Source organism: Ailuropoda melanoleuca, chromosome 10 (genome assembly GCF_002007445.2).
Source record: "Ailuropoda melanoleuca isolate Jingjing chromosome 10, ASM200744v2, whole genome shotgun sequence".
NCBI classification, from domain to species: Eukaryota; Metazoa; Chordata; class Mammalia; order Carnivora; family Ursidae; genus Ailuropoda; species Ailuropoda melanoleuca.
Genome location: NC_048227.1, coordinates 56,899,047 through 56,970,610, shown reverse-complemented (window position 1 = coordinate 56,970,610; position 71,564 = coordinate 56,899,047). Strand labels below are relative to the sequence as shown.

Here is a 71,564-nt window from a genome sequence, read left to right as displayed (position 1 = left end):
CAACTGCAAGGTGTGTAATTTCCTCTTTTACCTCTGTTTCCTGCCTACTTTCTGCACATGCAGGTCAAGTTGGGTTGTGAGATTTGTAACTTCCTTAGGGTGACATTGAGGAAGTGGACTGTTTGGGGGAAGAGGCGGGGGCATCTTTTCTTTGGAGGGGGTGAGGGGGTCGCTTGCATGGAGATTGAGAGCTGCAGTCTCCATTGGGAAGATCTAAGTGCCATCTTTGTCCTAGGAAGAGACTGTGAATAAGACATTAACAAATTCTTCTTCCCATTTGGGATCTAGACTGACAACGTTTTTATATCCATTTCTCTTACAAAAAAAAAGAAACTCCAGTCTCTCTTCTGCTGGATTCCGGCCCTTGAGAGTTCTGTGGTTTTCTAGAGGGTGGAGAGGTAGATGAGAATTTGTTCAGAGCCCTCTGTGCTCACCAGCCTGTCTGATTGCTCTGGTCTAAGCTGAGGAGCTCGGGGCAGAGAGAAAGGGTTTCAAGACCTGTCTGTTCAGCAGCTCTGAGGGGAGAGCAGGCTGGGTCGAGCTAGGAGGAAGCTGTGGGTTTCCATTACTAATAGTTTTCAGACCTTTTGCTTAAGACTTTACTCTGCTTTTCAAAGACTTTACTGTACTGTTTCTAGTGCAAGTTACTCAAGAGGCTCTTCTCGTATCACTGTCAACACCAGCAACTTGACTCAGAGCCTCCCTTGTTTTCTCTGAGAGTGTGCTTGCCTGTTCTTTGTTGCTGCTGCTTCTTTTTCTTCTTTTTTTTTTTTTTTTTTTTAAGATTTTATTTATTGGGGGGGGGAGAGAATGAGCGGGTGGGGGAGAGAGGCAGAAGAGGGAGAAGCGGATTCCCTTGCTGAGCAGGGAACCCGATGTAGGACTCGATCCCAGGACCCTGGGATCAGGACCTGAGCCAAAGGCAGACAGTTAATCAACTGGAGCCACCCAGCCGTCCCTCTTTGTTGTTTCTAAATGGGGAATTGGAATATGCTTTCAAACACGAAGATGACCAATTTTGGAAGGATATACAAGCAACCGACACAATGGATACTTTTGGGGTCATTAAACTAAGGATCTGATATGTTTTATATATTTATACATTTCTGAACTTTTCAATTTCTTTTTTCCCTTTTATTTATTTCCTTGGTTCTTTAGTCATGTCAAATACTGCAGTAAGTGTCTGTGGAAGCCACCATCCTGAACAAAAAGCTAAGATCTTTCTAATGATTTCCATTTAACCATATGGCTTTCTCAGTCCCATGTCATCCCCTGGCCGCCTCTCCAGTCACGATCACCTTCCGCCTGAATTCATCATTCTCCTGCTTTCTTTCTTACAGCAAATGGATTCCTAAGGATTGAATTTTTTTTATTGTGGTTGTCTTAAATTTTATGAAAAGGGAGGAATGTTTACATAAAAGTTGGGCACGTATGTTTTCCAGTCACCATTTACTAAATTGTTGAGATTCAACCAAATGTTTGGTTCATTCATTTTGCTTGTTGTCTAACTATTTTGTACATTTTTAGTAACAACTAGTTTAAATCCTTAAAAATTACTATAATTATCAAAAGGAATATCATGTGTATTAGCAGATTAAAAATAATTTGATATAATCTGTCGGTGGGAAGTAACAGGGTGGCCGCTTCTGTGAATGCACGCTGCACAGTCTTTTCAGATCCTGGATTTTCAGTGTCTAGTCTTCATCCCTTAATCTACCCTTTTTCTCTCGTTCTGTTTTCCAATCAAGAAGTCAAGCTTCATGGGGATATTATGTAAAATGTAACGTATCAGAAATAGCTTGAAGGGCAATATAAAAACAGTGATTTGCATGATCTGTATAAAGTTTACATTTTAAAGATACCAAGCAATCTTTCAACTTTCCACTTGCTTATGCTTTGCAAAATACTATACGTTCTTGCAGTAGGTAACTGTTAGCATTTTCTCTCCTCTTCATCTACCTGAGACCCTTGTCAGAAAAGAAAAAACTTTTCCTCTAAACTGTTAGGTGTGTTCTAAGAGGTCTGTGAATTAAACTGAACACAGCCAGAGACAAGACAAAATGTAATCATGCGTTTGTATTAACATACATAGAGGGCTTCACAGAAAAATGTGACTCAAAGGGGTAGTTAAAATTTGGGGCTTATATATTGTCTTAAAGGGGAAGGGGAGGGGGAGAAGGTCACTTAAAGGAAAACAAGGGACTTTCAGGAGCGATGCATGAGCCCTCAGGCTCCCCTGAGATACGGCAGCTTTGTGGCAAAGTCTGTTTTGGTATGGTGGCAGACTTCTCACCTCTAGCTGTCCCAAGGAGTGGATTTAAGATAACTGATGTTTTATGAATTCTTTGAGGAGGCCCTGCTTTTAGGCAGATAAGAGATTTCAAGAACTCAAATGCATTCTGCTCAAAATAATTTTTAAGCCACAGCGGTGTATTCTGGACCTTTTCGCCGCAACCTGTAGTCATAAATTATAGTCATAGATTGTTGGCAAAATTGTCACAGAAATTTCTAAGTTATCTCAACTCTTTGCCATTTTTAGCATGTGTATTTGGTAAGGTGTAGGGAAGCGCTCTTCATCTGTAATTCTAAATAGCATTTGACTAAGCCTTATGCAGATCAATGCTGAAGAAATTATTTGTGATATCTATGGCAACAGTGGGGGGAACTGTCTAGAAAGACTTCCTAGGGCCTCAAGTCATTCTCCAGGAACCTGTCGCCTTTGCCCAGGGAACAGCCTGAGGCCTCCACACCGGAAGGAGCAGCGAGTACCTCCCCAAGGAGACACATCTGTGACCCTGAGACTCTGGTAAAATGCTCAGAGGGGAAAGTTGGATTTCTTCCCTTGGAGGAGGCATTGGGGGATGGCCAGAGATAAGAAGTTTCTAGGAAGAAAAGAATGTAAGGGGAACAGTGAGAGGATAAAAGTCTTCAGATAAGAGGCAAACAAGAAAAGCATTTTCTGCCAACATTGTGAAGTGAAAGAAGTAAAAGCAAGCTCACTTTAGGGCAGAACTAAAAACAGCTGGGCAAAAAGAGACTTCGTTTCTGAGGTGGGGGTTTTCGCAACAATGAGGGAAAACCCAGGGGTCGTCCAAATGTTGGTCCGGGATTGCCTAGAACAAGGTCTGCTGTAGGTGACCAAGCAAGACACCTGGGGCCCTGTGGGAGGATTTCAGAGCTACTGGGGAAGCTCCCTGACGCCACCCCCCACGCCTCCGTTGTTCTCTGTGACCCGCACAAAGGCCTGGGGCTGCAGGGGAGAGTGGGGCAGAACCCCAGCCTGCCCACAGGGCTGCTTTCTGCAGCGAAAGGGAGGGAATCTTTGCGGTGGGAGGTTGTGTGTGCGCACTGGAGGAATCTTTCTCTAGAAGCTCCCCGATTCTTGAAAGTCCATAAGGGAAGGGTCGTCCCACCCTGTAAGGTGCATTTTTGCAGATCAGAAAGCGGCCCCTCTGCAGGCAGGCTGGTGTGGCAGACACACTGTGAAGATAATGGCACAGCAGGCGAAGGTTGGGACTTGGTGGTCCGGAGTGTTCCTCAAGGGGGCACCTTTCTGCAAGGCTTCCAGATTCACTGCTGTAGTCTGGGGGTTGGGGGTTGATCCCTACTTAGGAGAGAGGTTCAACCTGAGGCTGCCAATCATTTCCACCTCTGTGTGAACCAGCTTCTGGATCCGTCCTGTGCCCAGGCTTTGGGCGAGGGCCAGGACAGCACCAAGAGACGAGGTCCCTGCAGGGGAGCTTGGATGGGCCGCGGTTTTGCCCAGGGCCTGTCTGAGCCTGGAGCCGGGAAACAAGGAGCAACTAGAAAGCGGCAGCCTCCAGGCTGCAAGGCCGGGCCTGCTTGGATGCTCATGGGTTGGCTTCCATCTGGAAGATGAGGAGGAGGTCTAACTGAGGCTGACCGTGGATCACCGCTGAGACCAGACCAGACCAAGGCCTGGGAAGGAGCCGGCTGCGGGCAGGTGGGCCCAGCACCTCCCAAGCCAGTCTGAACTTCTTGTTCTCTGTGTTTATTGCCCTTTTGCTCTCTCTAATGTTCAGTCAAGCTTTGCCAACCCTCCCCCCCACCGGTTTCAGCTTACCAGAGCAATAAGGAATGGGAGCACTGGGTCTCAGGAAGGCAAGGGAAGAGAGGGCAAATCAGGGCCTGTTGGTCCTACCAGGCTTTCGTGCCTGTAGATGCTTCTCTGGCGTTATTTCCATCAAGAAAGACATCGTTCCAGTTCACTCCTCATACCAGGGAATGCCTCTCCCGGGACTCCAGGATGCTGGGCTACCTAGAACCTCTGACCCAGGAAAAACACTGAGCAGTGATATCCCTCAAAGTTGCTGGGAAAAAAAAAAAACCATTATTTTTTTTTAAACGAGCAGATACATTGTAGAGGACAAAATTCATATGAATTTTAGATATTCCACACAGATTTTAAAAATAAATTACTTTTTTTTTTTAGTAAAGATTTTTATTTATTTATTTGAGAGAGACAGAGAGAGAGAGAGAGTGAATGAGCAGCAGGGAGGATCGGAGGGAGGGGCAGAGGGAGAGAGGCTGAGCAGGGAGCCTGATGCGATGAGGGGCTCAATCCCAGGACCCTGAGATCATGATCTGAGTCAAAGTCAGCTGCTTAACCAACTGAGCCACGCAGGCACCCCTAAAAACAAATTTCTAAGAAAACATTAAAATTTAAAAAAAAATTAAATACTTTCTTAGCCTCTGGAAAGCAGCCCCTAGGACTGCTCCCAGGCTTTCTTGTAATAGTAAGTCATTTACTCTCTTCTGCTTTTGGGGGTATTTCAGCAGAAAAGTTTGGGAAACAGGCTTTAAGTAGAACCAAATAAGAGGACGAGGCAGTGAGAATCACGGAGAAAGAAGTTCTCAGACTCCGGTGGGCTGGCCAGAGGGGGCCTGGATGGTTGGCAACGGCTGGCCGAGAGCGCTGACAAGAGTGAGTTTGGCATTGAAACGAGTCATTGTAATGCTGGTGTACGTTTAGGGACTTCCCGTGAGGCCTGGAGCTCTTAGAGTGAGAAAGCGCCTTATGTTCCATTGGGTCCAGCCTCCTCTTCTCTCTGGGGAATCCCCATAGCCCAGAGAAGTGAAGTCATTTGCCTGAGGTCACACAGTCCTTGGCAAATGGAAACCAGAAACAAGGTGGCTGCCTCCTGATGCCCTAATTGTGATAATCGGAAGCAAATCTCTGCCTCTTTTTTTTTTTTTTACTATCTCTAGGTTTAAAGATAAATGTATTCTTAGTTCATTTACTCCCAGTTTAACATAAACCTCCAGGGCTTAAAGGTTCTTCGGAGCTGTGATTGCGGGCATTCCAAGAGTGGAGAATTGAGATCGTCACTCCCGGCTCCTCTGCCAGTCCTTTGATGTGCGTGTGTTCATTGCGTGCGGGGTCCAGGCCAGACACCGCGCAGGTGTAGGGAATATGGAGGTGAATTGTTTCCTGCCCTCAAGAAGTGTGGAGATTGGACTGGGTGATAGTCCAGCCTAATGGAGTTGGTGGTGACACATCACAGCCCATCATGATGAGTGCGGGACAGCCGTGCACGGGGTTCCAGGGAAACACGAAGGGAGGTTGTCTAGCCCAGACACGGATGGGGTCAGGGAAATTCTTGCCGAGGTGTCAATGTATAAACTAGCTGCGTGTGGCTGGTAGGCCAGAGTTCTTGAACTATTTGGAGACACCTGGCAGTGTGTCGTCCTTGCATGTGTCATGTCACCCAAGTGTTAGATTTGTCGGCCTCTTGCGGGTCACACAAGGGAGGCCGCTTAAAACCATCAGATGTTATGCCATCATACTAGCCGCAGGTCGCTCGGCACAGGTTATTTCTTCTCACGTCGCTCTCCCCAGGTTCGTGCTGCTCCAACCGCACAGCCTCTTCACTGTGACTCAGACACGCTGAGCACACTCTCATCTCAGGGCCCCTAGACTTGTTCCTCCCCCTGGTCCCTTGCCCCAGGTCTCTCCATGTGCTCCTCGCTGTATTCAGGGCTCTGCTCCCATGTCCTTGCAATACGGACGGCTCGACTTTCCTGACCACATCACGAGAAACGGTACAGCAACCCGTGGTGGGTTGAATAGTGGCCTCTTGAAAGGATGTGCCTCCGTTCCAATCCCCAGAACCTGTGAATGTGACCTTATTTGGAAAATGGGTCCTTGCAGATGTAATGAAATGAAGGATTTTGAAATGAGGCTATCATCCTGGATTATTTGAGTGGGCCCTAAATCGAATGACAAGTGTCCTTATGAGAGAAAGAGGGCAAGTCTGGACGGACGGGAGAGGAGGTCACGTGCAGACGTAGGCAGAGGTTGGCATGATGCAGCCACACGGAATGCTGGCAGCCGCCAGGAGCTGAAGAGCAAGCAAGGGAATGTCCCTGGCCATTGCTGGAGGAAGGGAGGCCCTCTGATCATTTCGAGTTTGGACTCTTGCCTCCAGACTGAGAGAATAAGTTTCTGTTATTTTAAACCCTCAAGTTTGTGATAACTTGTTACGGCAGCTACAGAAAACAATGTACGACCCCGCCCCTGCCACTCTCTGTCCCCTTATGCTTAATCCTTGTTATTGGTACCTGACATATTCTTCCTTCCTTCCTTCCCTTCCTTCCCTTCCTTCCCTTCCTTCCCTTCCTTCCCTTCCTTCCCTTCCCTTCCCTCTCTCTCTTTCTTCTTTCTTTCTTTCTTTCTTTCTTTCTTTCTTTCTTTCTTTCTTTCTTTTTCTTCTCTCTCTCTCTCTCTCTCTGTCTCTCTCTCTCTCTCTCTCTCTCTCTCTCCCGTAGGGCTTGGTGCCTGGTGAGCGGTGCTCAGTCTGGTTCTCCTTTCTCTCCCGTTCGTGGTGCTGAAACTCGTGGTCAAGACAGGAAGGCTTTCCTGGGTGCGGTCATTTCCTCTTGCATCAACCACAGAGGCTCCGGAACACTTGACATCCCCCTAGGGCTAGACCTTGTCATTCTTTTTTAAAGGTAGGATTTGCTGAATTGAACATGGCAAACCTGATGATTCTCTATTGTGAGATGATGGGCTCCATGCACCTCGAATTTCCACCTCTGGACACAAACTCTTGCAATCACTTCATCTTATTGGGCTTTGTGCGGTGAAGAGAAAAGTAGAGGCCATTTTTACACCTGCACCGTTGTGATGGTTACTGGCATCCATCAGTGTTAGAGAGAAGGAACAGCCTCTTCCAGAGCGCCTTGTAGGGAGAGCCCTTTAATTGTACATGTGTATCTGGTAGATCCTAAGATTGATTAAAGAAGATTACACGCACAGACACACACACACACACACGTGCACGCGTGCACGGTTCTAGTTCTCTTTCTCAGAAATATTGGTTAAACACCTGAAATATTAGAAATATTAGCAGTTATTACTTCTGGGCTCCCGGGTTGTTGGATAAAGCATGGTTTTAATCTTTTTCTTGATGCTTTTCTTCATTTTCCAAAAATGTAAATTGAAGATGTTTCTAATTCATTTTTCCATCAGATAAAACCGCAGGCTTTGCCTTTGAGATTTCATTTCTAGAACTGGTTCAGAATATAAATGCTAAGGTTAGCTTCAGTGCCAGTGACTGGGGATTTTCTCTAGTCTCTGGCTGATCATGTAGAAGCTGTGTTTCTCATTTCTTTTCTTTTCCGAAGCCATCCGACAGACACAGACTTCCACGGCAAAGAGGAATAACAGCAACTATTGTCTGTCAAGAAGTTACGCCATGATTTCCTCGATCCGCTCCTCATCTTTGGGATTTCATTGGTTCCCTTGATGAGAACTTTTCCTGAGGCCTTATGCAGACTTACTGTAAAGCAGTGATTTCATCACACTTTTTAAGCTTCTGGTTAAAAATAGACTATCTCATAGAATTCCCAAGGAAAATCATTTCTGTCAAATCTCATTGTTAATTCATAAAGGGCATTTGCTGTGCAAACAGAAGAGCGTGGAATCCAATGGATGTTTCCAAAGTTACCGTTTCTTACAGGAGTTTAATACATGATCTTTGTCAGCTGTGTGGGCCTGAACCAGTTAAACTTCATCCAACGGAGATAAATTTGATTTTGCATGAATTAGGGCAGCATTTGCAAAAAGCTCTCGGCAGAATATTCCATTCATATTCACTTCCAGCATCTTGTGCTTTTCTTTAAAGTTGGGAAGAGAAGGGTTTCCACTACTCATGGTGGGCAAATGTGCTCTGTGCTGTAGAGTGGAGGGAGCATGCGCTGTTATTATGATAATATTAATAATACTTTTCATGTACTACATTTTGGTTGACATTTCATCCTAATTGAGAAAAATCTAAAATTAATCTTCGTAAGAAACAAGACCAGAGTGGCTAATCAGGTTTGGAACTGGGACTAATTGTACCATAATCAGATTGATGGGCTGTTAAATATCTGATGTGAAAACCATATCATGAAAGGATAAGAAAGAATCTGTGCCAAAGTCCCCTTGAATTTTCCCCTTGTCTTTTATTTCGCAGTTTGTTCAAAAGGCTTATTGCCTCAGCCTCAAAGCACAGATCTAAGATCTCTACCATCTGGTAACTTTTATTTTTTAATCAACTCAACTTTCCTGAGAGAGTTGCAATAAATAGATAAGTAAGTAAGTAAGCAAGTAAGTAAATATCATCTGTTTGTCCAGGATAAGATGCTACCATGATGCTGTTTTGGGCAACTGAAGCTGTTGCTGATTCTGATGTTTTTAAATTAATTTTCAAGTCTGCTTACGGTTCATTTGTTGCTCATATGGGGTGTGGCAGATTGAGACAAGCAGACCTGGGACTAGGAACTTGGTAGAATGGGACAGGTCTAAGTAGCAACCATTCGGTCTCTCCCCAAGGTTAAGTCCCTCCCCTCATCCCTAGGGCTGGGTAGGCTGTCTGGTCGGGCCGTTGGTACTCAGGATCCTACAAACTCGTCCGAGTTCCCAGGGGGTGATGTGGGGCATAAAACATGAGCTCGACTTTTCCTTTTCTCCTGTAAGCAGCAGAGTCAGAGGTAGGTCTGTTATGGAAGGACTCCATGAATCTATATCAGAGACCATCTAAAAATCCACAGGCCACCTAAACCCACATAGAAGGATGGTCAGTCATCAATCCGATGGCCCTGATGACATCAACAGCCACATGCTCACTGCTCTAGGGTCTTTGTTGCAGAGCTGATGGTTGCAGTAGAAGTGGGATGACCTCAGATTCAAGTTTCAAAATGGCACTGAGGGTTTGAGTATCAAGTCCCAGAGCGCTCTAAAATAGCCAGTCTCGGGATTTGAAGATGAGATTTGAGGCTGAAGCTGGTGGAACCAGCAGAAAGAAATCTGAGACGGACTCGGGCAGGCGGCAGGGTTGTCAAGGCAGCAGAAAACGTTGGAAAGTCTACCTCAGAGAATTCTTTGTGTGTTTGTATGTGCAAAATGTATGCCCTCAAAATGTCCAAAGAGGATGTCCCTCTTATTTGGGGGGAGGGGAGAAAGGCACTGGTTATTTCTATAGGACTTAAAGCACATAAATCCCTCTCCCCTCTACCACCCCCATCCTCCCAGGAAGTGAAAAATTGCACGAACAACACACTTCAACCCAGAGTTTTGAGAAGAGTTTTAATGAACTGAAAAGCAAAAGCAAAACAACAACCCAACACCCATAGCCAAGCAGCAGCGGGCTCCTGAGAGTGCTGCTCAGTCTCCCAGTCACTGGAGTCAGATTTGTCTGGCTCTCTTCACCCTGAGTCCCTCTCAGTGCTCTGGGCAAGGGCCCTTGGAGAAACCTCATGATTTCTCTTTCTTAGCCAGAGATCTGCTGCGCCCTGAGCTGCTTGGGCCTCCTGGCCAGGGCAGCCCTCCTGTCCGTTCAGCTCTCCTCCCAGCCCTGCGGCTTCTCACTAGCCCGGAGCCAGCTCCCAGGGCCCACCTGGCAGGCCGGGGTGCTCAGGACCTGCCTCGTTCTACAAGGTATGGTTTTCTGCCTTCAAAGTGCTTCACGTTGCAGAGTCTGGTCTAAGACAGAAGTGGAGAATCCCAGAAAGGGCACAGTGTCTCCAGCTCTGACCTCGCTGACCTGGTTGGCTCTCTCACCTCCGGAAGGTCCGCCTTCCACACTTGCCCTTCCGGCCTCCCACTCCCACTTCAGCCCCAAGGGTGGGTGGGCAAAGGAGCTCCATTCATGAGTCATCTCTGTGGAAAAGGAGAGAAGAGCTGGTGCACAGGGGGTGGCTTCAGACACCAGACGCTTAGCGAACCGGCCAAACCCTCCTCACCAACGCGCATCCCTCAACCTGTTGGCTTCATGGAGGCACATGACTCAATGAGCTCTTTAACAATGTTTTTTGATATATTAAAGGGAATAAATATCTATTATAAAAAATAAGACACCTGAAAGTAAAGTAAAAAATGAAAGTTTCCGTTCACTGTAGTCTCCTCTCACCCCATCTCCTCCCCTGAGGAAAGCACTGCTGGCCTTTGAAATGAGTTCTTCCAGGCCTTTTTTTCTGTGCAATATGAGTGAATAGCAATCAAGCCTCTGAGTGCTGAATTGTTATGTCCACAAACACGGAAACCAGAAGCTTCTTGGGCAACCAGAGTATGCCATCAGGTTATTAAGACCAAGGCCTGTAGGCGTACCTTGATTCTTTTCATTTTATTTTCTTTTACTTGTCTATCCTATCTAAGAATGTAAAGTCCTACTAAGGTTGTATATCAATGATACCTCAATTAAAAAAAAAAAGTAAAGTCTTAGAGAATATGTCTAAAGAGAATCTTCGCTTGCTCTGAAGCTCACAACATCAAAATTCATAGTATTTAACGCTGTCCACCCCTCCTCTTCAATCCCATCTGTGTCTGTGCAGCCCACTGTGGAAATAAGCTCTTAGCGAGGCTCATGGAAGAAAGGCTCCAGGCTTCTGATTTCAGCCTGCCTTGTGTGTTAAATGTGTATTTCTGGACATCTAGAAAACAATCCTAAGTATTAAAAAAAAAAAAAGAAAAGAAAAAGCAGCGATCTTTCTCACACTCCAAATCTCCAAAACTTCTTGTGAAATGATTGCTTTGAGAACTTCCTGATTTGGTTGCTTCAGGATGGAAACAACTGCAACCTGAATTTTCTACATTCTGAAACCTTTGCTGGGTCATGCAGCCTGCATTGAACATCTCCCAGGAGTGACCTCTTTTCCTTGCTAAGATGGACCTAGCATTTCCTTTTTCCCAAGGATCAAATGATCTCCGGGGACCATGCATGCTTGAATCTCTCGGGTCTAGCTTTTTGGCTAAAAAAAGAAGATTGGTAAGGTTGGAGTGGTCAGCCTAATTTATTGTTTCTTTCCCACCAGGAAGGTGGAAGACTGCTCATTTCATGAGAAATTTTTGAAAAGGCTTTTGAATAATAACAACAAAAAGGAGAAACTTCATCCTCGAGTTGTGATCTGTGGCCTCCAGGGCAAAGTGAAGTCAAGGAATCCTTGGGCATGCATGTGGGCTCAGGGGAATCGCAACAGGAAAAAACCTTGGGGGTGGGGGGAATCCCTGGCTGGCTCACTTGGTGGAGCAAGTGACTCTTGATCTCAAGGTTGTGAGTTCAAGTCCCATGTTGGGTGTAGAGGTTGCTAAAAAAGGAAAAAAAAAGAAAAGAAAAGAAGAAAAAACCCCTTGCAAAGGGGCTCCAAGGGAGTTCTGCAATCTTAAGTGCTACTGTTGAAGGAAACTTAGGTTTTTCTAGCAGAATTTCCATATTTTATAAATGAGAAAGGGGAAGGCACAGAGGAGGGAAGAAGACTTCCAACCACCCCATAGCTGGAAAAAGAGGCCAGGTCTCTAGCTCTCCACCCAGGGCACCTTTGAGTATATCTGGCAGCCCCTCTGCTTACGACCCCCCTAAATTCTAAGTTTTTGTTTCAAAATTGTTAATAAGGTTGTATATATTGCTATTTCTGCATCATTCACTGTGCTCACTTTTGAAATGATGTTTTCGTAAAGAGTTTTATTTCAAGCTGCCATAGAGCGCCTGGAGCCCCTGAGCCTGGTGGTGAGAAGTCCCACCCCATAAGGAAGGCACTGGGTGCCCAGGGGCACTACTCTTTCAGAAGAAAGAGTGCTAAACATGAACGTGCCCTGCTCAGGAGGGCGGCTTCCTGTCCAGAGCCATCCCCCTGCTGTAGCAGGTGCTGCTTCTCGAGTTCTAGGCCCCGTGTTGATGCTGTTTGGGAATATAGCAGCTCCTATCAAAACTTGCTTCAAGTCAGTACGGAGAGAGGGCTTATTCAATAAATGGTCTCGGGTTGAATAACTAACCATTCTGTTAAAAAGAAATGCATTGCTGCTTTCTTAGGCCTTATACCAAAATACATTCCAGATGGATCACAAAGTTGGGTGTGAGCAAGTGAAATGGTAAGAGTGTTGGAAATAAACATGAAAGAATTTTTTTTTTTAAACATGAAAGAGTTTTAAAATTTAATAACCTCACACTGGGGCCAGAATTTCTGAGGCTGAGACACAAAACCTGGAAGCCATAAAAGAAAAGGCTAGTAAGTTTGACTACGTAAATAGTTTAAATTTCTGCAGAGCAGAGAATTATCATAAAGAAATTCAAAATACAAATAAGACTTAGAAAAATATTTGAGACATATATATCAGAGGTGAAGAGCTAATTTACTGAATGTCTTCTTAAAAAGTTTCACAACTCAGTAAGAAAAGGATCTGCAACTCGATAGAAAAAATGAGCAAAGGACAGATAGAAGCAGACAGAAGAAGTCCAAATGATTTATAAACAAAGAAAAATGGCTGAGCATATGAATAATTAAATAAATGCTATCTAAAACAACAGCAAGATAATATTTTTTACCTATTAGATTGTCACAGATCAGAAATTTTTAATAATAAACAGTGTAGGGGAGGCCGCAGAGAAAGAGGCGCTCAGAGACAGTTGGGAGACATGTCAGTTGGTGCAGCTTTTTGGAGTGAAAATTGACACATCGATGAAAATCTAAAATTCAAATACATTTTGACCTAGCAATTTTTTTTTAAAGATTTTATTTATTTATTCGACAGAGACAGAGACAGCCAGCGAGAGAGGGAGCACAAGCAGGGGGAGTGGGAGAGGAAGAAGCAGGCTCATAGTGGAGGAGCCTGATATGGGGCTTGATCCCATAACGCCGGGATCACGCCCTGAGCCGAAGGCAGACGCTTAACTGCTGTGCCACCCAGGTGCCCCTAGCAATTTCTTTTTAAGACGTTATGCTAAGAGATGTATACAAAAGGATGTTCATTACAGCCCTGTTTGTAACACAAAATCACCTAAATGTTTTTCAATAGCAGGTTGGCTAAATAAATGTTGCTGTGTGGGGTATAGAGACTGCCCCACAGGTGAGAGGACACTGGCATCGGCACAGTCATTGCAACATTGTAAATTGCAGAAGATGGAAGGGACAAGCCAGGTGTCCTTCAACAAGGGCCGGGTTGAGAAGATTGTGGTATGGACCTGCGCGGATGGGACGCCCTCACCAGACAGGTGAGCGCAGGTATACAGCGCCCTGCTGTTCGTGTGGTGATCACAGGGACACGTGCATGTTTGTATGTGCTTTGACCAACTGGGGAAGAGATCCCAGGAAGGGGATGATGTGCCTGCCTCTAGGGAGAGGACCATGGGGACCGGGGAACAGGGTAGAAAGGGGAGACCTGCTTTTCATTATCGACTTGTTTGTACCTGGGCCCCGGATGTTATGCTCTTAAAAGTTATTGCTGATCCCCATGAGTTTTCGTGTATTTAGGTTCCCTTCGTTGATGTTTACCATATTAAAAACTGAAGCTGAGAAATTTTTGAAAACATCAGAAAATAAACACATTCCATCATCAGAGCACGGAGGACATCAGAGAATCATGTAAAAACTCCGAAAAACTCCTCTGTACAGCAGTTGAGAGATTAAGAGTGAAAAGAATAAATAACATTTTAGTATTCTTATAAAAATAGCTCTGACTTCATGAAGCCCACCCCCAGGGGTCCCTGGGCCACACTTTGAGAACCACTGTTACGAAGAATGGAACAGACACTGATAGATGGTGCAAACACCAAGCACACACAGCAGGGCTCTCGACACCAGGACTAGGCTGGTGTCCCCGTGAAATGCTGCAGCCTGGTGTCTCCCCTCGCCCTCGGCCGGTGACAAAGAACAGTGGGCACTCTTGGCCCCCTCACCTGCCTCCTCCTTCGGCTGCAGGGCTTGTGTGTAACCATGCACAGTGGCTTTGGAATGTGGCTTCTCCCAGGTGCATTATTTCCTGGCGTTAGAGGCAGGCATGTGACCACCTGGCCTGGGAGCCCAGAGCCCGCCTTCTCCTCAAGACCTTGCTGACAAAATCTGTGGGGGTTGGCTCTAGAGCAGAGGCCGTTTGGAGATGGGATTTGGGGCCGAAGACTTTTGAGAGATTCTGCTCCACAGCCTAGACAGTGGCCGAGTCCAGGAAAAGCATCCTGCACGGTTGATAAAGGGCTCAGCCACTGCCCATCACAGCATCTCTTAGGTGGCAGTGGGGTCAGTGGGAGCCCGGGCGCGCTCCTGCTGCTGCTCGCTTCTTCCCTGGCTTCAACGTTGCAGTTCGGCCTCAAGTCCACAGCCGTAGAATAGGGAAGGAGGCGGCATCCTTAATGCTCTGGACCAAGCCTTGGAGGAATGAGACCCGAGAGTGGCGGGGTTGGGGTCTTTCTTACTCTCCGTGCTTTACAGACATTCACTGACTTCGCCCTCTCAAACACACCGAGAGGTGACTGTTGTTCTCTGCGCTTTGCAGATAAGATCATCTTCGAGAGGCTGGTTCACGCCCATGGTCACACAGCTAGCATGTTCTGTGGAGCCGCATTCTCTTCTGTCTGACTCAGTGTCCACGGTCTTAACCCTTCAGAAATACTGCCCAGAAGCCCTCATCTAGAAGGTTGTGTTTGAGTTTCACTTCCTTGCCCTACCCAATTTTGGAAAGAACCATTCAGAAACACCTTGTCTCTTGGGAGATATGACAGGTAAAAAAAATGTGATGGGGCAGGAGATGGGACATGTGTCTTTGAATTCCTGATGAGGTTTTATTTGCAGGTAATTCTGGAGAAAATGAATCAGACCCAGTCTCACCACTTCATTATCACATCTGCGAAACTGAGAAATTTAGGTTCAGGTCAGGAACGTGACTGAGAAAAAGTGAAATTGGCCTATCCTCGGGGTCCTTGGGACCATGTCTTGGTTGGTCTGTGACCTTAGTTCATTCGTAAGAAAGTTTGGACTAAGAGTTTTTCTCCTTAAACAAAACAACAACAACAAAATCCCGCCCATTAATTCCAAACTCCATATTAAATTCCAAATTTAATACGAGCGATGAGACTGGATCTGATTCATTTTGTCTAGAATTACCTGCAAAAATAATTAACATGAATTCAAGGTTGACTGTTGGGGTGCTGATTCTTTCTCTTGGCGTAATTGTTTCCTGACAAATTGTGCAGGGGTATGGCACAATACTTCACTTTATGTTTGGTCTTCACAGTACCTGCATAAAGAAGGTCTTTTTTTTTTTTTTGCAAAAATATTCCAAGGCTTTATCAGTTTTCCCATGAGTTTCAGCTCCGTCCTTTGATATTTAAATGATCTCTTTTGAAGCCCCTATCCTGTCATCGCCCTCCGATTTTCTCTTCTTCAGTTGTTAGCTGGTGTAGCTTTCCCAGATTCTCATTTGTTAATATGGTTTCACGTGTCTGATTTGAGGAGCTTGCCAATAACACCTGCGCCTACTTCACAGAAAGTTAGTATTTCCCAACATTTGCCATCTCTTTGCATTTTTTGCACATATCCCTTACAAAACAGTTGGCAAAGAACATAGCATTCCTACCTTGGGGGAACTGGCTAGTGTGAAAAGGAGAGGGATGGCTGAGGAGGTATAAAATAGAAGAGTGGTCAGTTCTTTTAGTGAATATTTTTGTATTATGATGACTTTTGCTTTTCTTGTGTAACTTCTAATTGGAACTTGGGTAGTAAATACTCCCATGACAGGCTCCTTGATAGGTATCACCGGGTGTACCAACTCCAGTTGGTGCCTAGTACTGGTCTGAAGCATGGCGTTGAGAGGGATCCTGAGATGCTATTCGGTCTTTCTAGGGAAGAGTAGTATGATTGATTAACGCTCTTTGATGAGGTATGGGAGGGATTGAGTGGCAGTCTGTGTGCTGACCCAGCCCATACCAAATACTAAGCAATTGCCAATTTTTCTTTCTTACAATGTGGCATTGTTGGGGAGAGATTAAAAAAAAAAAAAAAAAGCAAAGAAAAATTACCATCATTACTCCGAAGTCGTTCAGCTCTGAGAAAAGACAGAAACTGGAGTTGGTTGAATATTAATTCTGTTAGTACCTGTTTTGGCAGCTGCTTGGCCAGCCAGATGGTAAAAAAGAAGTCTAGTGGTTATTAACCCACACAGGGCGCCTGGGGTCATGATCCCAGGGCCCTGGGATCAAGCTCCCCCACCTCAAACTCCCTGCTCAGTGGGGAGACTGTTTCTCTCTCTCCCTCACCTTTCCCCTCCGCTCGTGCTCTCTCTCTCTCAAATAAATAAATAAAATCTTAAAAAAAAAAAAAAGAACCCACACAACATTCTTGTTGGGATGGTTTTTATTTCTCTCTGCTATCTTGCAATCGTGGAAATGTAGATGTAAAACAAGGAATTAAGGGGCGCCTGGGTGGCGTAGTTGTTAAGCGTCTGCCTTCGGCTCAGGGTGTGATCTCAGCGTTCTGGAATCGAGCCCCACATCAGGCTCCTCCACTGGGAGCCTGCTTCTCCCTCTCCCACTCCCCCTGCTTGTGTTCCCTCTCTTGCTGGCTGTCTCTCTCTGTCAAATAAATAAATAAAATCTTTAAAAGAAAAAACCAAACAAGGAATTAAGATAAAACAGAAATGTTACCTCTTGTTATAATTCTGGCTCTGACGTCAGACACATTTGGGTTTGATTCCAGTTCCAACATTTATTGAATGGTATTAGGCAAGTTACTAAATCTGCCTAGACCTCAGTTTCCGCATCTGCGAAATGGGAGTAATGATAGTAGGCGCCACGCTGAATTGTCCTGAGTACGAGGCGTGTGCACGCAGCGAGTTCTTGATTCCTGAAACGGGGATAGCCAGCTTCTCTCCCAAGAAATGTGTGTGATGACTAGTTCAGGGTAATGCCTGCAAATGCTAAGTTTGAGGGCCACCTAAACCATACCTCAAAATCTTGCCCCTGGAGTCACCCAGATGTCACTGAAGCCAGAGAGCGAGCTTACAGAAACAAAAGAAGCCGGTAAGCCAGTGGGGTTACTGCTGGGGACTCTCAGCAATCTCCTTCCTGCTTCTCTCCAGGAATGTGGTTGCCACTCAAGCAAGACTCCCATCTCCACTAATGATCTTAAAAGCTAATCGGAAGATACCAAGAAATACAGCATTCTCAGCATGCCTCGCCCTTGCTGAACTCTTAAATGCTTTTGTTCCAGAGAAAGTTGTTTTAATTCAAATCTGTTCAGTCTTTCAGTTTCAACCTTCTCTGTTTCACTCAAGCTAAGGGCATCCTTATTCTCTAGCTGGGGAGGGAGCCCGAAGGTCAGTTTCATTTGCACAGAAAGAAAGAAAGAAAGAAAGAAAGAAAGAAAGAAAGAGCGAGGGGCGCCTGGGTGGCACAGCGGTTAAGCGTCTGCCTTCACGCCCAGGGCGTGATCCCGGCGTTCTGGGATCGAGCCCCACATCAGGCTCCTCTGCTGTGAGCCTGCTTCTTCCTCCCCCACTACCCCTGCTTGTGTTCCCTCTCTCGCTGGCTGTCTCTATCTCTATCGAATAAATAAATAAAATCTTTAAAAAAAAAAAAAAGAAAGAAAGAGCGAGCAGGGAGATGAGAAATCCGCGCTGATATGAGAGAGGGAGAAAGTTCATTATTTTATGATCAGAGAGTCAATGGGTTGTTTGTTTTACCACCTCATTTCGAGATTTTTCTTGTTGACATGATGGGTTAGATTTTTCAGGGGTGAAAAATCAAATGATTCAGAAGCAAAGGAGAGAAGATTGAACAGGTGCCAATTAAAATATCAATAATGACTTTTGCAGTCACAGGGTAGTAAGATAAATTATGGGAACACTGATTACTCTCCTAACATAAATTGTTGATGAGTACCCTCTGTAAATCTGCCTCCCTTGTCCTTCCAACTCCACGTGCAGGGGCGTCAGTTACAGGGCAGAGTGGCCAGTGCTGTGAGGGAGAGCATCCTTTCCGGGCATCGAGGTGCTGGTAGCAGGTGCAACCGTTTTCTGAGCTCTTGAGAGACAGACTTGGCATCTACCAGTCTGGGCTCTGCCACTTTCTAGCTGAAGGACGTGGGGCCATACAGCTCAAAGCCTTAGGCTCCTTGTCTGTCACGCAGAGGTCATGGTGGTGCTGTTATTAGGCCAGGCTAAGCTCCGCTGCTGTGCTTCCACTCAGTAGTGAGTAATTAATTATAATTAACACTCGGCATTTTATAGTTTTGTACCTCCACTTTAGGAAACAAGGGACTTGCCCAGGGTCACGTGGTAATTGGAAGAGCCAGGATTTAAGGAGAACTTTGAATGAACAGCATCTCTGTCTTGGTTTGGTGCAAGTCACTTACAGGTGGAAGTCATGGGTACTCTGAACAGTTGCTGTTCAGCCAGACTGAAAGCAGAGGAATGATCCTGGATGGTGTTGGCGCGGCCTCTTTGGAAAAGGAAGCAAGAGGATTATGACTTATGTGGCGTGCACTACCAAGAACAATTTTTAGAAGATGATCATTACCCTATGTTAATTGGAAAAATAATTTGTTTTCTTTTACGTGGTTTAGGCTTTCTTTGCATCATCTCTAATCATATGGGCCTTGGACTTCTATGGACGAAACATGAGAATGTATGACCACATTTAGCAGAAGAGGCACTGTATTGTTCTTTCAGGGGTGAAGCTGAAGCCAGACCCTGTTCCTCTGTCTTCCAGTACCGCCTACGCCATCTTGCTGGGGCCCAGGGGCTGCCGCTAGTTCTCTCACCCGTGAGTGGGAGTGGGCGCTGAGCTGGCTATAATATGACTCCTTGTTTAAAGCAAGCCAGTGCTTAGTTACCTGAACCTTCCCAGCTTTTCTTTTTGCCTAACGTGGTCTAAAGCTGTACGTTTTAAACTGTAATGTGCACGCAAGCTTCCAGGCATCTTGTTCACGTGCGTATTCTGGTTCAGTAGGTGTGGGTTGGGGTCTGAGACTCTCCAATCTCGTCAGGCTCCTGGGAGGTGCCTGTGCAGCTGACCACGCTGATTACAAATAAAATAGACCAGTTTTTCTGGCCAGGGCAAAAGGAAGCATCTTGAAGCCATATGGTTCTAAAAGAGATTTTAATAATAATATAATAATAATAATAATAATAATAATAATAATAAAATAGCACGCTCTGCCAACCATGCACAACATAGTTTACTCAAATGGTCTCCTCTTTAAAAATACTCCCCCCCACTCCACCCCTCCAGTATCCCAAGAATGCATTTGGAGTCAGCTGCCATGCCAAGATATTTTGCTGGACTCTCTTGCCCCGTGTTTTATTTCTACGTGTGCTAATACCAGATTTGCCTAGTACTTCAAATGTGGGTCTCTCAGGGGGCAGTGCCTCTAAATCCGTCTCCACATTAACCATGGGCTGCTGACAGATGGCAAATGAGGGCCTACACTCTCCGGCCTGCGCCTTATATCCCGTGAGCTCTGGCCTTGGCTACTGTCTGTGGTTGTGAGGTTTGGCTCATGGCACCGTGATTTCCTGACCGTGGGCTCTTCTTAACACCAGTGATAAGCCTCGTCCAGCCCTTGACAGTCCCGGATCTCTATCTGGTAGCTTCTGCACGCCGATGGACTTTGGCTGATGTCAGGCAGTCTGGAATTTTAACCTTGGTGTTTTTCATATTTTCATTTCCTTCCCAGCAGATCTAAGCAACTGCTGGCCTGCTTCTGTCCATCAGCCATGACCATCCCTTCAGGGGGTAAATATGGAAAGTTCGGTTACTTCATAATTTCTTTCCCCGCACCCCCTCTCGGCCCACCCCAGCTGTGAACAGCTGAACACGCCGCAAGGAGCTGGAAGGCCCTCAGAGGGAAACCTGCCCCTGGCTTTCTGCGTAATGGCGTCATAGCCTGGTATTGCTTTCTTACTGAGACTCCCAGCTGCCATCAAATGCCTTCCCGCCACGGTGCTGATGATACCCATTGTGCAGATTCGAGAAGCTGTGTGGGTCTCAGGAGTGTACCACACGGGGATGGAGAAGGAACTCCCCATTTGGTCTTTATGTCGCTCGCACAAAACTTCATGCCATGGCAACACGTGAGCCTGGAGACGGGTCTCTGAGGGGCCTTTCTGTAGGTCAGCAGCACTGCTAAGGGACCACTACAGGGACGAGATGATTAAAAAAGAGTTTCCCATCAATCACTGAGACCTGTCACTTTTCAGAATGCTTTCTGTGCGCGGTCTCTCCCCGCCATTCATGCCTCCGGCTCCCACCTTGGTTCAGCCTCATCCCTTCCTTCCTGCATCACTGCCAGCCCGGCCCTCCGTGTTCGAGGCCTGCTCCCCCTCGGCACATGCTTGCAAGGAAAATCTCCCTAAAGTACTGTTCTCCCTGTGCTGTTCCTCCCCTTAGAAACCAAAAATGGCTCCATACTGCCTTGGAGATGGAGCATGAATATGTCTGCACATGTCAAGGCCTGAGCAATCGGACATTCTCTGGTTTGTCAGCTGCATTTCCCACCACTCCCCACGTGGCTCGGGCCAGTCTCTCCCGGCTCTCTGTCCCCTGGGGCTGGGCTTTGGCTGGGCCCCCTCTGCCCAGCTTCCTTCTTCCGGGGTTCCCAAAGCACCTTGTGCTTCTCCTGTCTGGTACCTGGCACACTTGTCACTAATGTCTTGGTTGCATCACTGTTTGTTGTCTGTCTTCCTCAACATTCTCAGGCCCTGTGAGGGCAGGGGCACCATGTTAGGCTGTTAGGGCTGCCCTAACATAGTACTGTAGACCGGGTGGTACAACAGGCATTTTCCTACAGTTCTGGAGGTGAGAAGCCCAAGATCAAGGTGTTGGTAGGTTTGGTTTCTGCTGAGGCCACTTTCCTTGCCTTGAAGAAGGCCGCCTCCTTGCTGTGTCCTCTCACAGTCGTGCCTCTGTGCACACGCATCCTTGATGTCTTCCTGTTCAAATTTCCTCTTCTTATAAGGACATCAGTCAGATTGCCTTAGTGGGCTCATTTTAATGTAATCACCTCTTTAAAGGCTCTATCTCCAAATATAGTCACATTCTGAGGTACTGGGGGTTGGGCTTCCACATCTGAATTTTAGGGCAAACAGCTTAGCCCGTAACAGGCACTTTCCTTCCCTCTCACTAGTGTATCTCCAGCATCTAGCCCTGTGTCTGGCTTATGGAGGGCAGGCCTCAGGATAGGCTCGTGGCTGAAATGATGTGTGAAAGAAGCTATTGTCTGTCTCTGAAGTGTCCTGTCCCTCATCCCTCCAAACATTCGAGGCCCGGTCTAGCCCTGGCCCCACCTGGGAAGACGTCCCAAGCCTGGCTGACTTCCTTCTTTGAACTTCTCTAGCCTACACTTACACACACGCACATGCTGACTCTCCCAGGGCTTTTAGCCTTGACCCTTAGCTACAGTGCACAACTGGGGCTGTGCCCCTGAGGACCAGGCCCAAGGAGGCTGCTCTAAAACAAACCCCCTTCCCCCAGACCAACGTGTCAGTGATTTTCCCTCAGGAGTGATCTGCACCCACCGTGATTAACAGCTCCATTGAGGAGGTCCCCGAGGAAAGAGCCCACTGAAACTCACCCGGCCCCACAGCAGAGCCAGACAGAAGCTGTGGGTTTGGGTACTTGGTTTTCTTTGTCCTGGAAATCATCATAGACCAAGATGGGGAGCACCATCTACTTGTCATCTTTTCTCAAATAACAGATTGACACATTTTATTGTCTCAAAGCATTTAAAATCTGTGTGAATTGTGTTTTCTTTCCCACCATTATTCTTTGCCAGCACTCAGAGCATGTCTTCTGAAATTCAAAGAGTTAAGGCTGGTTATATATTGAACTCATTCCCCAGCAACTTAATTATTGACCCAGCTTGTAAATCATTCATAGCTTTCCAGAGGTATCCATATACTTCTGCGGGCAGCAAATGGTACCCCGGGCTATTTGCAGAATGGAGGCTGGGGTCAGGGAGAGTGTGAAAAATTAAGAATAACAACACTTCCTTTTCTCCCTGAACTTCCACTGCCCTTTTAAATAAAGCTAATGCTTTTGTCCTTTGCCACCTGCTCAGAGAACCTAAGTTAACTGCCAAAAAAGCTTTCATTTCACTCCCCATTCTCCACACCATGCCGCCCCAAGGACACCAGGTAACTTCAGTCTCGGCTAGGAGTGAAGGAGCTGGGCACAGCCATCTTGCCTGGAGTCCCTCTGGGTGACAGCCAGGGCTTTAGGAATGTAACATCTTAACATTTTAAGTAACTCTTCTAATCCTATCAGGGGCTGGATGGGAAGCAACAGCTTTCAGCTGGCTTGCCAGTGGGGGCGTTCAGGCGGGTTTGTGGTTAACCAAGGCCACACACCCAGTAAGCAACAAGATGGGGTTTAATTGTAGTGGTGTCTGGTGGGGGGGCCTGGCACCTCTGTGGTGTCGGGTATCAGCCAGGCCTGCTTCTTTTCCAGTGAGAGGAGAGGTCCAGTCAGGTCTCACTGGCTGGCTGCAAGGTTTGGCTTTAATGGCTGTGAAAACAGACACCAAAAGAATCAAAGTGCTGCATTCCTGTGTCTAAATGGCAGCTAATCCCCTCTCCTGTGAAGGAGCAGAAACCACAGGTGACATTCAAGCCCTGGGCAGAATCAGCTGTTTGGTTCATGTGTCCCCAAGTCCTGTAGTTCTCGGAGCTGAAAGGCACCTTCAAGATGCCTCAGTTCGTCTCACAAGTGAGGAAGTGGAGGCTGGAGCGTGTTCAGGGGTTGTTTCTGGTCCCCACTCGTGCGTGGGCCACCTGGAGCCCGGTTCTGCTGTCCTCTAGGCTGGGGCTCTCTTTCGCGTCATGACTTGTTTTTCTCCAATGGGTTATATAAGCCTTTACTCAAGAGTTTCAATTAATATAGGCTGGAAATAGGCCTATTTTATCAAACCTAGAAAAGAAATGAATGGCAAGAGTCTTCGTAAAATAAACAACAGAATATTTAAAATGCCAAAAGATGATGTCACTATTTTCCAAAGCTAGAGACAGATCGTTCTCCACTTGTTCAGGGCACACCGTCTGGTTCCCAATCAGTTCCAGGCAAGCTCCCGTGGAAGCACACCCCCTCCCTGCCTCCCTGCTCCCCGAAAACACCTGGAATACTTGGGGCTCCTTTGTGCTTTAGAACTGCCTCTTTCTTTCCCTTGGAAGTGTAGTCGCTCAGTGGTGTGGGGTGGGGGAAATCCAGGAGAAGAGATCAGCCGGGGACTTGCTATGAGTGTTCTACAAGCATCCTTGCAGGCTACACTCCACTCCTGTGACTGCCTGTCCCCTTATAGAAGCTTCTAAAGGCCTGAGGTTGCAAAATCCAACTTTGTCGGCAAGCAGCTGAGGGCTGCTTCATACCAGCCAGCCACTGCCTTTCTCACTAACCTGAGTTCTCACCTGTGGAGAACATCTGTTAGAACCAAGCAAATCATTTTTCTCAGTTCTGCTCTCACGTGGTACCACTTCTGGCCAATTGCTTTTCATATATTTATTCATTCATTTAATATTCATGAAAAACCTACAAGGTGGGTTTTCAGATGAGGAAACTGAAAGTCTGAGCAGATAAGTGGCTTTCTCAGGTTTACGTAATTAGTAGTATCTCTGAGGTCGTCTTCAGTCCACAATACCTCTTTATCAAAGCACAGTATCCTGTGATTAAAAACAAAACCAGAACTCTTGTCCTTAATCTAGAACCTGCTTAGATAAGTGGGTGACTGGAGAAGGTTGCTGACTGTTGCACTATGTGATTTTAGAGTCCTCTGCCTGTATGATGTGTGTGTGTGTGTGTGTGTGCGTGTGTATAATGGACTCAATGTTTGTGTCCCCCCACAAATCCATATGTTGAAATCCTAACCTCAATGTGATGAAATCATCGGGAATCCTTACGAATGGAATCAGTGCCCTTATGAGGATAGAGATGAGAGAGCTTTCTTCTTTCTCTTTCTCTGCCATGTGAGGACCCAGGGACACGGTGGCCAGAAACCAGGAGGAGGGTTCTTATCAGAGCTTGACCATGCTTGCACCTTGATCTTGAACTTCCAGCCTCCAGAACTGTGGGAAATAAATGTTTCTATTGTTCAAGCCGCCTAGTCTATGGTCATACGTTATAACATCTCTGTAGTTGTCTCAAGACCACATTCATTTATATGTATCAGCAGCAGCACTCTTCCTCTGGGATGAAGTCCTTGTTGGCTTGAGGATGAAGTCTGTGACTGTGGGCTGCGAGCTTTGTCAGTTTATTCGCTGGTCAGAGCTGTAGGCCCATGAAGCATACTGCTGTGCTGAATTGTTCTGGAAGGTAGGTGGTGGGGCACAGACGTTTACTCCCACAGTTCTGCCCACCTTGCCCTGGCTTACCCAGTTCACAGAAGGATGTATGAATTCTATGTAAGGGAGGCCTTTACAGATGAAATTATCCAATTACATTTCTTCATTTTAACAGTGTGAGTAATAGAGACAATGTTAGGTAATTTGCAGGCGGGTCAGATGAGACAATATTGTCCCTCACGTAAAGGCTACACCCTAACTCCAGCATGGAAAACACCGAACAGTTCATCCCTCACAGACCCCAGGTCCTGCGCCCGCTCTTAGGATCACATCAACACAGCACAGGTGAGAAAAGCTGCCTGAGCGTACACCGGAAAGGCCACCTCAGGCTGCAAGGGTCCTGCTGTTCTCTCTCGCCACACTTTTTTGCCTTCTAGTAATTTTCCCGGGGTTCCAACGCCTGGCGTGTGACTGGGCCTCTCTCCTCAGCCAGTTCTGATGGCTGCTGAGCTGAGCAGACGAGCCCGGATGCTCATTCCTCATGGGGTTCTGCCCCATCCCGGCCCCCACCTGGCGCCCCAGGGTGCATATATAAGACCAACATTTTATTTACAATTTTGCTTTAAAAATGATGAAGCTGACTTCACAGATATTGGAACGCTGGTGTGGCCCTGCGAGCGGGCATAGAACGGGGTTTATGAGGGACAAACTGTACGTGTTTTCCATGCTGGAGTTAGGGTGTAGCCTTCACATGAGGGAGAACATTGTTTCATCTGACCCGCCTACAATTGACCTAACATTAAATCTCTATTACTCACACTGTTAAAATGAAGAAATATAATTGGATACACATCAGGATATTATTTTTATTTGTTGCATTTATGAAATCCGGCTTTATGTAGCCTTATCTTAATTTTCAAAGCTATTTATTGTCTTATATTAACTATTTTGTACCTTATATTTACTCTCATAAAAAAGAAATATATCAGCCAAAAAAGATGGTTGAAAGATACGTTTTTATCAGTGTGTGGTCCTGGATTCATTTCTGTCTCAGAATTGGGCTCCCTACCCCTGGTCTCGGTAGAAATTAAGTTCTCTTATCTCTATCTGGCAGGGAGGGTGCTCAACAGAATAAAGATTATCACGTGGGAATGTTGGCAGCTTTCCTCTCTTTCCCAGATAGCTGAAAATAATGCTGTGATGGTCTGCCCAATGTCCTCCCTCCTTTCCCCTTCTAAAGAGGAAGTGTTTTTATTCCTTTTTTAATCACTGGGAGAAGGGTTGTATGAATGTACATGAACAGGAGTTAGAAGAGAGGAAGTAAGGCGAGGAAACACACAGTGTGGGGCGGGCTTGGAGGGAGATGCTGGAGAACAGCATGTCGGAGTTACACGAGCAGAGAAGGAAGGAGAATTCGTGAATGTCGCTGTGCGCCACATACATGCCTTCTCTTCATGGTTTCCCAATAAGGAATTTGAGTCTTTGAAATTGCTTTTTTCTACTGGGCTGTACTCCTTCACCACCATACCAGTATTAGACTGAACCATGTGGATCCTGGCTTTATACTGGTCATATGTGAAAAATATTCCCATGTCACCTCCGTTTTTAGGACTTTCCATTACTTTTTTTTCTTAAGTGGGCTCCATGTCTAACTTGGGGCTCAAACTCACAACCCTGAGATCAAGACCTGATCTGAGATCAAGAGTTGGACCTTTACCTGACTGAACCTCCCAGGTGCCTGGGGCTTTCCATTGCTTTGCTCCCATCGAGTCAGAGGCATGATATTATGATCACAAGCATCATGATTTGGCTCTCCTGCGGTGGAACACCATCTTTTGGACGCGTCTACAATAAGTCTAGACATAATTCATCTCTAATTAATCGGATGAACCTGAGAGGAACTGTGTCATTACCATGAATAAGAAGCTTCCTAACTGGAGTTACTTTAAATAGTGAGCAAGTGGGGAACTTACTCCCAATGTATTGACTAGAACAAAATCTGTTAGAGAAGCTTCCAAATATTTCAGATTTGTTCCATCCTTTTATCTGGAGAATCCTATGAGGACCACCCCTGTCTTGTAGAAATGTAGTCAAAATAATTTTTTAGAGGCAAAGGTGATTTTGCTGGTATTCTTTCAAAAAAAAAATTTTTTTTTAATTAGGGAATTCTCCACTGCCATAAGCTAATAGAAAGATGTGACACTGTGTGTATGTATAATAGAAATGTATTCAGCCATTTTTTCCCCTGTATGTCTTACTAGAGAAGTTGGTTATATTATTTATCGGGTTCAAAAATACATTCTGTTGTTGTTTGAAGATTTTATTTATTTATTTGACAGGGAGGGAGAGAGAGAGAATGCACAGGCAGGGGAGTGGCAGGCAGAGGGAGAGGGAGAAGCAGGCTCCCTGCTGAGCAGAAAGTCAGACCTGGGGCTCTATCCCAGGACCCCAGGATCATGACCTAAGCTGAAGGCAGATGCTTAACTGACTGAACCACCCAGATGTCCCCTCAAAAATGCATTCTTGGGCAATGTTTATCAACTCAGCCTGTCAAGAGTGCTCCTAGAGTCCAGAAGATATGCTGTGCTTCCCACAACTGCCCCAAACTCCAGAGCTGGGACCTTTCTCTCATGTTTGTGGAAATGGTGTGCTCTCAATTTGGGGGCAACTGACTAACATGTTGTGTTCATCTGGTTTTGTTTTGTTTTCACTCTTCAGGTGTTTGTCACTCCAGCAAGAAGTTGGTGAAAGACAAGTCCTAAGTGATTAACAAACTGGAGGCTTATGATTGGTGATTATGGTTTCCCTAGTTCATTTTAGAATAGAAAATAGAAATTTGGCTGTATTTCCTAACTTTTTCTCTGCACTATTTTAATCACTTCACTGATTTCTTTTTAATCTTTGCAACACCTTATACGCCAGTTCTCTGGCTTTCTCCGTTGTCTGAAGCATGTTTCCCTTTCTACCATCCCAGCTCGTCTCCTGGACCTTGAAATATAGCCGGGGTTATGCTATATGTTTACCAGTCCTCCAGGTGTCCCTTAATCTAAGAGGGCTCCCCTGATTGCCTTGGGCTGGATGGGTGAGATCGTGCTTTCCTCAGAGTTTCTTGGATGCTTACTTTGTATTTCTATGTATGGCTTATGGCCCCTTCTGGGTCATTGGCTCCTGACTGTGGTGCTGGGATGTCAACCACCTCCTCCTCATTGGGAAGCACCATCCAGGTAGTCAAAGGTGAAAGCTGACTTTGGGAGGATCTGGGGCTGTAAGCCAAGATCATGGGAGATGCCAGAGCCTAAAGGACCAAGTCAAGCAAGAGTCCATAGGAAGACCAAGGTCCAAATATCAGGCTGCATGTGGATGAACGTGACATTTAGGAGGTCCCAGGCAGGGATATGAGTCAGGGCCTCAGAACCCAGAGTTTGGAGTTTGGGGGTTGAAATGAAAGTGAAAGAAGATTGGGGTCAAGGCTAGGACAGGAAGAAGAAAAACACCTGAGCAATTATTTTTTAATCACAGCTGCTGCGTTTAAGTCCATTTGGGGGTAGCGTGTGGGCAGACATCTCTGAGGGGCAAACAATACAGAATTTGTCAAATAAATGAATAATTAAGCATTTGTAAAGATTGCTTCTTGTTTGAAGAACACGCAGGATACTTGAGTGCCAGGGTAGAAGGGCCCCCCTGTTACCTAGGATTTGTTTTTCAGAGTAGAGAGTATATATTTCCATGCATCTCCATGGGGCATTTTTATTTCTTGCTCATTTTCCACCACCCCAATCAATATACAGTTAAAACTTGATCTTCTGTTCAATCCACAAATTCCAAGTACAGTGAGTCACAGCGTCTCTGAGAAGTAATCAATACATCATTCGCTACCCATCAGAGTTCGATCAACAATGCAGAACCCCTGTGTGTGACAGAGAATGAAGTGTCCGGGGCTCCTCCCTTTGCACTTGCATGAGCTGGGGGAGGCTGTCTCTGTGCGCTGCTGGCCCTGGGTTGAGCTGAAGTTGCTGGGGGGACAGCTGGATGCCGTGGGGCAGTGAGGGAAGCAGCTGGGAGTGGGTAAGAACAGGGACAGACGCTGTGGACAAACGGGAACCTGCATTTCTCTCACCAGCTCCAAACTTGACCCTGCAGGTCCCTGGCATTCCTTGATGGAGCTGCCCTCGCACCCGGCTCGAGGCTGCGAACTGATGGACGAGATCCGGTGGGAGCGGAGGGCTGAGGTCTGGGGCTGCCTCACGCTCACAAGCCAGGCCAGCAGTCAGCAGCAGTGTTGGAGCCCCGCAGACGCCCCGAGGAAGTAAGAAGACGGCTCCTCTTTCACTTCCTCCTTCCAAATCTGATGCAAAGCATTTCTTGTTGCCAACACTAACCTGGAGCCCGACAGGGAAGGGAATTCTTAGAAACACAGTTCCAGTTTAGCTGAGGTCACAAGGTATAAAAGCCACTGCGGTCTATTCCTTGCCAACTCAACATTCACACACGCTTTTTTTTTTTTGAGAGAGAGATAAAGAGAGCTCATGCGTGGGAGAGTGGGGGGTAGGGGCAGAGGGAGAGGGAGAACCTTAAGCAGGCTCCATGCTCAGTGCCGAGCCCCATGCAGGGCTCACTCTCGAAACCCTCGTGACCGGAGCGGAAATCAAGAGTCTGGGGCTTAACCGACTGAGCCACCCAGGCGCCTCACACACCCTTCTTTTATTTATGTCTAACATCCAAATACTCACAATAGCAACATTGTGCTTTTGCAACTATTCTTACGCTACCTGAAACATACTCCCCTGTCCTGCACAAAGCTTCTAGAGTCCTCGTGTCTGCTTCGGGTGATGTCAGTTCCTCTCCTACCAAAGTCACACTCCCCCCTTTCTGCTAGTTTGTAACTTAAATGCTGAGGTCTACAAATTAATTACCAGGAACACATCTCGTGTTAAATGGGAGGGGACTTCGAGGATAGTTAGTCTCTTTAAACAACCAACCACATTGACCAAAGCTAGACTCAGTAAAACTTTCTTTGGACTGGGACTGTGGATGTACTAAAGTGATGACCGTCCCTGAAATCAAGATGATAATTTCGGTTTCTTTTAATGCCTTCGCATTTATGCTGAGAGGAGTGGGGCTCCCAGCCACGCCCGAATTGTGCTTCTGCAGTTTGGCCTGGTGGCGTCTGATGGCCTTGTGTGCAGCAAAGCCCCTAGACATCTACTTACCTAGGGCAACTGGAAACTCTGAGGGAGAAGCTTTGAACAGAGGCCCCCTCCACCCCCCAGAGGTTGAGAGAAAAAGAGGAAGGGCAGTGTCTGCCCAGCCCAGCCCCAGGGTTTAGAGCTGACCTCCAAAGATAAGGAAAGGGCAGTCAGAACTGGTAGAGGACACATGTTTCCGGCAGATACAATTCTGCTTTGGGACCCCGGTGGCAAAGTGTGGCAGACAGCTGGAGACGAGGCAGTCTCTCTCTTTCTTAGAGAGCATCCTGAGTCACTGACACAGATCACAGTCCTATTTGGCATATCTAAGGTCTGTGGGTTTTGGGGGGTTCCTGGAAGCTGCCTTCTGATCAGTAGCACATAGGCCTTGGGGACAGAGAGAGCAGAAGGGGAAGCACCAGGTCTTCTCAGGTCTGAAGGAAGTGACAGCGTCAAGCAGGCTGCAGTGGGAACACAGGTCCGAGATTCTCTGTGAAATACCTCCTGGGGACTCAAAAATAAATGGGGGCAGGGGTTAAGGGTGGGGCAGTGAAGAAGGCGGGGTAGCACAGGGTCTTTGTGCTGATGGAACAGTTCTGTATCCTGATTGTGGTGGTCGTTACATGAATCTACATGTGATACGATTGCATAGAAACACACACACACACACAAACACACACACACACACTGAGTAGACGTAAAACTGGGGAAATCTGTGGATTGTACCAATGTCAATGTCCTGGTTTTGTATGAGATGTTACCAGAGAGAGAAACTAAGGGAACACATGACCTTTCTGGACTCTTTTTGCAACTTCCTATGAATCTATAGTTATTTCAAAATAAAAAGCACATTAAAAGAAACAAAACTGGGAGAAATCGTTGAATCAGAATCTTTAGGTCTGGGCCTGGACAGCACTGTTTTTTTGTGTTTTGTTTTTAGCATTCACCGGATCATCATAATTGATTCAGGATTGAGAATGATCACTTCATCCGAAACTGTGAGCATCAGATTTTGAAATTTTAGTAAGGACATATGGTGCATATATGACATATAATGTAATATCTCTAGATGGTTCTGGGGCAGCACCCTATATTCAAATATATGAATATTTTTTTCAGCAAAATGTATGAATATTCACACCAAGTAAGATAAACAACAACAGCAATAAGAGAAACCAGTGGAGACCTTGAAGAGAGTGTCCAGTTCTTTCCTTTGTGCAGAGGGAGGGGTGGGGAAGCTGTACTTGTGTCATTTGGGCAAAATTGTTCATTGATCTTATTTGCTCCATAGCTTGATAGGAGATCTGAGGAAATATGGGAACTAATCAGAGAAGCATGTACAGAGTTATATAGAGAGATGTTTGTCCCCGTGAAAATTAGAAACAATTAGAAGCAATCTAAATACACAACTTTATGGCCTTTTGCTTCCTTACGTTGGAGAAAGTAAGAGGGGTCATCAGCAGTATCCAACAAAATTCAGGCAAGGGTCTCCTCCTTGCCACGTCTGCTCAAACCGGCACAGTCTGACCCGGAAATACAGCGTCAGTACGTGCTGCCAGTGTTCCCGTCATTAAGTTGGACACAGTGAACTTCCTTGAATGGATCATCCAAGATATTACCTTACCACAGAAACAATGCCAGCTCTGTGTATAGAAAATAAAAATACTTCAATTGTAAGTGTTTATAGCTATACAGATAGATATGAAAATGGTTATGTAAATTATGTTATAGATGTATTGCCGAATATTATACAAGAACGGATGTTGTGTTTTAAAGCCATAATGAAATAGAAAATTTTCATTATATAATATTCAGTGAAAGTGGGTTTATGTCGATGAGAAATTTATAAAAAATTCTTATTTATTTGACAGAGAGAACACAAGCAGCGGAGCGGTAGGCAGAGGGAGAGGGAGAAGCAGGCTCCCCCTAGCTCAGTGGGGAGCCCAGTGCTGGGCTGGATCCCAGGACCCTGGGATCATGACCTGAGCTGAAGGCAGATGCTTAACTGACTGAGCCACCCAGGCATCCCCTTGATGAGTAATTTTTTAAAAGATGAGATACATCAAAGTGTTAATAGTGAATATCTCTAGATGGTGGGAGTATGGGCAATTTTCTTTTTCTCTTTTATGTTTTTTATTTTAAAATGTTCTACAATAAACAGACTGAGTTTTGTCATTAGAGATAAAATAAGCACTGTTAATTTAAAAATACGCCAAGTAATGATAGTGTGTCAAAATATGCAGACAGCTAGATTATAGTTGGTTATTTCTTAAATTATGTCTTCAGACTATCAAAGTACTTAATTAATAAGTTATGAAAGTTTTGGGAACACTACTTAACAATGTAAATCTATATTGAAATGATATAATAGAAAAAATAACCTGTCAGGATTTACTAGTCCTTTAAATGCATATACTTATCTCGTGATAACTTTAATAATGTTTATGCGTTGCACAGTGCAAGTCAATTTGAAATTTGTCTTCAGTTTCTAGATTTTAAGAAAAACAATCTATGTCCATTTTAAGTGAGGCAAAACCATAAAAAGAATACAATTAGTTTTTCTTGCAAGCTAACTATATGCTAAATACTTTACCTTTTTTCTTTTCTTTCTTTCCCCCTTAATCCTTACAACCCCCTCCCCCTATGAAATAGGCATTAATATCACCCATTTTACAAATAAGGAAACTGAATCCCAGTGAAATTTAAGTCATAGAATTAGGCTGCCTGACTTCAGAGTTAGGACTTGTAACACTGCAATTCTCCAGGAAAGAGGCTTAGATTGCCCTGGCATGGGGAATAAGATAGAATAGGAAATTCCACATGAAGGAGAGCCTTTGACCAAGCTCTATGCAGAAATGGATGGAGTTGGAAGGCAGGTGGAATTTCTCTGTTCGAGAAAAGCCAGTCACAGCCTGTGTCAGGGCCCTGGCTTTTGCTTCCAGACCTCTAAAATGACTTGGAGAAGATGAGCTATATACGCCATTGGGAGAATTGTATGAGGCAAAACAGAGGCTTTCCAAATCCTTTAGCTTTCTGGGAATCATGCTTTTCTTTAACATCCTTTTCAAATGACTCAAGCCTCCATCCCAAATTACAGGGGGAATTAAGCTTCCGGCCAGCATGTTCAAAGATTCCTGAGACATTCACATTTGCATGGCCTCCCTTCAGTTCTTGGTCAGGTCAAATTCTTGAGCGGTCCAGCATTGTCCTGCCAGTCATGGCTACTGCCATCTTTCTACCCTGCTTCCCGTCATGCTAGACATCACTCCCTTTTCTTGTTCTCCAAGCAACCCCTACATCTGTTCATTAATGTCATGGTAGGTGGCGTCAGCACATCCAGCGGACTTTCACGGAGGTAGCAGAAGGGGAGTACGGTTCGGTCTAACCCAGCACGAGAACATGGCAATAAGTCAGCACCAGACAAGTTTCTAACAGGCCATCGTAAGTATAAAATCCTGCTCTCTCTTCCCTGGGTGACCTCCTCCCTCTTCAGCAACTGTTCTCTTTCTTGGAGTTCTTGGGCCAGTTTAGCAGATCTCCGTTATTTTATTATGCCGAGCAGGTCCTGCTTTTTTTCATCCAGTTCCTGGAGCCTGTCCTACCTAATTACAGGAGGGGAGATGCATGCAGCCATTCTCCTCTCCAATTTGGCCTGTGTGATCATGGACGAATTATGGAGCCATTCTGAGCCTGTGAGGATAGTAATTGCATTTCACGTCCAGGATTATTGTGGTGATGCAGTGAACATAGTCACTTAGCACAGGGCTCGGAGCTCAATGCCTGCTCATTAGTATTTTTCTTTGGCCTCATAACTTCTGGGGACATTCAGCCTTGTTTTCTCTCCTGCTAGGTAGTGGATCCCCACTGGGCACCCTGTCTTGGCCAGAGGGAGATGAGGACTGTCCATCGGAACTTTCACCTCTGCTGTGACCGGTCCTCTCTTACTGTGGATGGCAGGGAAGAGTCTCGGGGCTCTGAAACCAGCCAGGTCTGCCCTAGCCCAGGATGAATGCGGAGAGTGGAAGCCACAGCTACTGTGGACTGCTGGTCAAGGGTTTGAACTGGGTGATGACCCCATGGGAGATCACAGACAGTCACATGGCCCTGGAAACTTGTAGAAGGGGCTGATGAGGGCAGCTCAAATGCGCGGCTCGTGGTTTCCTCAGGGGAGAGGCTGAGAGTGGGTGGGAGGGAAGGGAATGGCCATGAGGGCAGGGAAAAGAATTTCGACGGTAAAATTGAAAGTGAATGTAACACTGAAGAGTGTTATGGATGAGATTCGGTGCTCACGAAAGACACACAGAGATGTTGGCCAGGACTTTCATACAAGCAAGAACGGACAGAGGAAGAGGAGAAGCTCAGCAGTGGGCGGAGAGGACGGGAGGCGCCTGCACCCGAGGCAGGGTAAAGGGCAGGGCAACCCGCAGGAGGTTCCTCTGAGTTCAGCCTCCAAGCTGGTGTGGCCCCTCGAAGTCTGGCACACTCCTGGGGTCCCACTCACTCCTAGCCCTGACACTGGGGTGTGGTGCCCTCGCCCAGGGCCCCTTCCTCTTGGCTGCCTCCTCCAGGACAGGCTAGTGGTCAGGCCAGCCGGTTCCTATCCCTCTGCTCCACCTGAGACGCTATGCCCGGAGCACTGGTTATCTGTGTCCAGCGACTGTTCCACAGGATGCCCGCTGCAGAGAGCCTGTGGGAGGCAAGGCCTCCGCAGGGCTCCTTCTGTGCTCCGGGAGGACACGGAGCTGGCTTAATCTCTAGCTGATGGACATCTTATCCCCTGAAGGAGTAGGGTACTGGGTGTGGGGACCCTGAGACCGAATGTCCCCTCCCTCAAAAAGCTCCCCAGTCTGGGCTGCCTGGTGAAGTTGCCCACCTGGGAGTAGGCAACGGAAGGAAGCCAGGGCAAGACCATTCCTCCATTCTCAGCTGCCCCACAGGCCTAGACCTGGAGGTCAGACAGAGGCTTGGGCATCAGCGGCAGAGGCAGGCTCTGGGCATCAGTGGAAACATCGGCCACTGGCAGAGAGAAGCAGCTCTGGCGGGGGATAGAGCCATGCCTGCGACGGGCAAGGCAGCCACAGCCTCTGGGCCCCTCTGAGCCCATCCTGGACGCTGCAGGGTGTGAGGTGGTACTTGGCTTTCAGGAATGATGTCAGTGGATGCCCAGCCGGAGACTATATGCATTTTGGTGCTGTTGTTGTTGTTGCCAGTATTATGGGGATTGCATTGTCTGACTTTGATGCCTTTAGGCTAAAGGAACCTAGGGGAACACATGATTCAAAATAAAAGTTGATTCATCCTTCCAGGTCAAAGAGTTACAAGTGTCAAAACTCTCAGCAAGATCTACCAGTGATGCCGTGACCACAGGTCTCTACTGAAATTCCTCTTTGCAAGTCAAGAGGTGTGTATTGTTTTTTCCAGCAGTGGAAATACAAATGATCCAGTCTGGAAACCTTGGCTGTTTTTCTGATAACTGATTTGTTTGCTGATAAATGATTACCCAGGAGCTGGGGTGGATACCCAGAAATTGAACTGCAAAAATTATTTGTGCTAAGTGGTTAGGGTGCGGCCAAGATTGGGGGGGTGTACGGACTTTCTCCATGAGAGTTTATAGGGTAATAAAAGAAAAAAGACAGGAAAAGCCAACATGAGCACATTTAACTGTAATAGGACCTATGTTACTCACACGCACCATGGTGTGATTAGGACAGGGTCAGAGATGCAGAGGAAAACTTCTTGAAGGAGGTGTTCAAGCCCTGGTTTGGAGAAGAGAACCCAGGGTCTGGCAGGAAGAAAGGAGGAGAGCAACTGGCATTGAAACTGTTCTCATGGTGTTTTTCCTGTTGCTCTTGTTCTTGTTGGGCTAGGGCAGAGCAGCTGTAGTGCAAGAGGGAGAAGGAAGTTTGATTTAAGAAATGAAACAAGATCTTCCAAAATTAGATCAGAAGTTTTGCTCAAGTCAAGGTCAGAATCAGGGTTTGGAGATGTCTGGAAAGTTGTTAGTTTTATTCCCAGGCCCTGATGCTTCAGGGGTTGGATATTCCGCACGAATATTTTCTTTCTCTGCACATGCAAATGATAGATTTCCCAGACAAATAGTTCGATGATTCTGGCCCCTCACTTCTGAGATGGAGAGGATCTTATATTGCCAGTGTGGGCAACGAGGAGCCATCGGAGGACTGGAAAAAGAACAGATAATCCTATTTGTGTTTTAGAAAGAGAATTCTGTCAAAGGCAATATGGAAACACTTAAAACTCTGCTATTATTATGGTTGGGTATTAATTTTGAACTTTCTCTTCCTAAAACTCTTTCCTAACCCCCTCACCCACCTTTCCTCTCTTTGCTGCTTTCAGCAGGTTAACGTGTGCTCATTGCCTCACTGAAGGATGCTCAACAGAGAACAGAGATATAAAGGCCCATTTTGCTGACTTTTGAGTTTCTCAAGTCTAAGCCCTGAGAGTGAAGGAAGGAGCCCATATATACCAGAGATTTGGGAATACATGATGCTCCGTTTGAAGGTCCTTGTCCCCAGACCCTGCGTTTCTCTGGTGGAGGAGGTGGCTTAGAGGGTAAGTAAAACTGTATAGCCATTAAGGGATTCTTGCAGGTGGGATTTTATGTTCCAGGTGCATGGGAATGGAACCCATTGATGGAATCCATCAATTAGTTTGAAAAGGGAGAGAGGGGGACCTGTTTCTTACTTCTAGGGCAGAGCCCCAGGAAGGTGGCAAGGCCACAGAGAAATGGATTTAGGGTGTGCCTGGGCAGGCAGGGCAGTAGAGAAAGCCGCACAAAGTTCTCCAGCCGCAGCATGGATTGGGGGCAACAGAACCACTCCCATGCTGCCAAGAGGGAAAGAAAAGAATGGCTGGCTTTTAATGGGCTTAGTGGGTGGAAGTGAGGGCCAGCCCAGCTGTCCTGGGCATGGACAATGGTGCCTCAGCAGACGCCAGTGTGGACAGATGACTGAAGTCTAGAGGCCCTCATATTATGCTAAGTGAACATCAGACAGAGAAAGACACATACCACATTTACAGGTAGAATAAAAAAAAACAAAAAACGTAACAGCTGAGTTCATAGATACAGAAAATAGATTAGTGGTTGCCAGAGGTGTGTGGGGGGGTTGAAATGGGTGAAGGCGGTACAGACTTCCAATTATAAAATAAATAAGTCATGGGGATGTAATGTGCAGTTTGACAACTGTAGTTAATAATACTGTATTGCATATTTGAAAGTTGCTAAAAGCGTAGATCTTAAAAGTTCTCATCACAGGGGACCTGGTGTGGCTCAGTCGGTTGTCTGATTCTTGGTTTCAGCTCAGGTCATGATCTCAGGGTGGTGGGATTGAGCCCCATGTTGGGCTGTGCTCAGTGGCAGTCTGCTGAAGGCTTTCTCCCTTTCCCTCTCCCCCTACTCGCATTCTCTCTCTCAAATAAATAAATAAATAAATATTTAAATTCTTAAAAAAAAAGTTCTCATCACAAGAAAATAATCCTGTCACTGTGTGTGTTGATGGAGGTTAACTAGACTAATTGTGGTGATCATTTTGCAATACATACAATCATTACATTGTACATGCGAAACTAATATAATGTTGTATGTCAATTATACCTTTAAAAAAAAGAAAAAAGAAAAGAGAAGACTAGAGATCCTCAAATGCACAGAGGCACATGCATACACACACACACACACACACACACACACACGCACATGCACATGCACACCCCTTAGTGCACTGGAACGAAGATATAACCATGAACTAATTGCGATAAAGTTCTGATGCCTCTGGTGAAATGAAGGCTAAAATGGAAACTGAGTGTGTTATAGAAAAGTAGAGAAAAATGTACATATCTGTAGACTAAGATTTGCACCTGCTATTGTGTATTGCTACATGATAAAGATTTTCTTCCAGTTAATTTACCTGGAATTCTAATTGAATTCCTAGAGGATTTTGGATAGAACCTTGGGATTTTTTTTCCTAAGTAGGCTCCATGCCCAGTGTGTAGCCTAACGTGGGGCTTGAACTCATGACCCTGAGATCAAGACCTGAACTGAAATCAACTTAACCAACTGCGCCAACCAGGCGCTCCAGAACCGTGGGGTTTTTAATGTCATAGCTTTCAGTACTGATCCTGCCTTTTGGGTTTAATGGTTCATTCCTATGAATTCTCAAGAATGTTGAAAAACAATTATTAGGGTATCCCAAGTTTATGTGAAGCGTAAGGAAAGAGTTGGAAAATAAGAATGTGGTGGATCATGGCCAGGCTGGCCCATGGAAAGCCCCAAATGGATGTGAATAGAAAATTCTTAGGTCCTGTAATGTAAGAGCAGACAAAGGGAAATTCTTAACATGTAGCACTGGCAAAGAGAAAAGAAAGATTGCATAAATATTGTGCAGTAAGTATTTTGGAATTCCAAATCTGGATATAGGCCTGGGAGAGGTTCTTGTGAAATTATTGCCTGATGTCATGATACAAATTGTCTTTGGGGGCTAGCATGGCCCTTTTAGTGGGGAGAAGATAAAAGCCAGGGAGGCCCTTTGTTTTGGGCTCCTGGGCTTCGGCTAATTCCTCACCGCAGGGGCTACTGCCCACAATGCCATCCTAGGTGTATCCAGTTAGGGAACATTCAGGAGCCCTGGGAGGCTGGCTGGTATGCTGTATTCTTGGCCATTTATTTTTTAATACTCTATCATGAGTAATGTAATTGTGGTGATCATTTTGCAATACATACAATCATTACATTGTACATGTGAAACTAATGTGTGTGTGAAGAACTTAATCCTAATCTACTCTAACTCTTTGGGGAGGGTTAACTCATGGATAAAACAAGTAAACTCCTTCTAGTCTCTGTCCACAATTTAGGGTGCTTTATTTGCATAAAAAGTATTGGAAATAATTTTTGATTTAGTAGAACCTGAAGGTTTTCTTGGTATGTGTTTGGTTAGGAGTAATATGATAGAAAAAACTATCCCATATGAATAAAGAATAAAAATCAGCAAGCCTGATAATTGTGCTGTCAGTGTAGGGCTGAGGGTTAGAGCCCACTGGTGTGATGTCTCAAAGGATAAGACCACTCTCTCCTCTCTCCCCACCATCTAACCATAGGAACCCCGTTTCTGTGTGTGCTTCAAAAAGCCTGCCTCCAACGTTTGAGGCTGGGGCAAGAGTGCAAATGGAGACCCATATACCACATATCTAAATATTTAAAAGCTGTAAATCTGGCTAAAAAAAAAACTATAATATAGAATATGTTCTATCCTCTTGCCTTGAAATTACGTAACTTCAGAGGGACCTAGAATGCCAAGTGTGAATACAGAATTCTTGGACCGCTCACAGTTCTGCCTATTCCCTGAAGTTCCCTTTCTCTGCCCATCTATCTCACACATTAAAGACACCCCGGCCCATATGTCCAATTCTCTATGAAGAATTGTCCCCTTAGGCCTAGGATTGAGCACAGACGTGGGATATTCCATCCTCAGTACTCAGACCCCAAGGAGAGGCCCGTGCAGAATCTGGAGATGGGTTCAGGACCCTTGGTCAGGGAATTCTGGGAGCCTGAGTATCAAAGAATGTTCTGGAAGGTGAGATATGGGCTTTGGGTGGATACGTTTCCTGGGCCCCGTGACTCACCACTCTGTGGGAGAAAGGGTGCCCCCCAAGGAGGGCCAGATAGGTCCACCTTAAGGATAGGACAGGGCCTAAGACAGCAGTTCCTCTTGCCTGGGTGTTTCTGCCGATTTTTGTTGGGGGTTGGGGGGAAGGTTGCGGGAAGAAAAGAGAGGAATCTCTTCTGAACCACAAATGAGTTTTTTAAAGATTACTTTTGTCTTCTAACAAAGTCCCCTGCATTTGATGACATTTGGCATGAGCTGAGACTTGCGTTTATGGTAACAGCTCCATGTGACAGCAGGCTTGTCAGGGTGGAGACATACAGCCTTCACCTGGGCACAACCCTGGCAGGTTACTACTATTTTCTTTCTCCTTTTTTTTTTTTTTTTAAGTTTTTATTTTAATCACCCGGTACTCAAGTTACTGCGATTTTCTATGGTTGGATTATAACTTCTGGATGCAGAGCCAACCACAGCCCAGGAGTCCTGTTTGCAACCGCTCACACCCATGCTGGGCTTGGCTTCTGCTGAATGACTAGTTGGGTCCACTAAGAGTTTCCTTCCTCCCCCCTAAACTTGAAAATGGAGTTCTGCAGGGAGTGGTAGAAGTTTATGGATCTAAGGTCTGTTTCTCCCAGTCTGCCATGGACCTTGGGCAAGGACTCCCTTCCCACTGGTCATTGAGCCATGAGGCTCAATGAGTGGTAGCCTCATCCAGCCACAGCAAGGGGGCTGAAAATCAGGGTAGGTGAATGTGACCTCTGATAATTCAAGGGCTTCCAGAAAACCGCAACAAGCCAGAAAGCCACCATATTCTCTGGGAGGCGACAGGGGGAAGGGAGAAAGGTGGGCCTAGGAGTCAGCTATATGTTAGACTCAACTCTGCTGAGAACTTACCAGTGACCCAAATCTCTTTTCCTTTCTAGGTGTCCGCTTCCTTACCTGTAATATGATGAGTGTGAATGAGATGATCTAAAGTGCCTTCTAGCACCAGAATTTTTAGGTTACCTTGCTCTCCTTGGTTAAGGTGACTTCTAAGCAAAAGTAACATTCCCCTGTTCTCCTTCAGCACAAATGGAGTTCATTCTGAAGGTATGATGGCCAGCTGTGTCCTGGAGGGGCCCAAGGAAGGGAGCCGTATCCATGTGCCCTGGGTCAATAGGAGAGGAGCACTTTCACCCTCTTCATGACGGGCCTGGACTGCCCTGCTCAGGCAGGCAGTACTCCTCCAGGCTTCGGTGAACAATTTCCTTCCCCCTCACATTAGTTTAATTGAGCTTTCCTTTCTGTGTCTGCACGTCAGTTGGTATTCAGCGAACCATGTGGTTTATAGATGTATAGATAGAATTTGACTCTAGAACTCCTTTCCAGTGCGACCTCTGTGCCTCTCTTCAGCTCCCTCCTTTTCCAGGAAAAGTCATTGAGAGGTACAAGAAAACACCTTGAGAGGGAAGTTGCTGGAGTAAGCTCTTCTCAGCTTTAATGTTCTGTCTGGTGCCCAGTTTGTCCCCTGCTCTTAGCGATTGTTCCAGATCTTACTGACTCAGCCACTAAGCCCAGAGGCAAATACAGCCTGCACAGCAGCCAGACAAAAACATCATCCAGCTTTCCTTGAGTGTGTCACGAGGCTCAAAAGTTCATGGGGGGAGACTGAGTGTCTTCTCTGCTGGAAGAAAGAGAAATTTCCACAGCCTTGTTTATGTGTCTCACACTGGCAGTTGTGACCTTGAGGAGACTGACAGGAGATTAGGAAGAAGTTGAGTCACCCATTGGCTGACCCTGAGCTGCTGTCCAAAGGTGCAGAGAGAAGTCTAATGTCCTGGGGTCCCTTTTCTTCTGGGCCACACCCCACCTTCCTCATCAATTCTCCTGCTGACCCTCCCTCCGTCCCCCTGCCTCTAGGTCAGCTCAGGCCCCACCAGTGTTTTTCATCACAACACATCTCCTCCCCAAGTCCCATGCCTACGCTCCCTTGGGAGTATGTTAGGGTGCTGTTTGCAGGACTGTGGATTAAAGACCCCTGAGGGCCTCTCACCTGACCACAGGAAGTGAGCAGTCAAAGAAATCGGGGTGTTGTCTGTTTTCCAGGAAGATACCTTGGTGGGATTGTTTTTTGTTGTTAATGGTGGCAGCCTCTTTTTGACAAAGTTATGAAGATCAAGTTTATTTCAGCCCCTGGCTTCCCTTTCTGAAAGATCTTTTTCACTGACTGCTCTAGCACCCCCAAAACCCAACTCTTCCCTGTGAAAACCTCCTTCCATGAAATCCCTATCATCTCATCCCTTCTTCCTTCCTTCTTTTCCTTCTTTCTTCCTCTCTCTCTCTTCCTTCCTTCCTTTCTTCCCTCCTTTCTCTCTTTCTTTCAGATTTTATTTTATTTTTTTTAAAGATTTATTTATTTATTTTAGAGGGAGGGAAAGTGAGAAAGAGCACATGAGTGGGGGGAGGGGCAGGGGGAGAGAATCTTCAAGCAGACTCCCAATGAGTGCAGAGCCTGACATGGGGCTTGATCACACCTCCTGTGAGATCACGACCTCAGCTAAAACCAGGAGTCCAACACTTAACTGACTGAGCCACTGAGGCGCCCCAGATTTTATTTTTAAGCAATTGCTACACCTAATGTGGGGCTTGAACTTACAACCCTGAGATCAAGAGTCACACGCTCCACCACCTGAGCCAACCAGGTGCCACCAAACCCTTTCTTAATGGCCACTGTAGCCAGGCTGCCAATGCTCTGCACCCAGGAAGAAAGAGGTAATACTTGAGGAAAGGAACGCCAGGAGTGGCCGTCGTCCAAATAGCCATGGGACCGATTACCCGATGCTCAAGAGGTGCATTAAGTGGTGATTGGAAGACCAAGGTCATAAAACATAGTCCTACCCTTGGATATGTATAATCTAGTAGGAGAGACTACGCATGGCCTTTTAAAAATATAGCCAAGATTACAAGACAATATGTACTAAGGGCCAATTAAAGAATTGAAGAATGTACAACCAAGGTTCCCAACCCTATCACACCTATTGTTCTCTTTTTGTAATAAATAGTTTTAAATGGTTCCTTTATTTTCCTGAAATAGAATCCATGAATAATATAAATGACTCAACAACAGTATAATGAATTCCTTAACTCTGATATAAAAAAGAAATAAAAGAACAAATGGTAATAAAATCATATGTATTTTAATATATAAATGCTCAGGCACATTTACACCGAGAAACATAATGAAGCGGTCAGATATAAAATCGCGGCTATTGGGATAGCTACAAATGCACACTGATACAGAGGGATTGTCCTGGAGACTGAAATGACGTGAGCAGCATTGCCCCGGATAATGTGTGTTTCCAAAACTGTGAACAAAGGCGAACTTCTTAACAAAACAAAGGCAGTCTTCCCTGAATTTTCACAGAAGTTGACTCCCTAGACGTTTCAGTGTATATTAAAACTGTGCAAGCAATACTTAGTGTCTCTATGTAAAGAAGAATTAGGTTCTAGCCTCAGATCATAAAAAATAGGTTTCTCACCTACCTGGCTGCCTGGTGGCACCTTAGAAAGCCATGTGACATAGGAACCAAGTCTTCCTTCTACGGGGCTGTCCTCTCCGCTGCAGGCTGTCCAGTCCCTTCCCGGCTCACTGTTGCTGTTAGTGCGCCTGCCCAGCCCCCGCCGTTGTGACAACCCCCCAAAATCCTGGAGACATTTCCAAAACCCCTAACCTGACTTCCAGTGAGAGCCACTGCTAGGAAAGTTACTCGGGGGTACAGCAGTGCTTCTCAAACTTCAGTGTGCCCTGGGATCCCCTGGGGATCTTTGCTGAAATGCAGATTGGGGATGTCTGGGGTGGGGCCTGGGACGCTCCATTTCCACCACCATCCCAGCCAGAGCAAGGCTGGAGAAATCTGGGAGGAAAAATACACTTTGGGTTTAGGTAGCAAAGACTGCACAGAAAAGAGGGGAACACAAACGGGGCCTTGAAGAATAAATGGCTGTGGAGCTGATGACATCCCATGAGGCCCAGACGATTGGGAGGCAGGCACTGGACAGGTCACAGTAACGATCACAGCCCAAAGCAAGGAAACAGCCTGGAGCCAACAGNGAAAAAAAAAAAAAAAAAAAAAAAAAAAAAAAAAAAAAAAAAAAAAATCACAACTCCCTCTCAGGGTTGGGCCTGCCAGACCCTGGTGAAGTTCATTTCTTTCAATAAATCCAGCAGCTTCCCCTTTGATAAATACTGTCAAGGCTGGAACATGCGGTGCTAACAAAATATGGTTTTAATTTGGAGCCCGCCGCGCTGGTGGTTAAATATTGTGCATGTGGACACAAAAGCAGACTCACAGTGAGCCAAGTTAATATGCCTGGGCTGAAAACGGCTAAGCCCAGGAGGATTCGCTTATACAGACTTTGCTGCTCCGAAAGGCAACCTAATCACCGTCATCAATTTTAATGCTCCAAGACTTCTCGGGAACGTGGAAGCTCTCTAAAGTTCAGCCATTTGTGCGTTTGTCTCCAGTGCTGAAGCAGCACGCGTTTGTTTTCCTGATATGTTCCGCCTGCTTTATTGTCATATGTTGTTTGACATTCAGAAAATAACACGCTGTTTTAATCAGCAGCTCAACACTGCATTAAAACTTGATGGTCCATAGCTTTGGGGCAAAGGGAGGTGGGGGCGGCGGAAGGCAGAGTCGGGGGTGGGGGCGGGGAGAGGAAATGAGAATCGGAGTTCGGCAACAGACCTGGTCTTGTTCTGGTGGGATTCATGCCTGGGAACACAGACACTCTCAGTGTTCTTGTCAATCTGTGTGTGTCACTCTTGGAACAGCTCGGCGAAAGCAGGAAACTGGCTAAACGGGTTTCTGTCTGGCCTCAGAGGTGGACGCTGCTGGTAACTGGACCGGCAGCCCATCGTGAATAATGAAGTCGGCTCCGTCCAGAGTGGAGGTCACAGGAACTGCACCGACGCCATTGCTCGGCAAACCCAAGATTGTAGCACCTGGTCAGTAATCTTATCAGGGAAACAAAGCTGAGAATGAGGTCAGCGACAGGTGTCCTCTGTGCAGTGGGACACAGAGAAAGTGAAGAAACCGGCTGTGTGGGAGAGCAGGAAGGAGGAAAAATCTACCAGAATACCTCTACCCTTCAAAAGACCAGCTCACCGAGAAGGTGAAACTGGGAAGTGAGTTGAGTTGTTTCATGAAAAGAGGCAAGAGGATGCTCTGATTAGCTGAAAAGGCTAGGAATTCATCACAAAGGGGATATGGGTATGAAGAGAGCTGATGGGAATTCTTCTTTCCAGAGCCATCTGCCATGTTGCATTTTAAAATTAGTCACACGTATGTTTTCTTTTTATTATTATATGTAACTGTAGTGACAGAAAAAGCCTGAAATGCTGTGAGCAGCGACTTCTGAGTCAGTCGCTGGAACTCCTAAGGGAGGGCAGCTTGGTGGCAATCTTTAAAATTTGAATATCCACACTTATTTTATTTTATTTATTTATTTTTTTGTGGTAAAAGTGAGGTATGCTTATTGTAGAAAAATGTAAGGTACTAAAAAGTGCACATATTTTTGAAAATCAGGGCGAGTTCTCATAATTACTGGGGGAAGTCTTTCATGGGGCTCAGACCGATCAGGGTCAAGTCAGAAGGTGCTTAGGAGCCACCGATGAGGATTGAATGGATTGAGAGATATTTAAGGTATTTTCCAGTGGTGTCTGGGGTCCCCCAAGTTTTCTGGACAGCGAGAGAAAAGGAAGTCTCACCTCGGCCTGAACAGAGGCTGCTGGAGGAGGGTGTGGCACTATGGGGGAAGCCGGTCAGGCGCTCTTCAAGCCAGTGAGCGTTTGGAAACATTGCTGTGCTTGGGGTTGTCTTCTTTTTTCCTTTGGTTGCTCCCTTACTAGTGGAAGAGATTGAAAGGCGGGCCTGGCAATTTATCTGGGAAAAGGAATGCAGACCTCTAATGGTATAGACATTGTGTACCGTTAGAAAGGGCGGGGATGGGAGGATTTGCTCCTGAGCGTTCATCACAGTGATGAAACGCTATAGGGACAAGAGGTCAGTGGGCATTAACCCACACCAAATCTAGCAAGTGGAACAAACCTCTAATTGGAGGCCTGGGATCCACATTAAAAGCCATACTCCACCTGATACCTTTTTAAGATAACGCTGTGGTATCTAAATTTCATGGACTTCACTCATTGCCGGTCCCCAAGCACGCTGATCATGAAGCAATGATACAGCACAGCACCTGCTTCCAGCAGCCTGGAGCCCAAGGGCTAAGGGGGAAAAGAGGAAGCTTTTCTTTTTCAGGCTCCCGACCTCTCTAGCTTGTAAGCTTTTAACCCCCCCCCAGGCACCCTGGTTCCAGTCTCTTCCAATAACCATCTTGGTGGGCCTCTGTTGTTTCTACACCAGTGTGTGTCTGCCCTTCCAGTGAATAAGAAGCCATATATTTATCGGGGGACTGCCCCACCCCCCACTCTCAGTCCCAGATATTTATGGACGGGGGCTACCCCTCTCCCACTCTCAGTCTTTGAGGGGCTGGTGAAACAGATACCCTTCTGACTGTAGGGTGGAGCAGGTGAGCCACGCTTAGGCCAGTCATTTCATCCTCTTTCATGGCTATGAGATTGTTCCAGAGATGGGCACCATGTCCCAGGCAGAACCTAGGACAGGCAGTGCAATTTTCGTAGCTACTCCTGGGAACTAGGCTCTCCCTTTCTCCTCCATACCGGACCCCTGAAAGGATGCAGGGCTGAAGGGGCTACCATCCTCTTGCAGTCCCAGGAACCTGGGATTAATGCTGACAATGCAGGAGACAGGTCAGAAAGCTGGGAATAAAAACAAAAAACAACAACAACAACAGCAACAACAAAACCCGAACAAACAAAAAGGCAGAAAACCTGCAATCTGTTGATACCCTATGAGGCCTAAATCCAGCGCTGCCTGCAACTAGCCCTACTATGGAATTTTAACCTATGCTTGTCTATACATTCTTTTGCTTAGGTCAAAATTTCCTGCAACTTGCCATCAGAAGACAGATATGGCCAGAAACAACTTATTCTTTCTCACTAGGTCATATCAAAACCTGCTTTCAGAAAAGGATTGTCTGTTCTAAATTATGAATGACTGATAATGCTTCAAAGTATGATTCCTTTTTCAGTTTTCAGCCTTGGTTCAGCAAAATTGATCCCCTTCTGATGCCAAGAGACATGGGAGAGTGTGGTCCGAGGAAAGCATAGCCAAGCTTTCCCACCAAACTCAGGATTTTAATGTCCAATTTTGGCCATTCAGGTCAGTTCCGACTTCTGACAATGGCAGAGTAAATTGTCTCTGACTAACCTTTCTGCTACAGACTATGATAAATTCTGGACCCTGAACAAAATATTAACAACAAAATGTTTTAAGGCCCAGGAGAGCAAACAAATGGTTTGGTTCTGCAGCCAAAACCATCTCTGGTGAAGATAGGACCCTTGAAGAAAGGGACTCACACTGGGGAGATTCGCACTGAAGGGGTGTTTCCTCTGACAGCACAAGGCACTTCCCCTTTGTGCTTGAGACGGAGCTCAAGAAGAGATTGGTAGTCCTACTGAGCTGAAGACTCTCAAGGTGGAGTTTGGGGCTTCCACAGCAGTTTGAAATTGGGGAGGAGGGAATCTAAGAAAGGAGGGAGCCTCAGAGGGAGAGCTTGCAAACCTGTGTGGAGACTTCCCACAAATCCTCGGCTTACTCCTGCTCTGTGCACGGGCAGCGGACCCACGAGGACCCCAGGGGAGGGCAGAAGGCTGGAAGAGGAGTTGCCTTGTGTTGGGAAATGGAGCTCAGAGTTCAGTCCCCACCAAGTCAGAGAGGTGTGGTCAACTCCTAAAACTTGCCACTGGGAGCACAGCAGGTCACACCTTGGGAGTGAGGACTACTTTCTGGTACTAAAGTCTATGCCCTTAGGAATAAAGGCAAAGCCAAAAGAGACTGGCCCTAATAATGCCTAAAACCAAGTCTCCATTGTGGCATTATTCAATATAGTACCCTCTAGATACATGTGGCCTTTGAAATCTAATTAAATTTAAATAAAATTTAAAATATATTTCCCCGTGGGGCACTTGAGGGGTTCAATTTGTTAAGCCTCTGACTCTTGGTTTCAGCTCAGGTCATGATCTTAGGATCCTGGGATCAAGCCCTGTATCCGGACTCCCCACTCAGCGGGGAGTTTGCTTCTTTGCCCCTCTCTCCCTCTGCCCCTCTGCACCTGCCTCACACTCTCTCCCTCTAAAATAAATACATCTTTAAAATAAAGTAAAATATAGTTTCCCAGTCACAATAGCCGCATTTCAAATGCTTATAGTTGCATGTGGTTAATGACTATTATATTGGACTTCACGGATCATAGAACATTTCCATCATTACAGAAGTGTTATTAGATGGTGTGGCTCCATGGGATCAAGATAATGTGCTACTAATTTAACTGCTGGTTCCTAGAACAAATTTCAAATTTCTTTTAAGAAAGATAGCAGAGTCCAAAGTCTCCTGAATCTATAACGCTCAGTATATAATTTTAAAAATGTCCGAAGAAATAGGAAAATGTAACCAACAGTGAAGAGAAACAATAGTCAATAGAAACACAGACTCACATATGCCCCAGTGTTAGAATTCACAAAGACTTAATAGTTATGATAAGAATGTTAACGAACCAACTGACCAATATGGGTATAGTAGGTGAAGAGATGGGAAATTTTCAAAGGGACATGGAAACCTTAAAAAAGAACCAAATGGAAATCCTGGAACTGAAAAATACAATATTTGAAATTGAAAACTCATTGGCTGGAAATTAATAGCACAGTGAACACAATATATAAAATTATCAGTAAACTCAAAGTGACCTTGAAGACAAGTCAATGGATATTATCCAAATGGAGAGGGGGAAAAAAGATTAAAAGAAAAAAGAACAGGGCCTCAGTAACCCGTAGGATAGTATCAAGCAGTCCGATGTACATGTAAGTAGCGTCCCAGAAAGAGAAGAGAAGCAGAAAGAAGTAGAAAATGTACTTGAAGAAATATTGCCTGGAAATGTTTCTAATTTGATAAAAAACCAGTAATCTCAGCAAACCTCACATTTCAGCCATTTAGATGTCTTTGACCCTAAACCCAGCCTTACCCACTCACTGACAATATACAAGGGAACTTGTTCTTCTTCTTTTTTTTTTTTTTTAAGATTTTATTTATTCATTTGACAGAGAGAGACTGCCAGCGAGAGAGAGAACACAAGCAGGGGGAGTGGGAGAGGAAGAAGCAGGCTCCAGCAGAGCAGGGAGCCCAATGCGGGGCTTGATCCCAGGACCCGATCCCAGGACCCAATCCCAGGACCTGATCCCAGGGCCCTGGGATCATGCCCTGAGCCGAAGGCAGACCCTTAACGACTGAGCCACCCAGGTGGCCCTACAACGGAACTTCTACAAATAAAATGGGGCCTGGGGTGAGGATACAAATATTCAGAGGGGGCGCTGATGCTGACAAAATTCCAGAGGTCTCCTCCCACATTTTTGCTAATTCCAGAAAACAATTCCAGAGTACACTTTTCCTACCTAATGATCTGACATTCCTCTTTCAGGCGGAAGGTGGAGGTGGAGTCTCCACATAGTTTGAAAGATTTAGGTTGATTTGACTTTAGCTTAAATTCAGCTTGAAGGACATGTTTTATTGAAAGGGGACGATAATGTTTTCTGAGAGCTAGAGAAAATGGGGTGGAGTGGGCAAGAAACACAGGAAAGGTAATCCAAAGCATAAATAGCCCCATATTAGGAATCAGGTTGAGTGAGTGGAATGAAGAAAAGATTGACAGGAATTACCCCCAATGACTCACATTTTCCTGCTGAGCCCTCTTTGGTTATGTGGGTCAGGCACCTGCAAGAACTTGTGGCACCTGGGATGTTTTCTGTGGCAAATAATAATAGTAACGGTAATAATAATAATAATAATACTTTAAAAAACCTATACAATGAGAGTTAAATGTAAGGACATTTGTTATCTCACAAGATCCTGGAGGTGGGATGGATTCCAGGGCTGGTGGATTCAGCAGCTCAAGGATGTCAACAAGGACGCACGTCCTCTCCTTCCCTGTTCTGCTCTTCTCCACACAGGTTTCATCTTAAGGTTGGTTCCCTTTGGGTTTTAAGAAAGCTGCTAGTGCGTAGGGCTATGTGTATAGACCTGTTCATATCCAGAGGGAGAAAGCAAAAGTTAGAAAACTCTTCCCTCAAGCAAAGAATATAAGTCCCTTACTTTAGTCTGACTCGACCAGCTTCAGTTGTAGCTTTAAGGAAAAAATGTATTTATCTTCGACTTCAGCAGTAAGATTTTAGAACAGATATGTGGAGGGTATCTTTAAGGCTGATTTTTAGTCGGGTTCCTAAGAGGGGCCTTTGATATCAGGGAGGTTCTGGAGTTACAGATCTCGAGAATTTAGAAGTAAATTGCCCGTAGCAACAGTAAATTACATTTTTGTTTGTGTTACTAAAGAGCAAGCTGATGAGCTAACTGATTGAAACTCTGTCTGATGGCCTGCGCCATGGGGCTTTCTCTAGCGTCAGACATTTCTCCAGCACCTCAAGATGGAATCTGATAGGCAGCAAGGGTATGCTGTTGGAGACCGTTTATAAGCGTTTTGGTAATAATCATAGTGATGATAGTAGAGCCAATCCATGCACGGCACCATCCAGAAAATATTGAGGGCTCTCACAACAGCAACAACAAAATCCAAAAAGGTAATAACAAAATAAAATGGAAGAGAGAACACTGAACTGAAAATCATGTGAAGAGTTTTGATTGAAGCTATCCAAATGGCGATACACTCTTATGTGACTAGTCTCAGTCGTCCTTTTGCACAGAGAAACAAGTTTGCTAAGTGTGTTTTTCACATGTAAGGGGATTTGCCTTCTAAGCTGGCCTATCCACTATGGTGTATGACTATAAGTCTCAGGGACTGAGAAAAACAATAACACACACACGTGATGTTTGTCAAGATGAGGTCACACCTTTCATTCTAAGAATTAGCAAGAAAACCACGGTGAAAGGGACAAGACTGGGAAGGTGAAAGGGAAAATTGGCAAATCCAGTTCTACTGTTTATATACTGACTTTTGTTTTACTTAAAGATGCCTGAAGAATTTGCTTAGCCATCCAAGGTGCGACTAAAAAATTGGGAAAGTTTAGTTCCATGTCCTCTCTTATATTAATAATTGGCATTGGTTACACTGTCACCCACCTGGTGATCTTAGAGACACCCAGCCGCCCCATAACTCCATCCGTTGCCCTGAGAATGGGTAAAGGCAGAGGGTGGCTACCCGAGCAGAAGTGAGGGCGGGGAAGAACAGCACAGAGAAATCACTGGAGGACAAGCTCAAGGCCCAGACGGAAAGATGTGGTGAGAGGCAGACATAGAAAACCATCCAGAGAACACTGGCCCAAAGCCATCCTTGGTGGGAAGATTCTTTTGAAACCATGGTGTTTGGCAAACGGGGAAATAAGGACACAAAGGAAAAAATCATGCCAGACTAAGCAAACATCAGCTGGAACCAAAGAAGCCCAAGGACAGTCCTGAGCACCGAGGAAATACTGCTGGTTAGGCATTGTTCTTTAGAGCAGACCACACACACAGAGGGTCACCGCTGAAAATGAAGGACAATTAGAGTTGGCATGTGTGCATGTCTTTGAGAAGCAGGAATAGTGCTTTCTGAACACAGACACTGATTTTGAAATCTTTCTAATGACAGGGACACCTGGGTGGCTCAGTTGGTTAAGTGTCTGACTCTTGATTTCAGCTCAGGTCATGATCTCAGGGTCCTGACACCGAGCCCCATGTCGGGCTCTGCACTGAGCGTGGAGCCTGCTTGAGATTCTTCTCTCTCCCTCTTCCTCCACCCTCCCCACTCTCTCTCTCTCTCAATCAGTCAATAAAATGAAATCTTTCTAATGACAGCTTTTTCACAAGCTATGACCAAACATGCTCAAGTTGAAGCCTCACCTCTTCATCCCTGGTCCCTGCTCTCATCAGGGGTCTTGGTACCTCAGCCCCATGGAGAACGCCCATCTCCTTGCCTGAATTGAGACCCATCTCTAGCCACAGAGTATGGCTTCTTTTGTAGTTCTTTGAAATGTTCTTCCACACCCTACACAGCCAGGAGCAAGAGTGGGTATAGCCTGTTCCTCATTCCCTGGTGCAGCATCCAAACAGTATTGTAAAATGGCTGCCCCTCTGAAGTTCTGGTATTGTTGTCATCACTGGCCTCCTGGACACTCCTTCTCATTCCCCAAGGACTTTACCTCCTCGCTCACAATATTCCCTCACGCTGCAACCCTGCCATCCTCCTAGGAGATGTTACTATATCCACTGATGACCTAGTAAATATGCTGGCCTCTCAATTCCTGAACTTTCTCTACTACCTCTAGCACCCACTTCTCCTGGACCTTCTCATCTCTCAAATCTCCCACCCTGACTCCGACTCCCTCACACTGTAGTCTAGCCTACTTATTCACCTACTCCACACCTCATTTTACTGAGGCCCTTAGGCCCCTGGCCCCTCTCCTTGTCGTTATCCACCAACCTGTTTCCCTTTGAAGCCACGGTAGATTCCATGGTCCCCTATGTCAGTCACTATCTTGCCAGTACCTTAAACTTACTGGCCTATTTTGTCTTTTCCTCATACTTGCCTGGAAAAAATATCAGTCCTGGAAGCACTCAACAATACACCTTTTTCACATCTCCTCCTAGGCAACAAAGCACAATTGGAGAAAAATCCCCCAGCCTAGCAGGGTTTTCTCTGTCATCACCTCCATTGACTCTCAAACCACCTCCCCCCCCACCCACTCCGGGAACTCCATTGGCCTCTCGTCCACTCACCCTTCATTCTCTGAAATGACCATTTCAAACTTTCTTCTCAAAGCCTTGAGTCCCCATCTTATCCCTCACTCCTAGCAGATGTCTTTGCTTCCACTTCACAGAAGAAATAAAAGACCTCAGGTGGGAATTACCTCACTCCTGCCACCTGCATCTAAAAACCAACCTGCCCCTGTGTCCATCCTTTGTTCTTTCCTTCTGACAAAGTGGAAGTAATGTCTCTTCTTCTAGAAAGATCAACTCTCTTCCCCATGCTGCGGATTTCAACCTTCTCAGAAAATGTATGTTACCAATTAATTTTTGATTTGTTCTCCTCTAATATACTCTTTTCATCAGCATCTAAACATGCTCTAGTCACTCCTATTCAAAAAAACCCCCCAAAACCTCCCATTTCTGGAGCCTAAATTTTCTCTGTGGCTCTACTCTTCCTCTCTTCCCATTCTCACCCAAACTGTGAGTGGTGCATAGTCACCATTCGCCCTAATTCAACACCTGCTTATTCATTAGACTCCTCCAGTGGCTTCCTCCCCTGCTTCTCTAGCAAAACTATTTTTTTCGAAGTATCTAGTGACCTTCGTGCCTCTAAATCTCATGGGCATCCTCAGTGCTCATATTATGTGAACTTCCAGTGGATTTTAACAAAGTTGACCCTTCTTTCTTTTGGGGAAAAATACCAGTTTTCTTGGTATCCAGGCTCCTACATTCTTCTGGTTTTTCTCTCACTTCTCTGCCTGTATTTCTCTGTCCCTCTGCCATATTCTCCTCTTCCACTTGACCTTTAAATGTTGGAACTACTCAGGTTCAACCGTAGATTCTCTTCTTTTCTCACTCTACACTATGCCTGAGTCATCTTACCACCTTTCATGTCCTCACCTCTATGCTGAGAGCTTTCAAATTTGTACAACTGCTTAGACTTTTCTCCAATCTCCAGAGCCACTCAACTACCTGCTTAGTACCTCTGCTTAGACGCCACAAGCAAATTTGTTTAGAACTAAGCCAATGGCCTTTCCCACCGTGCTAGAAGTCTTGTATTTTCCCCTCTAGGTCCACTCTTCATTGACTTGGTTGACTGTATCCACTGCCTTGCTTGCCTATGGCTTCCGGTTGGGTTTGGCTACTGAGGATCCCTAGCAAGAGACTGGAAACGGGATAGCGTGAAGTCAAGGTATTTATTCCTTTAGCTTCCTCTCTGAGGTTGTCATGGGCTCTCTGAATTCCTTGGCTGAAGATCAGTGCTTCTCTTATTGGGGCCTTTCCATATGACCCATTTCCTCAAGTCTAGGGCAGTAATGTTTAGCTGTTACTAGCTCCTGGGTTTTGCCTTCTCTCCTGTGATTTCCTTACACCACATCTACACCATTGTAAATAATTCCCACTTTAAATTATCTAAATTTGGGCACATAACCCATTTCTTACTGGTACTCTGACTGATACAGTAACTGATACTAAAAGTTGGACCAGAAAATAGGTCTTCATAATTGGATTCTGGGATTGGGTTGATTATGTTTGAGGAGTTGAAAGGGATAACCTTGTGAGGGATGAGGAGGTTCAAAAGATGGAACTAGACACTGATAATCTATGCATGCAGTAGTTACTCAACCATTCAAATCATCAGTGGTCGTAGCGTGGAATAAAGGGTAAGTGGAGGACAAGCCATTGGAAGATCAGGATGCTGTGGCACTCAGTTGTTCTGCCAAAGATATGATTTTAAAGACCGGAGTCATCTGAAGTCTATGATGGCCTATAGTTATGTATCTTGAAATTCTGTAAATTCTCTGGTGTAATATAGAACCGTGGTTGATACAGAATGGTGACCATGTCACCTGGGACCATCAATGTCAAGTGGGAACATGTTAGAAATGGCAGTTCTTGAATCTCACCCCAGATTTATAGAATCAGAAGCCCTGGGAATTTGTGCTTTCAAAAATGAATCTGATGCACATTAAAGTTTGGGTACCACTGCTGTAAAGCAAAATTTAATGTACTTATGAATCACCTGGGGACCTTGTTAAGATGCAGATTCTGATTTGGCAGGTCTAGGACAGGAATGAGAATCTAATGTGCTCCCAGGTGATGCGAAGATGTTGTTAGTCTACGAATTACACTTTGAGTAACAAGGCTGTTACTAGAAGGAATCTAGAAGCTCAGGGAAATGGGAATGTTGTAATGAATCAATTACTCCAGCACGTTCAACTGTTGCCTAACCAAATGCTCTGTAAGGGTGTGAAGAGCATTTCACCAAAGCAGTAAAAAAATCATTAGTAAGGGAGACATCAGCATTCTTGAAGAGCTCTGAGGTGTCTCTCTGAAGGTCAGAGATGGCAGTGCTGATGCCATAATGGAATTGGTTTCCCTGGTCTCAGTGGGACCATGAGAGATAAGGTAAATGCAATTACCTTAATAAACCGCAGGGATAGAGAGATAGAGTGTTTCATTTGCAAGGATCTGTGGCAATGGCAAATTGATCACTAGATTCCTAGAAATGAACTGGAAGGGTAGTTTACTAAATCATTTTTTCACATATACAGGGAGAAAATGTCTAGTGTTGCTGGGCAAAGATCTAACTTGCGTCACCATAGTGGGGATACATGTCTTCTTGCTCAGTTCTGTGACCTAAGCCAGTTCACAGACCCAGAACCCTTTTAGAAAGGACCCTGCAACTTCCCCCAAGCCTCGTGGGACCAGGGGCCATTTCTTAGGGTGACTGGGTACCAGGGAAAGAAAACTATCCAGCTTTTTGAGCTTATGCTAATCCCTAGATCAGAAATGGGGCTGAGTACGGGATATGGAGAAGAGATGAGAGAGCTTTGACTTGAATTCATCTGACAGGGGATCCACTGAGATCACAGACCAATACAATGCTCCATCCTGGAATGTACAGTTCGAGGAGATACACTCAGTAGCTGGTAGAATCCCCATGTTGGTGGAAGGACCAAAGGAAGCCTCTGGTAGGAGCCACCACCTTCCTGACAAATGATAAGTACCCCATCCCAAATAGCAAACCCGAAGCAATATTTTATTCCTGTCTCCATTGGGAAACCCCAAAGCATCCCCTCTCCAGCTTCCCTCTTACTTTTGAGTCTCTGCATTTCTTCCCCATAACTCTTCCCAGGATACTCTGCCCCTTCCCAACCCTCCCCTCAGTGCCCTACTCCACTGCCAATTACTCCCCTTTCTAAATCCTTTTGCTCCTCTCTGAGGGTCCTTTGCTTTTCTTCTCAGAAACTTGCCTCTCCCCAGAACACTTATTTGCTCCCAGTTTATTTGAGGAGACATTGCTTTTACTATAGAGCAGTTGGTTAACTCTCATTATTGTTATATTTAATCTCTCCTTATGATTAAAAAAACAAACATTTAGGGGCGCCTGGGAGGCTCAGTTGGTTAAGTGTCTGACTCTTGGTTTCTGCTCAGGTCATGATCTGAGGGTTGTGGCCTTGAGCCCGCTGTTGGGCTCTGTGCCCCACGGGGAGTCTGCTTGAAGATTCTCTCACTCTGCCCCTCCCCCCATGCTCACTCATGCACAAGTGCACGCACTCTCTCTCTCTCAAATAAATCTTAAAGAAAAAAAACCCCAATACTTAAAACACAGAACTGTTTGTTGTAAAACACTGCAACAATACAGAAGGGTGTAGACTAAAACTTAATTCTTTTCCCTTCCTCTTCTTCAGAGGTAACTGGTATTAAATTTTCTATTTATTCACATAAACACACAAGCTGGTGTTTATCACAAACAGAATACTGTACCTTTTATTTTGTGACATGCTTTTCTCACTCCACAGGTATCAGAAACCTTATATTATACCATATAGATTCACCTTATATCTTCTAAAATTAAACTTTCTACTTGGAAATACTGGTAGATTGACATGCATTTGTAAGCAATAATAGAGATCTCATGTACTTTTGACTCGGTTTCCCCCACTGGTAACACCTTGCTAAATTATTGTACAGTAAGCATCATAACGAGGCTATTAGTATTGATACAATCCATCAGGCTTATTCAGACTTGCCCAATTTTACTTGAACTCATCTGTGTGCAAGTGTACATTGGTCCTAAGCAATCGTATCACCTGTGTAGTTTCCTATATGTACTATCACAGTCAAGATCCAGAACAGTTCCATCACCACGAGAATCCCTCGTGTTGCCCTTTATACCCACACCCACTTCCCTCCTGCTCCTTCCCTCACCCCTAATTCTCAATAGCCACTCAGCTGTTCTCCATTTCTATACTTTGGTTATTTCAGAAATGTTGTATTTATGCAATCATGTAGTTTACAACCTTTTGGAATTGGTTCTTTCATTCAGCATAACTCTCTGGGGGTTCACCCAAGTTGTGTGTATCAATTTTTTATTGTTGAGTAGTGTTCAATGACATGGATGTGCCACAGTGTGTTTAACCCCTCAACCATTGAAGGAGATTTGGATTGTTTCTAATTTTTAGCTATTATGAATAAAGTTGTTATGAACATTCATGTACAGTTTTTGCAGAAATACAAGCTTCAGCTTCTCTGGGATGAATGCCCAAGAGTATAATTACTGGGTCATTGGTAATTGCATGTTTAGGGAAAATGGGCACACTCATATTCTATGGATGTAAGTGTAAAATTGAAGAATATTTTAGTAGAGTTAATTGGCAGTATTTATCTTTTTAAAATGCATATTAATTTTAACTCAGTTTTGCTTTTAGGAACCTGTCTTCTAGAAATATTTGTGTTTTTGCTAAAAGATATAAGTACCAGGTTGTTCACTGCAGCATTGTTTGCACTGGGAGAAAATTTAGAGCAACCAAAATGGCTGTATAATGCTGTACGTTTTAACTCTTTTTATTTTCTTGATGTTGAGTTGTGCAGAAACGGTTATGTTTTAATTTGAAACTTCTTCTGTAGGAATTAGAATGTAAGCATTTTTTATAGGATTTTTTGATTATTTATATTTCTTATTCTGGGTCTAATTATCGTGTTCTTTGCACAAAATACACACTTGAGGGTTGCCCTTTTATTGATTTTTAGGCATTTATATACAGTTGATATTGTGGGCATTAACACTTTATCTGACCTTTGCAACATAGAACTTTCATATTTCTGTATAATCAAATCTGACACTTTTTCCTTTATGGTTTCTTGTCATGTTTTGGAATAGGTTTCCTACCTTCCTTCCTGCTTTTACTCCTATTTTATTAGAGTAATGGTATACATATGAGTTTGTAAGTAGCCTCAAGTCCTTTTTGAAAGAGGCAAGGAATACACAGATCCCATAAATAAGTAAAAATGTGTGAGACATGGGAAATTATTTTTTATCTATTCGTAACTGTCATGTTTCTTGACGAATATAATTCTTGCTGTGCTGTGTACATTTTAAAGTGATGCCGGAAGGAGTAATTATATCATAACTTTAAAGGATTATGAACACCTAAGGGAAAGGTGCTGTTTAAACACGCTGCTAATAATGTGTTTGCACATTTTTCAAACTGCTCAAATTACCTTCACAAGTATCAGCAGCATGGCCTCCTCGGAGAAGGACAGAGAATGGGAGGAGATCAAGAATATTATTCCAGGCAAGGTTGTTTAGGCAAGGAAGTAATTTATCTTGCTATGGACAGAATGAAGAGCTAACCACCCAGCAATTTGTAATTGATCACAATTATGTTGCCTAGTGGTGGGGTGCAAAATGAAGGAAAGTATTTGGTCAAAAGATTAGCACAAATATAAGAGTGTTTAGTCAGATCCAAAATTTAAGTTGGTTTAGCAACAAAAAAATGAAGCCATTCGGAAGAACCCAAAATGAAACAAAATAAATGAAAATGGAGATTCAGTCCACATGTTGTGGGTTGATGTTTCCTTGGAAGGAGTGGTTAAGAATTTTTGATCCTTAAAGCAACCTCATATTAAAGTAGTTTAACTAATTTAGACATGTTTGACACTACCACAAAGAAAATAAATTATATCGGGCTCTACACTGATGGCTAAAAAGCCAATTCACCGAAATGGAAGGATGTTGAAGGTACTCACATTATGTAATCGGTACAGTATGTCAGTCCTAGTGGTCTGGTTAACCAAATGAAGGCACATTAAGTGAAATTCGGTATAATTTTTTCCTAGAACTACCCCACTTGATTACAGCAAAATAGGTTCTGCTAATCACAGGGTGCATAAATTGGAGATTGAGCATGGTTTGGGGGAACAGAGATGCTTTTATTATATCATTTGGTCTTCTGTGGCACATGAGGAAAGATGTGTCAGCAAGGCTAACATGGATCTGTCCTTTATTCAGGAATCTGCTTAAGATGATCATGGGACTTAAACAAGCTTCAGTGCTCATTTAGTTGACTCCCTTCGTATTCTAGAAAAGGAAAGAGAAGAATAAAGGGCGTGACTAGCCTGAAGTCATGCAGTGAGTTCACGACACAAGTGGATTCCACTGGGGTCTTCAGACACCCAGATTGGTGTTCTTTCCACTGAAGGAAATTGCATGCTTCAGGAGTCCAGGCTCAAGAGGACCTCTGACCCAATTTCAGGTAACTTGGAGGTTTTCACAGTCTTTCCTAGATATAAAGCTAGTGTGAATTAATTCCATTGAACAGTTGGAGGAATAAAGAATGAATCCAGAAACTAGGCTCTGAACTGGAGGTGAGGGCTTTAGTCTTTTTTTTTTTCTTTCTAGAACTGACTTTGATTCTTCACTTCAGATGGAAATTAAGATTGTGGAGAAGCCACGTCACCTGCTACTGCTCCCCCTGACTCGCTTTTGCTGGTGGCTTTGTAGTTTGGAACAATGTGCACTGGGCCGAAGTCCCGGGGAACTCTGAGCTGGAGGTTGGAGCATCACCAAAGAGGAGGTAATGTGCCTGAATGCTAACTGAGCATTTAAAATTGTAAAATTTGCAATTTTCTTTAGGTCTTTTGGAGCCTGTGACTTTCCCCCCAAGTGTCCCATAGTTTCTTAAGCCCCCGAGGAGCTCACAGGCCCAAGGCACTAAGCTGTGGAGCTTGAGGGATGGAGGACCCAGAAAAGAGTGCCAGTCTCTGCTGGGATCTTCTTTCCTTAGCTTCTGCAGTCCTCCCACCCTGCCCAGGGCTCCCTCAGGTTTGATGGCATTGCAAGGGGAGTGACTCTGACTGGCTGAAAATGACAAATTAGTGAACTTTGAATCACATGATCTCTTCTTATTCAAATCCATTTGAGGGCACCTGGGTGGCTCAGTCGGTTAAGCATCTGTCTTAGGTTCAAGTCGTGATCCCAGGGTCCTGGGATTGAGTCCCGCATTGGGCTCCCTGTGGAGCAGGGGGCCTGCTTCTCCCTCTGCCTCTGCCTCTTTCTCTCTCCCTCTGTCTCTCATGAATAAATATATAAAATCTTTAAAAAAATCCATTTGAAAGCATATTAAGAGCTTAGCTAGTTTTTATAGTCCTGCCAAATTCCTTTACCTTGCTTACCCAATAGGATCAGGCCAGGTTTCTTTCATCTCTATTATTAACATGAGAGTATGAATGTGATGCTGTTGAAACCAGGACCATAGTGAACATGTGGAGTTTCTTTGGCTACTTCACATCCATTCCACCTTCCAGATGGCATGTGATTTCTTTTAGGAAATGACCTCCTCCGCGTGTATGCAGTCTTAGTGGGGTATAAATCCAGGGACCTGCTCCCCACGGTGGAAGCTCTTGCCGAGACCAGCCCTGAGAGTGGACATTTGGTTTAAGTTCAACCAATCAGATAGACTCTTCTGGAATTTTGAGCTTTGAACAAGTGACACAAGGACCTCAGGAACCACACTGAGGTCAGGGAGCCATGCCGAATAGACTAAATTGTCTATTCCTGCCCTTCTAGATTCTCCTCAGTTCCTGCCCATCTCTAGGCCTGGCCCTTGACTCTCCATCAACTAGTGAGTACCCTGATATCTTTCACATTCCCACTTGATTCCATTAGCTCAAACTGGTTTCTGTTGCTTGTAAGCAAGAACCCTGGCATAAGATCCCTTCCTGATGTACCATCACACATGGGCCCGTAGTGTTGTCTTTAAGTCTACCCTGTCTGGAGTGTTCTCCTGGAATTGGCCTAAACTTGCTCTTTCCTCTACTGGTGACAGTCCACAGGATTGCCTTTCTTTTAGTGGGTACTCATAGAAAATAGTCCTCTAGTTTTCTAGCTCCTGCAGTTTCTCGTTATCAAAACAAACATACAAACAACTCATCAGAACTTCTCTCCAACAGCTGTCATTAATGGGGAGTCTCCATTCTCCTGCCCAGGACCACCCACTCAGGAGTCCACCTCTCTCGGGCAAACATACTGCCGATATTTCTTACCAGAATAGCAAAAATTAAAAAGACTAACCAAACCCAGTGTTTGCAAGGATGTGGAGCAACCACAACTCTAACACATTTTGTTGGTGGGTGTGTAAAATGGTACAATCACTTGGGAAATCTGTTTGACAGTTTCTAGTAGAGTTAAATATATACCTACTCTTTGACCTAGCAGTTTCACCTCTAGGTAGATATTCAAGAAAAAATTTGTGTTCACAAAAAACCTGTACAAGAATGTTCATGGCAACTTTACTCATAATAGCCAGAAACTGGAAACAACCCAAGTGTCCACCAACAGAAAAATGGATAAAGAAATTATAGTATCTTCATACACTAGAATACCAAGCACCAGTAGAAAAGAGTGACTCGTATATGCTACAGCATGTATGAATCTCAAAAAAACTTACATTGAGCCGAAGAAGCCAGAGTCCACATGACTCCATTTATGTGAAGCTCGAGAACAGACAGAAAGAGTTTACGGTCATAGGGGCAGTGGTTACCTTTGGGGGAACATTGACTAGGAAGAGGCACAGGGAGCCTTCTGGGGTACCGGGGTTTATTTAATCTCCGTGGTGGGGACATGGGTGTATATGTATGTAAAAATTCATTCAGATGTACAGTTAAGATTTGCACACTTTATTGTGTGCATGTTACACTTCAGTAAAAAAGATAAAAGGAAAAGATAAAATAAGCGTATGATTATGTTCTATAATTTAAATATCAACAGTTCTATAATTTAAATATATTTTGTTAATTCTGCACTCAGTCAAATTAGATTTAAATTCCAATCCCAGATACGATATTGAGAATGGTTTTTGAAAACCTTTTGTATTTTTCCCTTCCATTCTTTGTTTATATCAAGGCAATAGGAAGCTAATGTGTTTCCCCTTCCAGGAGTATTTTTATGTTCAAAGGAAAACCATTGGAAGAAAGTAATAATTAACACAAAGGAATGACTGGCTTAATGGTGGGCTTTCAGGCATCAGTAGAGGAGGTATTTCAGGTCAAGGGAGGGTCAAGAGAATCTCCCGGAGTATTCCACACTGAATGGGTAGAAACAAGCAATAAACTCTTAATAGACGGTTCTGCTGATCCACCGGTGTGGCCAGTAGCCTTTGGTGTTCTGATCCTTGGATGGAAAATCAGCCTACTTGTTTCCAGCAGATAAGAGAGTTTGTCTCTTGGGCCTGGTCATTTCCTCCAAAACTGAGGGAGGAGAGATTTTGTGGGCAGCTTTCCTTCCACATTGAGAAGAGAATAGAAAGCAGGAAATAGAAAGGCCAGGCTAGAGGATGCGGAAGTGAGGGTGAAAATGGAAAAGCACAGGAGAGAGTGAGCGTGGGCGGCACCCATGGGGAACAGATGGGACACACAGCAGGGACAAGGGGAACCCAGCAGAAAGTAAAGTGAAAACCAAGACAGTGCAAGTGAAGGAGACCACTCTCCACTTGGCCCCTGCAGCCTGCCAGTCTCCTACCCCCTCCTGGAACAGCTGGGCAGCGGCGAGGGGCCTCCCGGCTCCGTCCTTGCACTTCCGAAGGTTTCCACCCCCACTGTGCCTACGACAGCACCGTGGTTTTCTTAAAACTTCATCTGATCACGTTATTCCCCAGCTTAAAGCTGTTTCATAGCTCAGCATTATCTCCTTTAAAAGTCCAAGCTCTGTGATGTTGCCCAGAGAGCCTCTCATGACTTGTCCTTGCTTGCTCCTCAGCCTCATCTATTTTGTGAATAATGGGTGAATATGTTCAGTGAATTTTATTTTTACCATAGGCCCCCTTCTCCACGGTTCGTCTTCCACAGTTTCAGTTCCACGCGGTCCACAAAAGTTGGGTAGCAGAGGCTTCTCCCTCTGACCCGTTGTCAGAGGTCAGCAGTAGCCTAACGCCTCATCGAGGTGTCTGTACCTCTCACCTCCCTTCGTGTCATCACGTAGGCATTTTATCGTCTATCTCAGGAAGAAGGGCGACTGCAGTACAATAAGATATTTCGAGAGAGAGACCATATTCACATAACTTTTATTACAGGATATTGTTATAAGTGTCCTATTTTATTATCAGTGAGTGTTACTCTCTTACCAGGCCTAATTTATAAATTAAACTTTATCGTAGGTGGGTATATATAAAGAAAAAAGTGTGGATGGGGTTTGGTACGATTTGCAGTTTCGGGCATTCACTGGGACCCTGGAACATTTCCCCCATGGATAAGGGGGGACTGCTGTAATCCTATTCCCGGCATCTGGTTGTCCAGTTGCACTTCAAGAACCCTAGGGGGTACTGATGTATGTACACATCTCCAGGAGAACGGCGTGGGTAAGTAGCGCTCCATGCCGCAGGAGCCCGGATAAGACTCACTCCTCCAAACAGGAGTATCTGCACCCTTCCCTGTGGACTGGGGGCAGGAAGCTGGCATCACCTAATTGAGATTTGAATAAAGGGAGTATGCCATTACCTATGACTCTCATCAAGGACCCCGGTTCTGACAGAGAAAGCCCTCTCTTCTGTCTAAACCCTGGCTACCCTTCGAGACCCATCTCAAATACCACATCTATTGTGTCCACGCAGGCTCAGAATAAGGCTTTCTGGTATTTGGGCAGCAGCCATGGTTTGTAGGGAAAGGGAAGAACTTGGGACCAGAAGCTGACAGGCCTTAGGATGGTAACATGAGGGGGGTGCTCGAGGTCCAAGGTCCAGTCTTCAGGGGCCCATAGCGAACAGGCTTAGTTCCTGCAAGCATCAATCAGTAACCCAGAGGGTCCAGACGGCTGCTGGGGTACAGAGCAGACAGCGCTAGCAGTGGACGAGAGCTGAAATTAAGTGGAGTCCTCTCAGGGTGGTTCCAGGTGACAAGTTTGTTTAGAGCAGGCGTCTAGCTGGGGACACGGAACTGTGATTCAGGGGCCTGAGGGAAGAGGCAAGCATGAGCCGGGCAGGGGTCAAGGCCTCCGCCTCGATCAGACAAGCGGATCAGATCCCAGTCATGCGGACCAAGTCGACCCACCAGCGAGAGCTCAGAGAAGGTGGCAGTGCTGTGGGTCTCGGGCATTCGAGTCCCAGTGGGTGGCACAGCAGTGAGCTGTCAACAAACTATTGCTTCCTGCCTGACCAGCTGCTGGTCACCCCGACTGGAGCCCTAGAGTGACCGAGCTTGAGGCTGGAAGGTGGTGTGAGCAGAGGCTGCCCCGGGCTCCGGGAGGCAAGGGCCCTGTGTCTTCTGCTGCCTGCCCTGCCCTTCCCTGGCCCCCTCACCATGATGCTCGCTGGCATCTCTCCTCACTTTGTGATCTCCTCCTGTAAATAACCCCCACAGGGGTAGCAGAGGGCCAGGCACACACAGTAAATAAGGATAAGTTGGATCAAATTGCATTTAGCTCCGTGGCAGCTCAGATCTTGGTGTGTGTGCTGTGCTGTGCAGCCCGGTCCTTTTCCAGATTTTTTTATATCCCTGATCAGGATTCCTCTTCGTCTGTGTGTAGTAAAATGGAGAGGCGGTTACTCTCCACTCTCCCGGGTGAGGAGCTGGGACCCGCAGGAAATGGAGGGCAGTGCATTGTTCCCCACACCCTACCTTCCTCTGCCCCTCAGCCAAAGTGATCTATTCCTTCTTCCTTTCTGTCCCCGACATCAGTGGAAAACTTGATCTGGTTGCCATGGAGACCAGCCACTGACTTCAGAGTGCCTGTTTATTAAAGATGAAAGTAATGTATGCCTGGCTGATCTGAGCAGCTGTCAGAGATTCGGCTGTTAGCAGAGGAAGTCACTAATTTCGAGGCATAATCACTCATCTAAGAGAGAGACGGCCCCCCTTCATCTTCCGCGTGGAGCTGGGCTGTGTGGGTAAGGTCTGTCCCAGCAGGCGTTTCTTGTTCTTTTTTTTTTTTTTTTGGTTGTTTATTTTATGACTAATATGGTAACTGTACTTCTTTTCTCCCTTATTTCCTACTGAAAATATATAGCCTTACCATCGTGTGATAGCTTAATTCAGCTTCGTGGGCAGGCCCAGGAAACCCAAACCCTCTCATGACGTTGTTTCCTTTGGAAAATGTATTCTGGATTCCAAGCCACCTACTTACAAATGAGGTTGTCTGTTTATTCATTCAACAGTCTCCCCCAGGTGCACGAGAGGAAAAGAGGTGGGGCCGAGCCCCGCAGAGAGCAGACTAGATGATTTTGCGTGCGCTTCGACAGGTGGGAGAAGCGGGCCCCTCTGAGGGAGGCAGTCAATTAGAAGAGAGGTGGGGTGGTCTTGCCCCTTTCAGCCAAATGAGCTGTGTGATCTTCAGAAAACGCGTGCCTTTCTTTTTTTCTTTTTGCTCTTTTCCTTCACTCCAGGGTGAAATCTGAGAGCAAATCTGAATCCCAAGATGCATGATAATGGTTCACTAAGTGCTCTCCAAAGCCCAGGGTGCAAGCCGGGCTCATCGCTGCTGGGCTGTGAGGAGCGGCAGGAGGCAGTAGGCTGCTGGGAGCTGATCCCCACCGTCTCGTCATAGCGCAGCCAACTGGCTCATCCTTTCTGCCTGCAGTTCCCTCATCCGAAAGAGAAGTGATGAGTAAGCTAATTCTAACTAGGCTTTCATTCCACAGATGCTTAAGTGTGGGCTTCCCTGAACAGAAAAGGCTCCTGACACTGGACCGCTGGACAAGGGTTAGCCCCGTCTAGGTCACTGTTAACCAAGTACGATGTGTACCTCTGGTCAAAGCTGTCTTAGGCCAAGGTCAGTGCTTGTTTGCATCTCTTGGCATCAGTGTGGCCGTCTGGGCAGGAGCTCCCATCCCATCTCTCCTGAGCGGCCTGGTGTTTGGGAATGAAGATGGGACATGAAGCTAAGGAAGGGAAGTGAGTATCATCAGTGCCTTGATTTTCTTTTTTTCAAAGATTTTATTTATTTATTTGAGAGGGAGAGAGAGCACAAGCAGGGGGGAGCAGAAGAGAGAGAGGGAGAAGCGGTCTCCCTGCAGAGCAGGGAGCCCGACGTGGGGCTCTGATCCCAGGACTCTGGGATCATGACCTGAGCTGAAGGCAGTCGCTTCACTGACTGAGCCACCCAGGCACCCCTCATCAGTGCCTTTAGAACACAGTGCAGCCAGAGCCCAGATTAGCCTGGGCTCCAGAAAGGCAACTTCCAGGCAGGCAGGCCTCAGAACTGCCACCAGCCACCCCCTGGAAGCTTTTATTTCTCACCTGCGCCATACCTAGGGCACACAAAACAGCCGTCTCATGTCACTGTGATGCTTCCTCCTTTCCTTGAGTTCATCCTGAAACCAGTTTTTCCAAAGGATGTGCACTTAGGTTTGCATGTTTCATTGAAGGAAATTTGAATCCCATTTATGGGATGCCAACGTAGGTCATAACTTTACCCTTGTTATAAACAGATGTATTAAAAAAATTATGCCAATTGTATAAAACAGTAGAGGAAGGGAAGAATACTCATTCATTCATCCACCCGTTTAACAATTACTTACTGTAGGCATTTACTATAAGTCAGTAGATTTATGAGATAAATCTGCCCGCAAGGAGTATACACTTATTTTTCTTAAAACCTGCTTTATTGAGGTATAATTTCTCTACAGGAAATTCACCCATTTTAGGTGTACAGTTCGATGCATTTTGACAATCACAATCAAGATATGGAACATTCCCATTACCCCAAAAAGTTTGGCTGTTTTCCAGTCAATCCTCTCCACCTCTCCAACCCCCAAAACCCCAGCCAAACCAATGATAAGCTTTCTGTCATTTTACTTGTGCCTTTTCTAGAAGGTCAAATAAGGGACATACCTTTTAGGAGAGAATATAGCTTAAAAAATAAACAGGCATCTGCACTCCCGGCAAGTGTGGCAAGGGCTTTGACACAGACACATAGACCGTACTATTGGAACACACAAGTGATGTGAGCAGACTTATAAGCTGAGGCCTGAAGGACTAGTAACAGTGAATCAGGTGAGCAGGAGTGAGACTAAGGAGTGTCCCAAGCTGTGGGAACAGTAGACACCCAGGCCAGGAGGAGAGAGCCTGCAAGCCAAGTTTGCCTGGGACCTAAAAATTTCTGTAGCTCAGCGATGGAGTATGAAGGGGTTAAGGGTGGCAAGTCAAGAATCTGAAAAGATTAACCCATTCAAACAGAGAAGGTCATTCTAAGCCTTGTTTGTCTTTATTCCAAGGCAATGGGGAACCATGGAAGGATGTTAAGCAGGAACTTGAGGGCATCCGATTTGCATTTTAGGAAGCTAGCTCTCCCTGTGTGTAGGAAACATGGAGGGCTGGGCAGGAGGCAGGGACCTGAATGAGAGGCTGGTGCAGTGATCCAAATGAGAGGTGCTGGCAAGCAGGGCTCGGGAAGTGGCAGGTGGTGGGAATGGAGCGAAGTCGATAAATATGGGAGAGATCTGGGAGGCGGAAATAAAGGGACTGAGTGACTCACTGGAAGTGGAGAGAGTGAGTGAGAAAGGCATTAAAGAGGATTCCTCGGTTTCGAGCTCGGGTGCCTGCAAGGAAGTCGGTGGCATTCACTGAGACAGAGAACACTGTGGGTGGGCAGGGGTGGAGGGGTGGGGAGAGGAGATAGCGTGCTCTGCTTCGGATGCATTTCATTTGGGGACATCCAGGAAGATGATGTCAGCAGTCAGAGCTGTGAGTCTAGAGCTCGGAGATCCTGAGCCCACTCTTATCACTCTCTGTAAACTAGCTTCTGGGTTCTTCCATAGAATTGACCTACCGAAGACTAAAGGATTTATCTTGTCAAGCAGAATAATTTTTCATATGAATAGGCTTTGCTGCTTGTGTAGTTAGGTATAGAGAGATTTGTTCCCACATGATAAACCTTGGGAAAAACTGGAAAGTAATTTTCAGTGAGCTTTTCTCCTCTCCTCTTTCCCAGTACAACCCACCAGGAGTATCTTTTAGGTGGAGAAAGAGAAATGGAGTGAAGTGAGCACATTGGGACCGCTCAGACCTAAGCGTTCTAATCCTAAATCCCCCAGGAGCCTGGATGTTACACGTTCAATGACATGATGCCGATAAATTATATCTGGTGGATCAGTAAGATGAAGCCCATAGACACGTTTCAATAAACGGAATCTACAAGTGGATTAAACTGTCCAAGGAAGACCTTTTCTTTTCCAAACTCCTTTCCTTTTTCAAACTGAGAGATATTAAGGAAACTCATTTCAGCTTTGTTGGTAGTCTTGTTTTGTTTTGCTTTGTTAAAGGAAGACAGGAGGAACCAAATCGTAGGTGCTGCGGTGGGGACTGGAAACTGACACAGCACTACGCTGGTGTGGGGCAGAGCTGTACGGAGGGAAAGCCACTTTGTCCCTGTTTGAGGCCAAGGGAAGCCATGATCTTTTAAGAAACTCGTAGAAATTCCCACCAAGAGAAAATTAGTATGGAATTCTGTAAGCAATTTCCTTCCTTTCACAGAATTCACAACCTAAAATGTAAGAGCCCAGGGGTGCCTGGCTGGCTTTGTCAGTGGAGACTGCGACTCTTGATCTCCGGGTTGTGGGATCGAGCCCCACGTTGGGTGTAAGAGATGATGTAAAAATAAAATCTGAAAAGAAAAAAAAAAAAGTAAAAGCCTATTCTTTGGTAGTTCTTCTAGAGGTTTGATGTGAGGGAGCCGCAGATCCATAACTCGCGGGCCAGGCTCATCCTGGGTTCCTTTCCTGGCCACAGACAGAAGTGAATCACATTCACTGCTTCCAAATGCAGATGCTGTTTCCTCTCATCCTAGCAAGAATTCAGGCAACCTTGATTTCATCGGGCATATGTCATCAGTCCGCTTATCAAAGTCTCAAGCGGGACTACCCTTAAGTGATCTGTGCTTAAAAAGTACCTCACCCCTATCCCCCTAACCAAGGGGCTGAAAAGGACCACTCAATCACCTGCAGAAAGACCGTGAATCGCCGGCATCCTCTTGCCTGCCTGAGAACTCGGGCATCTTATACATTTGATTCTTGTTTCTCTGCTCTCCTTTGGGCTGACACTCAGAGCCAGGCCTCGTGGTTGTTTATCAGTTGTCCAAGGCTATTTTAAAGATTTCTGCTTTCATTTATAACATAAGTCACATTCTTCTTGCATCCGCTGCTGTATTTTCCAAAGGGGTTGTGTCAAAGGAAATTCAACACCCACTTTTCTCATGATTTGCTCCTCAGCTTGCTCACTCATCAGAAGGCCAATGCTATTCAATACTTCAGAAGATTATTTTCCCTGTTAGGTGACGTGTCAAGGGAGGGGGAGCTGGCCCCAGCGTCAGGTGACTGAGTCTTGTTCCCATTTCTACTGTTGACTCAATAAATGTCCTTGGGCAAGTCATTGAGACTTTTCGTGCTGCGGTCTCTGGGGATGAAATCTGCCAACTGCATCATATGAAATTGGACCTTAGTGCCCTCTGGGATAAATATAGGAGGGGGCCAGGTGTCCATGTGTTCTCAAACTGATGCGAGGAGGAGGACCACGGGACCTCAAAAATGTCCCTGAGCTGCAAACTGTAACAGGGTCAGGCCACACCCATGCCCTCGGGCACGGATGCCAGTTGTCCAGTTACCTCTGGGGTCAATTCTGGCGCTTGAATTTTTCCAGAAAAAAGACGGTAGCGCATTAACCACCCAGACTTGTATATTCTGTCTGCTCCATATCCCTATGCCTTTGTACTTCCCCTGCCATGATACTCACCACTGACTGTTATTACTTGTTTGGTTACTTGCCTCCTGGACTGGAAGCTTCTCGAGGGAGGGGATCATGTCTGCCTCATGCAACATTGTACCCTCCGTGTAGTGCACGTGCCTGGAAAATAGAAGTTATACCAGAAATATTCCAAATGGATGAATGAACGAATGGGTGCTGTCTGGCCTCAATAATACCCCATTTCTGTGCCACTGAGGCCGCCTATTCCCGGCCGAGAACGTGGTGGGATCGGGTTATCCCCATCTCCCCACAGTCCCACGGTGGTGTGATAATGAAAGCAGGTCTCAGACCAAATGCAGTCACACGGACATATTTAATAGTTAGAAGATCCAAAAACGTTCAAGCAGTTGGTACTGTAAGCTCAGCGAAGTCCCAGCCCTCTGAACTTTTAGGAGCTCTGTCCAGCCTTCACATCAGATTCTCTTGACAGTGACAGGACAATATTCTAAAGACAAAATTTAGTTCACATTAGGCATCCAGAATTGTCTGAATTCATGGTTGAACACAGGACAAGTTCCAAATCATGTCTCTGATTTCTGAAAGGTGACCAGTGAAAAGATGGCTAGAATGTTATATTCAGCGGTCCTAAGAGTAGAGAGAGCCGCTGATGTTTTAGCCGATCCACTGTCTTGAATACCATTAGGTTGAACAGTAAAATCCAGCTCTACCCTCCCTTGTATTAATTAAGAGATTGCTAATTTTGCCAACAGAAGTCATTGCTACCATTCATTTTGCTAATTAGCCAAACTTCTGCTGCTGGCTCCAGATAAAGATGGTTAAAGCACCTGGGGCGACCACCCGAATAGTCTCGTCAAGATGAACTAATGGGAGCAGAAGCCACTCAGATTTTTAAAAAGCAATTAAAAAGGCCCATAAGGCCCTGTTCTTGGAAAATGAAGAGTAGCTTAGCCCTAGAGGGCTTTCCTCCTCCTGTGTGCTTACTAACCCTCAGGGGGATTTGGTCTACTAGCCAGCTTCCCCAGGTGGACATCAACCTGTGGCTTGTACCAGTATAATTTACCTTCCGGGTTCTCTTAAAACTGCCTTAGCTATGTAAGCAATTGTGCATCCAAGAGGAAGTTATGAGATGGGCCCCAGAACCTTCTGGTTCTACTGACCAAGGAAGTTTTCCCCACCTTCCTCCCGTTCTTGAAAAGTCACTTCAATGGCTGCCCTGATTTCCTTGCAAACTCCTCTGGGCTCCCACCTTCTCCAGCCTCTCAGCTCTGAACATGGATGCCCTGCGCGCACCCACTCCAGAACGGTCAGGAGCCTAAGCCATGTGACAGGGGGAGGTCGGAAGTTATTTGTGCCACACTGACCCTTTGTGTTATTGTGGCTGATATGTGTCCCAGAGTTGTACTCATGTTCTCCTCTACAACACACACACGCACACACATTCCATAGAGTGAAACTCTATCTCGGGTGTCTTCTCTGAACTTTGGACAACATGGAGATCCTGCCTGGCTCTCGTTGCTCCTCCCGGTAGAATTAGAATCTACCCCAAGCACGGTACAAGGGATCGCTGGCTCTCAGCACACCCATTGCCCAGAGCCATGCCAACCCGCCTCACTGGCTGTCATGAACCTCTTTGGATACAATACACAGCCTGAAGCTGCTAACTCCTCTGGATATTTCCTCCCAGCTACCCCTGGGAGAATGAGCCCTGCTGGCAGGAGGTTCCCCAGCCCTAATTCCACCTGGTTATAGGTTCTTTTCCCACAAAGTGTGCTGTCAAGCCCAGTGTATTTGGCTCATAGTGTTATTCCGGCGTAGGGTTAATTTTTTACGTGTCTCTCTCCACGGGAAACAAGTTATTCACATTATCTGTCATTCCTACTAACCCTGCTCGGGGAAACCCAAAGGAGCAGTTTTGAGTGGTTGTGCTTTACCCTGCAGGACCCCGCTCCTAGAGCTGGTTGGTCCAGGGGGGACCCCTCACCAACAGGTGGCCAATCAAAAGGCTGGTCACCAACTCATTTCATAACCTGGTGGGCACACTCAGAAAACCTGGGTTACTCCTCGTTTCTTTCTCGGAAATTTAAGTAGAAACATGTCAAGAAAAAAAGACTCGGGAGGATGCTTAGAAACAAGAAGAGTGAGGCCACAGTGGGATCGCAATGAGCCCAGGGTACAAAATATTGAAACTATGGGCAAGCAAAAGTGGTGGAGAGAAGCGTTTCAACAAGGGAAAGAAGCAGCTCAGAGGAAATTGAGCTAGGTCAATGGGCGTGACCCTCCAACTCCTGCCACAGAGCCCCAGAGTCTCCTGAAACTGGAGTAGCTCCCCGGTCCCAGTGCCGTGATGCTGTGAGCCTGGCTGTCTGTGGAAGACCAAGTCCATTAATGCTGCACATTTAGT

General features: G+C 45.6%; 2 long non-coding RNA genes across 4 annotated transcripts; both read left to right on the top strand.

The window, feature by feature from the left end:
- Positions 1-13,208: 13,208 nt before the first annotated feature.
- On the top strand, positions 13,209-41,704 carry LOC117804248. Its single transcript, XR_004628598.1, has 10 exons — positions 13,209-13,490; positions 14,768-14,993; positions 27,257-27,329; positions 28,679-28,844; positions 30,665-30,722; positions 33,046-33,165; positions 33,575-33,712; positions 35,031-35,125; positions 36,079-36,294; positions 40,262-41,704. It is a non-coding gene; the product is annotated as an uncharacterized LOC117804248 (long non-coding RNA).
- Positions 41,705-58,500: 16,796 nt separating this feature from the next.
- On the top strand, positions 58,501-68,635 carry LOC109489322. 3 transcript variants are annotated; one of them, XR_004628596.1, is made up of 6 exons: positions 58,501-58,731; positions 58,878-59,052; positions 64,145-64,353; positions 64,621-64,704; positions 64,849-65,069; positions 67,395-68,635. It is a non-coding gene; the product is annotated as an uncharacterized LOC109489322 (long non-coding RNA). The 3 variants fall into 3 exon arrangements; XR_004628597.1 differs by having other exon boundaries at positions 64,849-65,356; XR_002142276.2 differs by lacking the exons at positions 58,501-58,731; positions 58,878-59,052 and having other exon boundaries at positions 64,279-64,358.
- Positions 68,636-71,564: the final 2,929 nt, after the last annotated feature.